Genomic DNA, 72,089 nt, shown 5'->3' with positions numbered 1-72,089 from the left:
TGGATCTTTCCAAAATCACCCAACAAGCCTCTCAACCATATAGCCTCCTTGAGAGCCTCAGTTGCTGCCATATACTCTGCTTCCATAGAGGACAGAGCAATTGTCGATTGCAAACCGACCTCCAACTAATCGGATCTCCACCCAATGTGAACACATAGCCTGTTGTTGATCTTTGTTTGTCTAGGTCTCCAGCGAAATTATAATCACAATACCCAACACATTGTTGACCTCCATCATTTTTTAACAATAACCCAACATCAATTGTCCCATACAAATACAGAAGAATCCACTTGACCGCAAGCCAGTGATTTTTACTCGAATTGTACATGTATCTACTAACTATGCACATTGCTTCAGATATATTAGGCCTCGTACATACCATAGCATACATAAGACTACCCACAACACTAGCATATGGAACACGAGCCATGTAATCGTGCTCCTCTTAAGATGTAGGACATGAAGAAGAGCTTAATTTGAAATGAGGAGCTAGAGGTGTACATACCGGTTTAGTCTTGTCATCCATACCGAATCTTTCTAGCACTTTCTTCTAATAAAACTTTTGAGTCAACCATACACTCCTATTCTTCTTATCTCTACAAATCTCCATCCCAAGTATTCTTTGTGCATCACCCAAGTCTTTCATCTCGAACTCAGAAGCCAGCCACTTCTTCAGTCTCTCAATCTCATCTCTATTCTTCGAAGCTATAGGCATATCGTTGACATAGAGTAACAAATAGATGAAAGCTCCATGTAGTAGACTTCTAAAGTAAACCCAATTATCGTGTTCACTTCTGGTGAATTTTTGTCCTTGTATAAATTGATCAAATCTTTTGTACCACTACCTTGGCGATTGCTTCAGTCCGTACAAAGATTTAATCAACCTACACACATGATTCTCCTTTCCAGCAAATTTAAAACCACAATCCTGAGTCATATAGATTTCCTCCTCCAAATCTCCATGTAAGAACATCGTCTTAACATCCAATTGAGCTAACTCTAACTCATATTCTGCAATTAAGGCAAGTAGGATACGAATGGAAATATATTTTACAACTGGAGAGAAAACTTCATTGTAGTCAATACCTTTCTTCTTAGTAAAACCTTTTGTAACGAGCCTTGCCTTGTATTGAGGAATTGTTTGATTTTGAGATCATTGCTTCTTAGTGTAGACCCATTTATTGCCAATAGCATTTTTTCCCTTTGGTAACTCCATAAGCTCCCAAGTTTGGTTTTAATGGAGAGATTTCATCTCTTCTTTCATGGCTAACTTTCATTGATCACTTTCACTAATGCGTAATGCTTCATCGAAAGTGTTGGGGATGTCATTATCAATAACTAGAAGTGCATAAGCTACCACCATGTCTTTAGTAAGCCATCCGGGTTTCTTTATCTCTCTTCTTGGTCTCATTATTGCTATAAAATCATCATTATCTATATCATCAGTTGTTTCTTTATTTTGTGGGACATCAGAAGAAACAACCTCTTCTTCAACTCGAGGTGTCACTTCTATAGTTGAATTATTCTCTAATGTAGAACTAACTGGTACATATGGAGTTGCATCAAACTCCACCCGCTGTAATACCTATGTGGTCTTGTTCTCCACCTGTTGGGAACTTGAAGCTTTCATCATTGACGATTCATCAAACGTGACATTTCTACTACACACAAACTTTTTATCTTCGAGATCCTAAAGCTTGAAGCCCTTTACTCCACCTTTGAATCTCACAAAGATAGCTTTTCTAGCACGGGGATCCAATTTACCATCTTTGACATGATAATAAGCTGGACACCCGAATATACGAAGGGAATCATAGTCTTGTTCATGTTTTCCAGACTAGATTTTCATAGGAGTTTTACCTCTAATTGCAGCAGAAGGAACCCGGTTTATCAAGCAACTTGCGTAACTCACAGATTCAGCCCAAAACTTTTTATCTAAATCAGCATTAGATAACAAACATCGTACTTTCTCCAACAAAGTACAATTCATATGCTCTGCCACACCATTCTATTACAAAGTATGTCTCACCGTGAAATATCTTTTAATACCCTCATTCTGGCATACTTGCAAGAATGGATCAGAAGTATATTCACCCTCGTTATCAGATCGTAATACTTTGATCTTTCTGCCAGTTTGAATCTCCACCAATTTCTTCCATTTCACGAAAATCTCTAGAACCTCATCCTTTGCTCGAATAGTGTACACCCACACATGTCTAGAGAATTCATTAACAAATGTAACAAAATAATGGTTTCCACCAATTGATGTAGACTTGGTTGGTCCCAATACATCACTGTGAACATATGTAACAACAAATGTAACAAAATAATGGTTTCCACCAATTGATGTAGACTTGGTTGGTCCCAATACATCACTGTGAACATATTCAAGGATCTCACGAGTATCGTGATTAGCTGTACCAAATTTGACCCTTATTTTTTTGCCTACTACACAATACTCACAGAAATTTAATTTACAGGTATTGGTACCTTTTAAGAGTCCGTGCTTCATTAGTGTTTGCAAAGACTTCTCTCCAGCATGCCCCAGTCGTACATGCCATAACTTAGTGGTGTCACTGTGCACCTCAACAACATTTGTTTCATCAGTTGTACCTCCCTTTAAATAGTACAAATTGTGACGTCGAACCCCTTGTAAAATCACCATAGCCCTATACGCGAATTTCATTGTGCCATTTTCAATAATAACCTTGTAGCCTTTAGCTTATAGAACACCCATAGAAATTAGATTTTTCTTTAAAGTTGGAACATATCTAACCTCTTTCAGTTCTTTGACCATTCCATTATACATTTTAAGCCAAATTGTTCCTATCCCCATTGTACGACAAGGTTGATCATTCCCCATCACAACTGCACCGGATTCCAAATTACGAAAATCCGTAAACCATTCCTTAATAGGACACAAATGATAGGTTGCTCCAGTATCAAGTATCCACTCACTCAAACTAGCCACGTAAGTTGCAGGAGTAATACTTAGTAAATAATCAAAGTCCTCATCTTTACGTACCATGTTTGCTACTAATGGTTTCTTCTCATCTCTCTTTTGAGCCTTTAGACAATCTTTCCTCCAATGGTCTTTTTCATGACAAAAGGCACACTCGTCTCGAGCTATATTTCTGCTTCTTGATTTGGATCAAGAATTCTTTCCACCATGCTTCTTCTTTTTCTTCATCGCCCAATCTCTGCTCACCAAAGCTTCAGACGATGATCGTTCAGAATTTTTATCATTATTTCGAATCTTTAAGTTAGTCAATGTTGTGCAAACATCATTGAAGATGATCACACTCTTCCCATATATCAAGGTAGTCATAAAATGGTTATATTCCTCTAGTTGTGAGTGTAACAGAATCATAGCCTTGACTTCATCCTTAATATCCTCATCAAGATTCTTCAAATCAGCAAGTAACTTTTCAAATCTTGAGACACGATCGTGCATTGACACCCCAGGCTTCATTCGAAACCCATATCTTTGGCTCATTGCATGAAGACGATTTTCAGGACTTTTCAGCAAGTACTTCTCCTCCAATGTACATTACAAAGTCATTGCACACTCCTCATTTTTCACCAAGTATTTCACCTCCTTGGTCAAACAAGATCTGATCTGACCACAGGCTTTCTCGTTCATACGATCCCAAATTTCTTCATCATACAAGTGGCTTTTATTTTTTAGAACAACATCGACATCGGTTTGAATAAGGGCATCCATAATTTTGTGCCTACACATACCGAAGTTGATTTTTCCATCAAAATTTTCAACATCAATCTTCTGGCCTCCTATAATAGGTGCTAAATAGCGATTTAACAAATCTCGCCTCCCACCTGAAGTGTCTCCTGAAATAGTCTCAATAGATCTCTCCCCAATTCTGGAAGTTTCACCTTCTACCATTTTCTCAATGAATTATTTCCACTTTGAAAAACAACCTCTATATTGTTAATTTCACGTGAATAAATGTACTAGGAAAATTCCCAGGAGAATAGACGGGAACTCCGTCCCAATTAAAAACTAGAATCCTTAAACTCTTATCGCCTTGTTGACAGAACATTCTTAGACAAGCAAAAATACACACTACTTACAATAGACTGTCTTCCAAATACAAATGGTCGTTTCCACCGTATTCGTGAAAAGTATCGTATGTGAACAGTACCGTATATGAGAATAATACCGTATACGTGAATAGTACCGTATCCCCCCAAGTACGAATCATCAGTTTTGGTACCACTTGTTGTGCGCGGAATGCAGAATCAAGTGCACCAAATAATTACAAAAAAATAAAGGCCACAATTATTTAACGTGGTTCGGTAATTAAACCTACATCCACGGAGGCAAGAAAGAATAATTATTTATTTAACAATTAATAGAGTACAAACATTTGAGTAACGAATCTCACTTCCCAGAAATCCATATATACCCAGTACTCTCAAACTCTAAAGGAAAAATAAATTCCCCAGACACACTTCTCTCACTTCTCTCAAAATTTTAGAAACTTATAAGCTTAAAAAATTTTGGGATGTTAAACAAATGAAGAATGCTTAGCTATTTATAGGAAAAATATTGGCACTATTCATGAAACAAATATCAAGAAAAATCGCATTCCAAACGCGTCCAAATCATGTTCAAACCGTGTGCAAAAAGTATTGCCACCACACAAATTTGACTTGACTTTTTCAACAATAACGACATATGGCTTTCCAGGTAGAATTATCTCATCCTTTTGAAGGGGGTCCCCCTCATTTGTAGAATTTGTAGTACTTTTTGTAGGATTGTCTCCCCCTCATATGTAGAATCTCTACCTTGGTATTGCATGTAGGGTTGTCTCCATCATGCGGGATCTTTATTATAGAGTTTGTTAGATTCTTTTTGCTCTCATGTGAGATCGTACCTATCATGTGTAGATGTTGGTTATAGAGATTATTGGTCCCTTCATCACTATGTAAGCCTTAATAATAGAGATAACAGGGTCTCTTTAACACTATATAATGTTGCTTCCATCATGCATAAGCCCTAAATGTGGAGATAACAGGGTCTCTTCAATGCCATATGGGGTTATTCCTAACATGTGTGGACCTTTATTTTACAAATAACAGGATACCCTTACCACTATGTAAGGTTCCTACCATTATACATAGGCCATTATTTTAGAAATAATAGAGACTAGAGAATATAGTTCTATCAAGCAAATATTTTCTCTTTTGCGTATGAGATTTTCTTTTTAGTTCTTAGAGATTATGAAAGCTTATAGACAATACCCTTTTCTCGTTTTGTAACCATGTTAGGAGATAAAACAATTGTAACCCTACCAGGAGATGAAACAAACAACTTGATGCATAATATCTGCACAATAATACCTTTTTGTTGAGAAAGAGGAATGTACACACCTCAGACAAATGGTTATGACATTAGTAGTTCTCAATTTAGTGGGATCCAATTAGAGTTATAGAAGGCTTCCTTTTAGATTGTCAATACAGTACAAAGTAGCAGATAAAAATAAAGAAAAAGTCAAAAAGTAAATAGAAATACCCATTTTTTTTAGATTGGCTACTGGGATGATCTCATACGTTTACTAATACTATTTTCGGAGTACAGCAGCGCTCCAGAGTTGCTTGACCTTCTTTCGGTCAAGGTATTGTAGCATGTATGTCTTGTGATACCATGTGAAAATATATTAGAAGTTCTTCTTGCTCTGGCACAATCCTTCTTGCTAATGAGCTCTCCTTACTAAGATTTCCCTTAGTCGTTCTTCTTATTTTGGGATCACTCTAGGATTTCTTCTTATTCTAGGACTCATTTAGAATGTCTTCTGGCTCTGTAATGATCTTTTTGTTGATATCTTGCTTCACCTTATTTATGGTGTTTAAGAGTGAAAGAGGTTCTTTTTTTGGATAGCAAGCTCTTTTTATACAACAGGATGGTTCTGTATTGAGAAAGGTAAAGTCTTTGAGAACAAAAGTGGCACTTCTATGGAAAAAGTTCACATTTTTGTGAAGAAAAATCAAGTCTTTGTTAAGAAAAGTGACTTTTTTAAAGAAAAATCACATCTTTTGTAGAAGGATTATTTCTTTATGGAGAAAAGTAAGTCCTTTTTTAAAGAAAAATGATTTCTTTGCGAAGAAAAGATGGGTTCTTTCAAGGTGGAAAGCTCCCTTTATTAATGCAGTTGGGAAAGTGAACTTTTGTTTGATCCCTACATATAGCACCAAATTATTTTGGTTCAACCCAAAAACATAATGAATTAAGAAAAGGATTGTCAATGGTTTCTCTATATAAGAGAGACATACAAAGTCTTTAATGGTACAATTACTACTATAATGATAAAAGAAGAGAAATGCTTTCTAATTTTATCTCATATTTCTTCGTTAATTTCTTTTGTTTTTCTAAACTATTGTGCTTGAAGTGCAACTTATTATATCCTAAAGAGAAAACTGCTTGGTTTATCCTTCTTGTACTGGGAAAACTCCACCTTATTTATCCTTCTGGTACTAGGAAATATTCCCTTAGAATTTGGTCTTAAAGACAATATTTTGCATGCCTTGATAAATTTATGTTTTCTGATTGGGTAACAACTTCAAATTTGGTTTATGATTACAAGTCACCTACAACTTTGGGTTAATTAGCAAGGATTCTAAATTCAATTCATTATTCATCGTCGTCGTCAGGTTTGCTAATTCTTTTCATTATTTCAGCTGAATTTAGGGTTCAAAGAAGCAATATTAACTTATACTTCCAATAATGGAATCTAATGCAAGTCCAAAATTAGTACAATGAATTATTGTATTGTAGGGAACATGAAGTCTGGGAAGCTTTGGCTTTGGGGCAGCTTTGGCTTAATTCATAGAGACATTCTATTGATTTATGTTCTTTTCTTTGAAAAACCAAATATTCCGTGACGAGGACTAAGTGGATTCTAATCCCCCATTTTAGCTTCAAGATTTTGAAAATGCAAGTATGTCAAAATCTTATCAAGTAATAAAATGAAATTACTAATCAGATCTGTGTATGGATCATCATAAGTTGCATATATAATGTGGACCATGAGACACATATTATCAAATCTTTTCAGATGCTTACAAATGAAATTAGGATCTTTCAATTAACTAAACCAATATTTGAAAACACAACTAAATTGCATTAGTGATTTCACAGGAAAACTTGACAGAGTCTTAACCAGCAAATCCTTAGATAATTCTCCGTAGCCTGTCATCACTATCATGTCTCTCTCCATTCCTTTTTTCCTAATCCAATACAATGCCTTTTCCTACCATAATTATAAAGAAATTGGATTAACTATATGCTTTATGTAAAATGGACAAGTTCAATATACCGAAATCAAAAGCAAAAAATTATAAGTAGTAATTTCATACTAAGAAACATACTGCATGCTTGTGGTTTAATCCATAGTTAGAAGTTGATGTGAAATACAGTTAGACAAAGAAAATCATCATTGTCAAGTCTTAAGAATCCAACATAGATAGATTTTAATCTCAAAATTAAGATTAAATATTGATGGCAAATGAGGGGAAATTATAGGAATTTTATGGATAGACAATGACTAAGGGTGGGCGTTCGGTTTGAGTTAACGTGTGAAACCCGAACAAATTCAAACTATCAACCCGTCCGGGTTAAATTGAACCCGAACCAAATTTTAAACCCGATCGGGTAAAAGCTTTTTTTTTACTTTTGGCTTTTAAAAATTCTCTCACACTTTCATTACGCCCTCTCTGTTCTCACACTCTCGCTACCCAACAAGCATCGAAAGCAAATCGCCAAATCCCTAAATAGTGAAGACAAGACCACAACGATGGTAACCAGAAGCCCACTACCCTTAGCCATCCAAAAGCCCACTGTGGCCCACTCGTCGTTAGCCAGCATTCCTTCAATAATCAAGTGGCCTGCAGTCACACTATGCCCACACAGCCACCCTATGCCAACATTGTTAAGCTTTCCATCGATCAAGGTTTGTGGCAGTCGTCCATACTCAATACTAATATTCGGAGCGGGTTTATTGTTGTTGACCGTTGTTGTGGGTTATTATTATTATTATTATTATTATTATTATTATTATTATTATTATTATTATTATTATTATTATTAATTAAATTGAAGATAGTTAATTAATTAATTAATTAATTTGTGTTGTTTGTTTAATTTAGAATGGACTGATTTGCTTCATTTTCTATCCATTGTTGCTCAATATTTTGCTATTGTGGTGGTTCATTATTGCTAATTTGGAGGCGTTGAGTTGAGTATTGGTGTTGGAGATGGATTATTAGCCTTGTTTGTCATGCGGAGATATTTAATCATGATTGCCATTTGCCATTTTAATTTTTAGATTTGTAATAGTAGTTTTATTGTACTTGACTGCATGTTTTATGATTTGTTAACTTTAAAAAGACTTGTTGAAATGTTGTTAAGGATACTTTGTAGTTGATATTTGTTGTTAAAGATGTTTGGAATCGAGATTTTTAGATTTTAAGCGGTTGCTGGCAGAATTTTTTGGATTAAATTATTCCAACCCGTTCTAACCCGAATTTTTAGATTGAATTCTTCCAATCCAAACTAACCTAAACTAATCAAAAGAAAAATTTTAACCCAATCTGATCCAAATTATGAACTCGAACCGAATCGGCTCGATTCGGGTTGGCATTTTCAACCCGACTGGGTTTAATTCTCCAACCCAAACCGAAAGCCGAACAACCCGAACCAAAATCCAATTTGCCCACTCCTAATAATAACAATAACTTCGCAACTAATATATAATATATGTTGATTGTTCAAAGCACAGTTAATTGATTAGAAATTTTAAAGCTGCCTAAATATTTTGAGCAATGTTTATCAGAAGTTTAAGGTAATATATATAGTATTGATCTTGTCTAGGATTTTGGACCTTAAGTCCGAAAAAGCTATTAACCCAAATGATTTAATGGTATGATATCATTACAGTATATTTAATTGTATATGTGTGTGTGTGTATGTCTAGGGCATATCAGCATCCTCTTAAAAATATCTTTAATTTTACACTCACTAATGTCTATTAGATTTGAGTTAAATTAATAGAGGAGATTTACTAAAATGAAAATTCAAGAATTTTCAATATTTTCTCTCTCTATGTGGACCCCACTCAAATCTTTCTCCTTTTTATATTTTTTCTCTCCTTGTTCACATGTTCTCTCTCTACCTCTCTCTTCTCTTCTTTTATTTAGTTTGGTTTTGTCCTCTCAAATAAAAGTTGTTTTACTCTCTCCTTGAACTGGCAAGAGTTAAAGACCATGTCTTTACGAGTCTGGTGAAACATAAGCTTAAATAACCGCTTCTTGGGCCTCATAGAATGGGAGTTACCTTTTCCATTAGATGCCTCTACAAGAACAAACCTCCATTTGAGCTGTACCCCTTGGAAAGAATCAATAATTTGTTCGTTCTTTTCCAGGCAGATTGTGATGATGTTTTGGCGTGGAGTTTTCCATATTTTGAGGCTTCGATGGTGGGACTAATCTTAGTACTCAAGTAAGCCTCACCGGCCTTAAAACTTTGGTTGTAGGCAATACCATTAGAATCTTCAATCACAAGAGTCAATTATTTTGAGGGAGGCTTGAAATATTGTTAGGCAAAACAAGCACAATTTCGAACGATTTCATATTTGTGAGATAAATCTAGAGAGAGTGAAGAAATTTTTGGCTAAAACAAAAAAAAAAAAGCAAAGGAAATAAGAGAAGAGAAAAGAGAGGGAGAGAGAGAACGTGTGCATAAAGAGAGAGAAAATACAAAAGGGGAAAAGAATTGGGTGGCGTCCATACGGAGAGAGGAAATATTAAAAATTCTATAATAGTTAACTTCAGTAAATCTCCTTCATTAATTTAACTCAAATCTAATGAATATTAGTTAGTGTAAAATTAAGGGTACTTTTAGCAAGCTGCTAATATATATATAATGATTTCGTGCTTAATGAAATTAATCCATACCTCTAAGTATAAATATGCCTAGCTATAATATAATCGGGTGAGTTCGATATTGAATCATGGGAAATTTAAAAATATGATTAGTAATTATACAATGAAAATAATTGTAGAAAAAGAATTTAAGAGGGAATAGTCTAAATATATATTTAAAAAAAGGTGTTAAGGTCTACTCTTGGTATTCAAATCATGGTCATAATACTCTCTTATATTTATGTTTTGTGTTTTTTACTAGTTTGAAAATTATGTAACTTAGTTCCTCACTAATCACTCTATAAATAAATATGGATGTTAAGTATATAATGTGTCACTACTATATTGAAGTGTTCTCACTATTGTATGGGTATGTCAACAGTAGGTCTAAACTGTTAGGACTCTAGCAGTTTATTTTAATTTGTTTCTTGTTAGGATTAGGTTTTCTTGTTGTAATTATGATTTAGGGTTCTAATTAAATTAAAATTAGGATTGTGATCAGCTATTACTAATAGGTGGTTCTCATTATGTTTTTGAGCAAGCATAATTGCAATAAGAAAACTTAGTCTTAACAGGAAATAAATTAAAATAAACTATTAGAGTTCTGAAATAAGCACCTACATCGATCCAAAAAGATCTAGATCTGTAAATTCATATGATGCGAATCCCACAATGAAACTTTGAAACCCACACTTAATTTGTAGTTTTAACTTCCCAAGAAAGTTCTAAACAGATTTATGACAAACAAAACCTTGACCCAATGCTTAAGAAAACATGAACCAAAGGTATAGAGAATGATATTGACGCCACACTCAAGAAATAGATGAGAAGGTGAGTGATAAGTCTAAATTTAGAACGCCACAAGAATGCAAATTCTTGATAAGTTCACTAGTTCTCAAAAGAACCAAAGAAAGAATAATCTTTCAAATTCAAATAACATTAATCTCTAATATCCTTACATACAAGGTTGCTGAATTTAAATAGGCTAAAAGAAACCCAAGATCCTAAAAATACAAATGGAAACATTGGAACAACCCTCCAAGTAGGTTTGTCAAAGGATACTTCAAAAGTCTTCACCAACCCACCATAATTAATGTCATCTTTGACAAACTTAATGCTAGCCTACTATAATTGATGCTATCATTGACAAACTTAATGTTAGCCCATCATCATTGATGGTAGACTTACCTTACACATTGACAAACTTGAAACAAAACAAACATAAGAAGTTGAAAAACAAAGGAGTTGTTGAAAATCCCAAATCTGAACAAGCTGTAATGAATTGGTCATAACTCCTTCTAGAGAACTCCAAATCCAGCTCTGAAAAATTTATTGGAAAGCTAACTTAATTATCTTTCCAACGATATATAGCTTCCACATTACTTCTAGCTCAATCAATACAGTTTTTATTCCGAATTTGACCTTTCTGCATTTGATACAAATTGTGTATTTGGCTGCCCAATAACTTGAATAATGCCCACAATGCCTTGTCTTCTCTTCAAGCCCAATTGATGATGTCTTGCATCTTGAATTGCATTTTCAATCCATATTTTCTCAATTAATCCATTTAAAGCAGCTTGCATCTTTTTGGCTCTTGCTCTTGTAATTGGGCCTCCATGAATGTGCAAAGGATCACTTGAAGTTTTAATGGTATTCCCTTGATGGTCTCATCATCATATGGAATAAAAATAACTAATAGAAAATATCACTTATAAACATGTAATTAAAAAGAATTAACTTAAAACTCACTTGAGAAAGTAATTCAATCCACAATTTGAAGTCTTGAGCTTCATCCTTTACCTTAACTTAGAAAATTAGCCACTTATATTGGCAAGCAAGACACTCATTTTCATTTAATAAATTTGTAAAGTATAATATAAGGAAATTGAAAACAAAAGAAAAAAGGAGAAAAATCTCTTCTTATTAACTACACATTTCCCTAAAATTTACTCTAGGTTTACACCAATTTTCTCTATAAAACTCATCTCTCAAATTCTACACATATTCTATAGTTCCACTTATGAAATCTCTTGCCTTTATATTAGCAAATTCTTAGTTGATCAAGTGTGGGCATTGACATTTTATTTTTGGTGATCTTGCAACCACAATCCTTAAATGAGTGTTACTAATACAATCTAAAGGTCTATGATTGCAACCATTGTGATGCATTGTAGATCATTGGATTCAAAATAATCAATTGTTACAATTGGCTCTTTTGTCAAAGTGGTTGAACTACTAACTTGATAAGTATTAAATCTAATGCAATGAGGTGCATGTGAGCTCAAAGACATGGTGTGATTTCAAACTTTCAAAATTAATGTTAGATAGAAGGACTAGCAATTATTCCAAAGGCTTCTGAGCCTCCAGAATTCAAATTTTACATATGTTTTTCTAATCCAAGCATCATGAGCTTAGGCACTTACCTTCAAAACACAAAAGCCATACTTAAGAACTATTAAAATAGATAATTCATAAAATAGGTTAGGAATTTGTTAACTTCATGAAATTATTAGTGTTTTCAACTCTATAAGTGAAAAAAAAATGGTAATCTTAATCTTTCTTAAATGTATACTTTCTCGTGTTAATCAACTATTAGAAACTATTCATTAGTAATTTACTAGGATCATTGGTGGTCAATGTTCAATTGGTGATTTAGGGCCAATTTGATAATGTCGTAACTTTTAAAATAATTATCTTTAGCTGTAGAAATAATTAGTTGTAAAGAAAATTAGTTAAATGTTTAATAAAATTTATTTTTGAAAGTGCTGTGATTTTTAAAAGAAGTCATATATGTATGGTAAATCTTATTGTTAAACTTTTATAACAATGTGAATAACTGAATTAGACACAGTATTGAATAAAATTTATTTACACATTTATGAACTTGTGTATAAAATATTTTTCATTGTGTATATAATAATTGATAATTAAAATTAATATTTTATCGTATTGATTTTATTTTTATTTTGTTATCAATTGGTAAAAATAATAATCTCTTGAAAGTTAATGATTTTATTTATTAATTGATAAGGATAATTTTGGATTTATATAATATATGCAAGGATATATGAAATTATATTAACTATAAAATTGGTTCTCAACATCAAATTTTAAAAAGCTATTCTATCACAGTTTTTTCAAAATGGGCTGTAGGATGGGGTGATTTTGTTAAAAGCGATTTCTAAAAAAAAATTTCAAATACCTAAATCACATTTTAGCTTTTCAAATCACCTTTGAATCTCCAAAAAAAATCCCAAATGGATCCTTAGTAATTCAAGCCACTTTTGGATTACATTTGAAATCTAAAAGCTGCTTTTTATTCCATAAATTTTGTCAAATTAACGATGTTTCATAAATTTTTAAAAATATGTTTGTTTTGTATGTCTCTCTACTTTTATATCAATCTTTTAAAAATAGATAGGTAGTTTTTCTTTTTCTTTTTTTTTTCTAGTAGGTGAAGAAATAAACCATCACAAACTTTTGACGTTTCTAAAATAATTTTATTATTTTAAGATTAAAAGACAGTTATGTCAATACAAGGATTCGAAATGCATCATACCTTGCAAACATTTTCATTCGCTCAAAAAAATCAAAATAAAATCAAAATTACATTAAGGGAATAATTAAACGCTTTTAATTCATTAGGCATTTGGACATCTTGCATCTTTGTTCACTTAAAAGAGTGTGTATTATGGTGTCCCATCCCACGCCTCAAAAGACTTTTAAGGGCATTGGTTCAACTCCGACATATGCTGGAATTGTACTCTTCTCACAATTTTAAAAATTGGTAAAGGTAGATATCTCCCCCACTAATGTGGGTTGGCTGGAATAAGTTCCCCTATAAAATTTGTTGATAGGTATCTGGCTGTCTTAGTAGACTTAATCTAAGTTGTCCTAATGGACTTCTAAAATATACACTCGAAACATGCCTTGTATTGTCAAGAATATGAACATCCAACAAGCTATGTATCCTCCTATTCTCAAACTGTAACAAGGCTTTCTTTTAGAAAACGAACTGAAAAGCGTACACCAGTAATTCCAAATTCCCTTATTTGATTGTAGTTAGAATCATATAACACCAATCGACGGTCACCACCTAGTGGATATGATTCTAGAATGAATTCGCCATTTCTCCAAAATCCAACTGGTTGATACCTTTCTATAAAAAGTTCAAAACTCAAGTGTTTGGTCCAAAACCCCCCTTTCATCATCCATAAGCCAAAAGAGCGTCTCGACTCTTCTACGTGTAGTACAGAGAGGCAATCATCCTGTATTCCAATCGTCCAATATTTGAACCAGATTCCTTCTGTAATTGGAGGAACACGAGGTCCTCTCATTTCTTGTAACACCTCCTCACTCATGCTAAACGATAGAATAGCCACACAATCGCAGGGAGTTTCTGTCGGTGCCACCCAATGGCAAAATCCATTGTGGTAGACATTGTTCATGGCTTTACCCCTCAAATAACGTCCCACTGGAAATAACCCTTCCTCCACATGTCTCCAAGAGTTAGTGCTAAAGTTGTAAACCGCAACATTAGGTAAGCAATCATTGATCGATGAAACTCCTCTCTCATCGTTCAAGGTTTGTATCATAACCAACTTGAAATCGTTAGACATGGGATCTAATCCAACTGCATAATTACAACAGAAAATTCTTGTATTGGAGGGACGACCACCACTAACGCCGCTTCTAGGTCTAGGCGGCTCTGGAAGAATTCTGTACTCATTCATGGAAATGTTCCATACATTAATTATGTTACTACGAATCCATTTTTTGGAAAGGCAAATTATACCCTCATAAGGGCCAAGTAGAATATAATTCCTTGTGTCAACTGCTTCAAGATTTTGAAAATGCAAGTCTGTCAATGTGTTATTGTTGTGCAAATTTTATTGAACTTGCAAGCGCACGAATCTATTGTAGAATAGACTAATGGTGACGAGTGTCGATCCCACGAGGAGGTGGATTTTAATTGTGTGTAGAATTAATTTTGTATGAGGGTAGTTGAATTTTTGGTGAAAGTGATTTGGATTATCCTAAAATTGGAATTAAAATGGCAAGAATAAATTGAAGTGAAAATCTATTAAATTGACGTACTTGGGTATCTGGATCCGTATCAACATGCACCATGGGCTAAATATTCCTTATTAATACCAATTAAATCATGAGGGGGGAATCCACACCTCATGAACCGCACTCTAATCAATATGGTGCTAAGGGCTTATCGTGCCAAATAATAATAACCTTATACTAGAGAGCCGGTGAAACCAAGGCGGTATTTAGACAAGATTATTATTATTTGTCGACGAGAAGTCAAAACATCCACAAAAACTAGAGGGGAAGAGTAAATAAATTTACCGAATAAAGCCCATGACACATGTTGAGACTTCACCTTCAACCCAAGCTTGAAAGAAAATTAGCTACTCATAATTGAACTAGGGGCAAAAAGAAAATTTATTAAAATACGTAGAAAATACAAGATGTAGAGGGAATTACAGAAAATAGAGTCCAAAAATGGATTCAGGGCTATCAAATTAGGATGGGAGGCCCCATTTTTATAGATACATTGAGTAAATCGTGGCCAACAGATTAAAAACAGTTTGGACACTCAGGATTGCGCCATGTCATCAGTCAACAGTACGCGGTTTGACCACGCGGGTGAACAGTAACACGGTTTGGTTGAAAATAATCCTGTGTGATGTATATACCGTACGCGAGATTTTTGGTCCACTGATATGCTGCCACGTCACCGATCAACAGTGCATAAGAATTTTAGTCCAACAGGATCGTGACACCTTGTCAGTCAATGCCACATCATCGGTCAATGCCACATCATCGGTCAATACCACGTCATCGATCCGTCTATATGAACAGTGTCGTGAACAGTAACGTAGATAGTACTGTACATGTGAACAATGCCATTTTTCCTTTTATGCTCCTCCTAAGGTTTTCGACCATCCTGAGTTCAAAATTGATGTCCGTTTTGCCGTCTAATCTCTCGTTCATTGTGAAATGACTATGATGCCCCTAAAATACATAAAATACTTAATTAAAATAAAACACACGGAATTAAATCAAAAAAAAGTTAAATACATAAAAGTAAGGGTGTTAGTAAAACTTGAAGTGTAAAATGACGATTTTCTCCTTTTTAAATATACATTTTCTAACACTCAACAGTTATCAGGTACTATAACCAAATCCTCAATTGGATCGTCATCGATATAATAATCATTGTAGACCATGAGACGCTTATGGTTGCCTCTAGTGAGATGCTTACAAATGAATTTGGGGTCTTTCACTAAACTAAACCATGATTTTGAAACACACCTTAATCGCATTAGTGATTTCATAGGCAACCTTGAAAGGGTCTCAACCAACAGATCATCACTCAATTCTCCATAATTATAGCTGGTCATCACCCTGGTATCTCTCTCCATTTTTTTTCCCTAACCCAAGTCAATGCCTTATTCTACCATAATTATTTATAAATAAATTGGATTCACTATTTTTAAGAACTAACAGGGATAGATTTTAACTGCAGGTATTTCATGGATGGGCAATAACTCGCAGCTAATGGTAAGTTGACATTTCAAAACTATTAATTACTTTTGGCACCCACTTTTCGAAATTGTTTTTCACCAAAATACCCATCTAGTAATTTATTAAAAATTAAGCACATGATAATATTATCAAAAATAAAATTTCATTATTCTTTCCCTATCTCTACACAAATTCCTCACAAGAGCCAACCGACATGTGCATCCTTCCATAACACGAATTAAATTTTTGTAACATTAATTAAATTCAATTCATCATAAAAGATATGATTCCACACGGCCATTGTCTAATAATAGATTTTTAATTTATGTGGTAAGGACCAAGTTAATGTTGGGAAATTGATGGTTGAAGCAGGGTTTTAGTTAAAATGAAATTGGAGAAAAATGAAGAACGAGCACACAAAGAAGACAACAAAAATTAAATAATTCGACTTTTAACCTACATCTATGGGCAAAGACAGTAAGATAAAATTTTACTAGTAAACTGAAGATTACAAGTATTTTAATATTTTTTTGGGTTACTACCCAAAATTCCAATGTACTCAATCTCTCAAATCACGAAACTTTCAAAAACTTTACAATTTAACCTCTTAAAATTATCTACTCTCTAAATACTGAATTGCTTCTAAAAAATGGAATGATTTAGCTCTTCCTCTTCCTCTACACTCCTACATATAGGCAAAATAATGGCCAAAAGTCAACAATTATAGCCCAAAAATTCAAGCATTACGGCTAACAATTGTAGCCAAAAATTCAACAATTTTCACAACCAGCTAAACACTGAATTCGGTGCTTGAAATGTCAAAGTTAAGCACAATTTTGATAGTGACTTTAACATTCTCCCACTTAAAGATTTGATTGAGAACCAATCAATCTCCTCACCATCCTTTTTGTTGTGTCATTGTCATGTTGCTTAAGTCTCCGCAAGGTCACAAGAAGATCTACTTCATACGAACTTATCACCATTAATTGGCTTTGTCAAAACATCAGTTAGGTTGTCCTTGGCATGGATTTTCCGCAAATCCACATTTACATCTTCCAAGACTTCTCGAACGAAGTAGTATTGTACTCTTATGTGCTTTGTTATGAAATGAAAAGCCAGATTCCTTGTAATGTGCAAGGTACTCCGACTGTCACAAAACACAGCTATTTTCTCTTTTTTGTGCCCAAGCTCCTCCAATAATCTTTGCATCTAGATAACTTGCTTGCAAGCTTGTGTAGCTACCATGTATTCTGCTTCTATAGTAGATAAAGTCATGACAATCTGTAGTTTATAAACCCATCTTATAACTCCTGCAAGGGTAAACACATAACCAGTAATGGATTTCCTTTTATCATGAACTCCTACAAAATATAAATCCACATAGACCCTAATAGTAAATTCTAATCCTCCGCAACATAATGCAATATTCGAGACTCCTCTGATGTATGTAAGAATACTCTTCAGAGCTTTCCAATACTCTCCACTAAGATTCGCCATATATCGACCGACCGCCGCCACTACTTATGTAATGTCTGGTCTTGTACATATTATAGTGAACATCAAATTTCCTACCGCTGATGCATATCCCCTTCCTCTCTGCTTCATTGCTAGGACCCATATTAATATATATGTATCCATAATGTTGATTTTAATGATAACAAATAAGATTAAGAATGATTAATCTTTTAAAAGCTCAAATTATTTTTCATACATTTTAAATAAATCATTATTTTCATATTATAAAGGTTTTATACCCAATGGAAAAATGATTTTATGAAATTGGTTATTTTCAAGTTAATGGATTAAATTGAAAAAGTTTTGAGAACTTTGAAATCAACAAGTATTACTTGAAACTCTAAAATGGATTTGTTTGAAAAGTTTTGTAAAGTTTAGGCCATAGTGTTATTATAGAAAGTTTTGGGATAAAATTATAATTTTGAAAAATAATTTCACTGTAGCAAACGGCTAACCTTTTAGGAGATAATGGTTAACCGACATCGAACAGAATTGGAGTTTAGTTTTTGAGAACTAATGATGATCCGACATCGGGAAAACAGTGATCCGACAATTTGAAATTATAGCACAACGCTAACTTACTCAAGTCAAAACGACGATCCAATAAGGATGAACGGCAATCTGACTTTGTGCAGAAAGTCAATAACGGTTAGTTTTCAGCTCCAACTATAAAAAGGTTGCATTAGATGTAAATCAAAGCGAATCCAATGAATACCAAAGAGTATATTATTGAGAATACAATATTTCTTGAGCTTGACTTTGTTCATTCATTCTTCAAATCACACTTTGGGCATATATTTGTAAACACATAGATAGTGTGTGAGAAAAATCTTGTATTTGAGAAAGTTTGAGCATGAGAAACATTTGGGTTAAGAGATTAGGGGATAATCTCTTCTTGTAAAGGTTTATTGACACCTTGGAAGTCAATTATAAGAACTTAAAATCTTAGAATGTTTGGATAGTGAAATCATCAAGTTTGGTTTGCTTGGAGGTGGTGGACATAGGTGGGGATTGTCGAACCATGTAAAAGATCTTTGTGTTTGCTCTCTCTTCCCTTACTCTTTTATTTTTTAGTATTGTTAAATTTATTATTTTTTATTTCATTAAGGCTTTAGATTAAATTGTTGTGTGGTTTGCTTAACTTAATTTTTAAAATCTCAATTCACCCTCCCTCTTGGGTTGTCTAGTTAGCATTTTAACACATACTTGAGGATAACTTAAAATTGACAGGAAGTAAGGTAAAGATTGGCTTACAATCTTGTATATTAAAGTGCTGCAAGATTTTCTTCAGGTAATTTTTCTGAAAAAGTCAAATCTTCCTTCTGTTTCCATCTTGATAAATTTACATCCATAGAATCATATTTGTTGGTCCCAAGTCCTTCATTTCAAACTCATTAGCCAATTGTACCTTCAATTCCTTGATTTTTGTTGAGGTCTGCTACCAATATGTTATCCACATGCAATAGTAAAATGACAAAAACATTCTCTTCAAACCTCTTGTAATATGTACAATAGTCTGAACTGAGTCTACTGTATCCAACGCTCATGATAAAGGAATCAAATCTCCTATACCAATACTAGGATACCTGTTTGAGACTGGATAAAGATTTATTCAACTTGGAAACCAAGTTCTTCTTTCTTATTTCAACAAAACTTTCTAGTTGAAGCATAGAAATTTCTTCTTCAAGTTCTTTATGAGGAAATGCAATTTTCACATCTAACTGTTTAGATTTAAGCTGAATATAGCACACATTCCCAAGACTGTTCTAACTGCCACTAAAGAAAATATCTCGTTGAAGTCAATACTTTCTTTTTAAGCATATCTTTTCACCACTAATTTGGCACGATGCTGCTCCACTTGATCATTGCCATCACACTTGACCTTGTAAACCTATTGGTTTCCAATGGCATTTCTTCCACGTGAGAGTAGTACAAGTTCCCATATTTTATTCTTGTGTAGAGTTTTAATTTCTTCTTATATTGCTATTATCTACAAAGGAACATATGAGCTTTTTAAAGCTTCATAAAAGTTTATAGTTATCCATCCTCTATTAGGAGACAGTATGCAACATTGATCTTTGTAACATACTTCGAGTATCATACTGGCGGTCGACTCTCATGGGTTAATCGACAAACTTCTGGAGCCTCAGACTTGACTAGTTCTTGCTTCTCATGCTCTGATGCTATTTCAGAAAAATCTAAATCTTCTTTTCTGGATTATTTTCTACATATAACAATACAGTCTCAAACTTTTCCTTTACAGAGCTATCATCTATGTTTTTCCTTTGCAGTTTGATCTCCTACAAAGATAATAATATGCTGATGACAATCTTGTAGGTAGTGGGGTTCCACAGACAATACCTCTTTACTCCATTAGCATGCCCCAAAAGATACATCTCCTGAATTTTAAATAAATTTTTTTCTTTCGTGAGCATTGTACGTCACATACATAGGACATCTAAATGAATGTAGGCAGGAGTAATCTGTTGACTTTCTAATCCATATCTCTATCAGTGTCTTTAACTCAATTACAATTGATGGAGACCGATTAACCACATAACAAGCAGTTTTGACTGCTTTTACCCAGAATAAGTTAGATAGATCAGCAGTCCTCAATGATGTTCTTATTTTTTCTATAAGAGTCTTGTTTATCCACTCTGCCACTCTGTTTTGTTGAAGAGTGTATGCTACCGTGAACTATGTCTGAATACCTTTATGTCTATAGAGTGTAAGAAACATGCCACCTGTGTATTCTCCATTATTATTTGTCCTTAAACAATTAATCATTTTCCCAAATTCAAGTTCAACCCGTGCTTTAAATTCTTTGAACACTAAAAACACATCTGACTTTTTCTTAATTGAATACACCTAACATCTCCTAAATAGTCGTCAACAAAAGTCACTAAGTATTTTATGCCTCCCATAGACATGTCTAGTGATTCTTAAACATCATAATAAACTAAGTCTAGAATGCCTTTACTTCTGGCGTTAGATCTACTAAATTTTAATATATAGTGTTTGCTTGTAACACAATGCTTGCAGAATGGAAAATTAATAGATTTAAGCTTTAGAAGTAGATTTCACTTAGAGAGAATCTTCAAACCTTGTTCTAACATGTGGCCAAGTTTGAGATGTTATATCATCGTTGACTCTTTTTTATTTGATGCGACACATGCATGAGCTTCCTATAGTGTCTCCTCTTTAAGAATTAATAGACTATTATTGATCTTTTTGAACTTCATCAATACAAGCTCACCACTAACAGTCTCCATGATCCCATTTTCCACTTGAGTTTTGCACCCAAAACTATATATTTATCCTCAAGACAATAAATTCTTTTTCAGGCCTTTAAAATGTCCTACCTCTTTAATTGTGCGAACTGTACCATTAATCATTTTTATTTTGATAGTACCAATACCAGCAACAAGGCATGATCATAAACCATGCATACAAATCCTCCTGAGATTAGTTCGTATATGTGAAACCATTCTCTCCAAGATGTCATGTGCCATGTTACTCCAGAGTCTACAAGCCAGACATCAGCTAATTGTTTCGTACCTTCTACAATAGTTGATGCCTTACTTTAGAGAATTTTGTCATTATCTAAGGTACTTAAATTCATGTGCCATGTCGTACCTTTAAAATTCAATTCATCACATGCGACGATACCTCTTCACTCCATTAGCATACTGGTGTGTGTAATCTCTAATGTTATAGGTATCAATGTGCAAGTGTACACAACAACTAATATACTCATGAATATTTAGATTGTCTTCGCAGGGATTGATGTTATCCAGTAATCTTTAATAGTGCAGTTTGTTCCAAATTAAAATGAGACAACTAATGAAACTAATAAACTAATTAAAATAAAATGTAATAAATAAAAATGCAATAAAGAAAATTCTCATGTTAAACACAAGGATAAAACCAATGCGAATAGAGTAGTTGAGTGAATAAACTTAATTAATGTCATTGACTACTTTTTCAATTACAATACCATTGCTACAGCATCTACTACAGCACTGGGCATAATTCCTCATTCATCCTCAATTGTCGCATGTTGGATATTTTATATATAATGCAATCTAACAATGACCAATTGTTATACCGACATTAGATATAGGATTATAACGATCTAAGTTCCCTTTACCCTACAAGGTGAATCCTTATGTCTAGTTCATCACTAATTTTAGATCAAGCATGGCTATATTCAAATTGAGATTTACTTAACTTGGGAAGCCTAATCTAAAACCAAGTACTGTCCTAATGAGATTCACTAAGTCAGGGCTTTTTTAGGCTCTTTCTTAGCTAATATCCCTAAATAGGTGATCAGCCAAAATAGAGAATTAAAATAAATTAATTAAGACAAAATGCTATAGCAAACATAAGGCAACACTTATATAACAGTCAAACACCCATTAAGATTGTTTATCACTCAACCATAATAGAATTTAGTTCATGCTTTGCAATAAAACAATAAATAAAATAGGTTAACCCTTAAAATACATCCCCATGATAAATAGAAAACAATAAAACAAGAAGAAGAACAATTTTCTATTTGATATCTGTAGTTTCTCCACTACTAGCCCTCAATCTCCCTCTTGATTTCTATTTTTCTTGTGTTTTTCTCTGCGACTTTCCTTGATTGACGGTTCTTCCTTTTTTCTTTGCGTGTGTACTCCTTTTATAGGTTAGAATTAGGGCAACTGGAAGTCTAGGGCCCACATCTTTCATTTTTGGAAAATCTAGATCGCAATTTTTAAGTCATCTCGTGTGAAATCTTCTCTATCAATGCTCCAAGATTGTTACAGCAATGTGTTACAGCATCGACTACTGCAACTTACTTAAAATTTAAGCTTCTAGTCACCTATAATTATGCATATGATTTAAGCACAAATAAATCTAAAACCAACCAAATTTATTAAAAATAAATTAAAATCGATGTTCATGTAAAATATAACAAAAAATGCAATAAAAACATGTCATTTACTCTCTACGTATTACTGATTCAAGTTTAAAAGTGTCATGACAACTCTCATTTCATAGAGTTATCACGTACCTCAAAAAGATACATCTCCTGAATTTTAAATCAACTTTTTTCTTTCATGGGCATTGTACATTACGTATATAGGACATCCAAATGAATATAGGCATGAGTAATTAGTTGGCTTTCTAATCCACATCTCCATTGATGTCTTTAACTTAATTACAGTTGATGGAGACCAATTAACCACATAACAAGCAGTTTTGACTGCTTCTACCTAGAATGAGTTGGGTAGATCAGCATGAAATGTAAGTAACGCAACCCAAGAGGAGGGTGAATTGGGTTTTTAAAAATTATGCAATACAATTCGCACAACAAACCAATCTAACGCCTTAATGAAATATAAAACAATAAATTCAAACAAGCATAAAAATAAAAGAGTAAAAGAAGAGAAAAACAAACACACAGATTTTTACGTGGTTCGGCAATCCCCGTTTACGTCCACACCTCCAAGCCAACCAAGCTCGAGGATTTCACTATCCAAGCCTCCCAAGACTTCAAGTTTTTACAATTGACTTCCAAGGTGTCAATGAACCTTTACAATCAAGAGATTATCTCTCCAATCTCTTTACCCCAAGTATTTCTCACACTTATACACTCACAATTTGATAAGTAATGAAAATTACAACCAAAACTCTCTTTAAGAGTGGATATGCAAATAATAGCTCAACAATGATTCAATCAATGATGATTTGCGTTTTGGAAGCTCAATATACGTTATATGATCTTATATTTGCTTGCATTGGTTCTTAAAATGAAGTTTGAGTTGAGTTTTTATAGTTAAAGCCCGAAAACTAACCGTTATATGCAAATTCCCGAGCCCAAGCGGTTAGCCGCTTGATTTATCCGGCTAGCCGCTCATGAACAGTGATATTACCGTTATTTTTGAAATTACTATAGTAATATTGTTCACTAAAATTACACTTTTGGCCCAAGCTTTCTATAATTATAATATGGCCCAAAACGTCATAAAATTTTACAAATAGTCCAATTTTAGAATTTCCTAAGAATATTTATCTTTCCAAAATTTTCTGAAATTATGATATGGCCCCAAAGATATTATTATTTTGCAAAAAAGTCCTTTTCAACATAATACTCATATTTTTCAAAGTTCTCAAAAATCTTACACTTTAGTCCAAAATATTCATAAATTATAGTATGGCCCAAAAACATTTCAAATGTTTGTAACAAGGTCCAACTCCGAAATTCAATAATACTACTTATTAAAATCAAAGATTTCAAAACTTTACATTTAAGTCCAAATTTCTCAAAACCACAAGGTACTTTATCTTATAAAAATAAAACATTTTTAGTTTATAAAAAGTAATTAATTAAATTAATCTCTTGAGCTTCTCAAATGCTAAATCATGCATCAATTAAATCATACCGGCTTTACAAGAATTTATCGCACTAATTTGTCTGTTGAGCTCTAAACTTTATTCTTGATTTCGCCGTTGTCCGTTGAGTGTCTTGAGCTTGATTTCACTTGATTCACTTGCATAAATATTACCCTTCAAAAACTAGTGAAAATGTGAAATACAATATCTATTAAATCATTTAATACATATGTTTGTTATCATCAAAATTACATTATGTATAGCCCTTTAGGCTAACAAGGCAATCCTTAACGTAGTTCTTATTTTTTCAATAAGGGTCCTATTCATCCGCTTTGCCACTCTATTTTGTTGAGGAGTGTATACTACCATGATCTGTCTTGGAATACTTGCATGCTTACAGAATGCAAGAAACATGTCATCTGTGTATTCTCCATTATTATTTTTCCTTAAACACTTAATGCTTTTTTCTGAATTCAAGTTCAACCTGCACTTTGAATTCTTTAAACGCTGAAAATAAATCTGACTTTTTCTTGATTGGATACACCTAACATCTCCTAGAATATTCATCAATAAAAGTCATCAAGTACTTTACACCTCTTATAGGCATGTCTACTGATTCTTAAACATCAAAATGAACTAAGTCTAGAATGCATGTACTTCTGCCGTCAGATCTATAGTGTTTGCTTGTAACACAATGCTCACAAAATGAAAAATTAATAGATTTAAGCTCTAGAAGTAGCTTTCGCTCAGAGAGAACCTTCAAACTTTGTTCCAATATGTGACCAAGTTTGAGATGTTATATCTTCTCTGCGACACATGCAACAGCTTCGTGTAGTGTTTCCTCTTTAAGAATGAATAGATTAGCACTGATCTTTTTTAGCTTTATCAATACAAGCACGTCACTAACAATCTTCATGATCCCATTTTAGATGATTGTTACTAATACAATTTAAATATCTATGATTGCAACCTTTGTGATGCATTATAGATCATTGGATTCAAAATAATCAATTGTTACAATTGGCTCTTTTGTTAAAGTGGTTGAACTACTAAATTGATAAGTATTAAATCTAATGCAATGAGGTGCATGTGAGCTCAGACACATGGCCTGATTTCAAACTTCCAAAATTAATGTTGGATCGAAGGACTAGTAACTATTCGAAAGGCTTTTGAGTCTTCAGAATCCAAATTTCGCATTTGTTTTCTTAATCCAAGCATCATGAGCCTAGGGATTTACCTTCAAAACACAAAAACCATTCTTAAGAACTATTAAAAATAGATAATTCATAAAATAAGTTAGGAATTTTTTAACATGATGAAATTGTTAATGTTTTCAACTCTATAAGTGAAAAAAATGATAACCTTAACCTTTATTATATGCATACCTTCTAGTGTTAATCAACTATTAGAAACAATTCATTAATAATTTACTAGGATCATTTGTGGTTAGTGTTCGATTCGTGATTCAAGGCTAATTTGATAATGTTGTAACTTTTAAAATAATTATTTTACCTGTAGAAATAATCAGTTGTCAAGCGAATTAGTTAAAAGTTCAGTAAAATTTATTTTCAAAAGTACAATGAGTTTTAAAAGTAGTCGTATATGCTTGGTAAATCTTATTGTTAAACTTTTATAAGAATGTGAGTAATTGGATTAGACACAATATTGAATAAAATTTATTTACACAATTATGAACTTATATATATATTATTTTTTATTATGTATATAATAATTGATAATTAAAATTAATATTTTATAGTATTAATTTTATTTTTATTTTGTTATCAAATGGTAAAAATAATAATCTCTTGAAAGTTAATGATTTTATTTCTTAATTAACAAGGATAATTTTAGACTTTTATAATATATGCAAGGATATATGAAATTATATTAAATATAAAACTAATTCTCAAAATTAAATTTCAAAAAGCTACTCCATCATAGCTTTTTCAACTCAAGTTGCTTTTGGATTACATTTGAAAAGCTAAAACTGCTTTTTATTCCATAAATTTTGACAAATTAATGATATTTCATATTCTTTTTAAAATAAGCTTTTTTTTTTTATATGTCTCTCTACTTTTATAACAATCTTTTAAAAATAGATAGGTAGTTATTCTTTTTCTTTTTTTATAGTATGTGAGGAAATAAGCCATCACAAACTTTTGAAGTTTTTAAGATAATTTTATTATTTTAAGATTAAAAGACAGTTATGTCATATAAAAGACAGTTATTTCTAAAATAATTTTGTCATATATACTTTTCCATAAACTTAAATTTTATTACTTTTTTAAATTCTAAATAATAATAGTAATAAATTATTATTTTTAAATACGTGAAAATATCATTTTTCGAAGTAGTATTTTAAATGCGTGAAAATATCATTTTCCGAAGTAGTATTTTAAATGCGTGAAAATATCATTTTCCGAAGTAGTTTCCACAAAATATTTTAAAAAATAAAATAATGTGGCTAATGGGATTTGAACTAAGGTTTTGAAAAAAATATTAAATAACACTCTTACCATTGAACTACAAGTCTTTTAATATATGAAAAATGTGTCCAAATTTTTTTATCTAACTTTTTTAGAGGGACTTAAGGTACATTTAAAAGAAAATTTAATAACCCAGGAGGGGCTCCCTCTTGGGCCTTAATTGGGTCCGCCCATGTATAAGACCAATCGACGGTTACCACCATATGGGTATGATTCAGAATGAATTCACCATTTCTCCAAAATCCAACCGGTTGATACCTTTATTAATTTCTAATTGGCAGTGATCGATGGTGATAAGTAGAGGCCACTGGAGGATTGATTTTGATTTGGGGCTCATATTAGAGATTGCGTGTTTTCTAGTGAAGAACAATCTTTGTATATTTTTGCTGTTGTTCTAGTCGTACCCAGGCGTTCCTAGCCTAGTAAACTTTGGAAGTTACTTTGTGCTAGTTATAGTTTTAACACAAGTATATATTTAGCTTGATTGTGTGACATTAAGAAAACAATTCCCAATTTATGTAAAACTAAACCAAACACAACAAATACAAAAACCGCAAAAGAGGGTGCCGGGCTTTATTGATTGATTTTAGAGTTGAGTTATTAGCACCCTTTTATTGTTCTAATAAAACACATTTGAGATAAAATTACATTAAAGGACATTTAAAAAAAATTAAACCTATTATTATTTCTCTTTCCACCAATTCCTTACACCACTTCTGCGAAATTTACCTTTTCTTTTTCAGCCAAAACTTTTGCATTCATCATCCATCATGTTCTGATACTGTATTAATATAATCTCTTGCTAATCTCAAGATCGGATGAATACAAATAGCTTAAGAATTAGCAACCAACAAAAGGCTTTTTGAAGTCAAATGCACACAAATTTTTGTAAGGATATCTACAATTCACTCTTGCGAAATTGGTTCAAAAACATCCAAAAATAAGAGTTTGGCTGTAAGAATTTTGAAATGAATTTGTTCTATTATTCATAATTGTTTTTTTGTAGTCCTGATGAATTTAATTTTATTAAAGAAAGGAATTGAGAAGGAAAGAAACACATAAATTAAAGTTGAAATTTGTAAATTTGTAGGTTATCCTAGTCTACAGGACAATAACTGCCACATAAGCAAAACTCTTTTATTTGCAACACATCATGAATCATTATTATTTAATTGTCAGTGCATAAACATCAAGAACAATTTCTCTCTTTCTCTCTTTTTTAATAGTTTTCTTATAAGTCAATTATTTCCTTAAGGGTTGGTTTTAAACTCTAAATTAAAATGTACATTTAATTGAAATTAAAGATGAGAAGATTGATGGAAAGAGAACAAGAAACAAGATACCTTATTCGGATTTTAGGAGAGAGAAAGTTATTTAGAATAACTTAAATAATGGTATTTTTGGAATTAAATAGGGTGTTAATAGTTATGATGAATTTTCTAATATTATTTAATGGGGTACGCTTAATAATGGGGTTTTAATAGAATGTAAAAGGGGTGCCAATAGCTCCACTCTTGATTTTATTCAATTTCGATTTTCTTTCGTTTCAAAAGTAATCAATCATTTTTTTTTGCCTTTCCCTCAGGTTTTGGGCCCATTTCCGGGCTTTACATGTCATATCCTTGTAAGTTCGTGTTCGATCTCCTTTACTTGGTATTTGGTAATTGTGAAGTTGCTTGCATTGCTTTGTTTCGAAGGGTTGGCAAATTATGGGGTTGGGCCGGCTTTTCCAAACCCAAACTCAAGTCTATATTATTGACAAGAAACCTAGGCTTTTCAAAAATTCTTTCACGTTTGGACGGGTCGAGATTGAGCCAGGCTTGGTTTTTTTATTAAATATAAAATAATTTTTTAATAAAGTAAAAACTACTTAAACTAAAAATAATTATTCAATACATAATAAAATAATAGTTCAATATACAAAATATTAGTGACACAATATAATAAATCACAAAAATTAATATAAAAAATATATTAATTCAATATTTTGAATTTTTTCTTTTTTATTTAAATTTAATTTATATTTTATTTATAAATTAAAAAGGTCCAAACTTTTTTCTTAAGATTTTATCCAAATTTAATTTGTGCGAACTTTAAAATTTTTCAACCCATATCCAGACCCAACTCATAAGGTTAGGCTTTAGGCCAATAATACAGTAATTACTAAATTTCTTAGCTGTAGTATAACCAATAATTTCTCATAATAATAATTTCATCATTAAAAATCAATCATGCAGATGGAAAGAAAACTTTACGTAGCTAGGAGGAGAAGTGATAGAAAAATCATCATGAAACAATGCAAGCAACTTCATAATTACGAAGTAAAGGAGATCGAACACAAGCTGACCCAGGCATAACATGTAAAGCCATGCAATGGTCCCAAACCCGAGGAAAAGGAAAAATGAGTGATCTGATATGATGTATGATGGATCCACCAAGTTGAGAAGAAAAAGGAAAAGAATGACAAGGCCATTTAATTAATTAAATTAACTTTCTGAAATTTATGCTGACAATTTTCTTTCATTCTCGATTTCCTACAGGAAAGAAGAACATAAAAAGGAAACAGATTAATTTCCTCTTTATTTTGTTAATTAAATATTCACACGTCTCTGAAACAATCAATCAGAAAATAGCTATACAACTCTAGCATAATGCCACTCATTCATTACCAGCTGCCTAAATCAAATTAAAGTTTTGAATAGAATGAACAAAAGAATAACCAAGTAGTTCCAAGAGATGCACCGTATGCATTGGACATGAAAATTTGATTAATATTAAACCTATGAACGAACAAGATAATTTGTTACCTCACATAAGCAAATTGCAACAGTGATATGAACTTTCGAAGTGAAAGAAAATCGAAATTGAATTAGCACGTTGTTTTTTTTTTAATTTTTGGCGTTAGGTTTAATTTGACAGAAACTGTGGGAATTAATTTGCTTTATTGTTTTTCTTAAATTAATGCTACAATTTAAGCTCCAATGTAAAAATATTACAAAACAGCATAGCAGTGCGAGGATTGCTTGTCCCTTATGAGTTTCGAAGAAATAAATCAATGCATGATTTGTTAAGGTTTATTGATACATAGAAGTCAATCTTTGTCGAGGCCTTTTAACACAATAAAAATCTAATTGTTATAGAGATTGAGATCTTGAATTTCATATTTGATAGATTTAAAATTCCACCCCTTGATCTTTTCTTAGTTCATGATTACTTGGACTCTGCAAGAGAATTTGTAGATATTTCGATTCGATTCTTGTCCAAAGGGTTCCATATTAAGAAAGGAATTTCTGTTCAATAAAATATCAAAGTAAATGATTGAGTCATTCCATACTAGAAATAATCAAATTAAATCTTGTTATAACACGAATTCCTATTCCTTGATGATTTCTCAGGAACAAAGACAATTGACTAGATCTTCTGAAATCATTTCATAGAATTTCATTAACACATCTTCTTTTTATGAACAAAAAGACTAATAATTTTAGTGGAATAAGCAATGGCCATACGATAGCTACTGTTGCTAAACTAAATCATGTAAAAAATTATTGCGCTTATTTTTCCTTATTCACAAGCCCTTTAACAAAATCAGAAAGAATGAAATTGATTGATTTTGCAAATTTACTAATGTATCTGAATTTTAAGAAAATAATAAGGACTCTTATGTAAATTACCCTTTTCAGTTTTATTAATCCAACGGTTCTTTCAGTTACTGATACCGCTTTCCTCGCATTTATATATAAACAACCAAAACCACAAACATTTCTTGCAATTAATTCCCAATTTCTGTAAGATTAAAACCCAAAAAGAAAAATGGTAATTCATTTTCGATTTTTCTCTCACTTCAAAGTTCAAAAATCAAAATCAATGCAATTAATTTTGTTTATGTGAAGTGGAAAAGCAAGCAATCGTAAGCGAGGGAAATGGAGTTTTTAAGTTATGGCGCTAATTCACTTTAAACGCGTCGTTTCACGTTGAATTTTCTCGAATTTTTTTTTTTGGGTTCCAATTTTGTGGTGATTTGACTCTTCTCGCGGTAATTGTTCGTTTGTTTAAAAATTTTTCTTTCTATACTTGTGAATTAATTTACAATTTCGTAGGCGTCTCCATTTGTTGTTCCCCATTATTTTTTCTTCTTTCTTTTTATTTGAATAGAGTTGTTATATGAAATTTAATTAATTCAATGCGTTTTATGAGACTTTTTAAGCTATTTTTTAATTTTATTTTAAGCATTGGATATATCATCGGTTTAACATTGATCAAATTTTCATGTCCAATAACATACAATACACTGTTTGATTAATCTTTTTATGTGTTTGCCAATTTTTTTTTTCTTGTAAGTATTCATGTTTGATTTTAAGTTAATTATCATGCTCAGTAGTTTAATAGAACTGAAAAAATGGGCTAAAGAAAGAATAACTCTTTATATTGTTGATGCTGAGATCTGCTCGTCCTTGGACCAACCAGATTCTTTCACCAACGCTTAAGTTATCGACTGTTGCTCGAACCACTAAGGCCGGGATCACCCTCCTTTCTCTCACTAGACCTGCGTTCACCAAAAATGGATCAGAGACGCCGGTGGTTTTGCCGGCGTAAACCCTCCGATGCCTAAGTTAGCACAAGGTGTTTACGGGAAAACAATATAATTTGGGTTCAAGAAGTTTGTTCGAGATCTGTAAGAAAATAGTCTCGTTGCAATTTGGCAGCGTTTTCCCTCTCTTAATTTTTTCTGTCCCGTCTTCTTCGATGTCTTTCTCTTTTATAGCCGCCCTTTGTCCCACGTTTTTCGTTTGCCCCTTATCCCTCCTTTTTCGGGTGGTGGTAGCCCCTCATGGGACTTTAACTGTTAGATTGTGGGCAAACGTGGATCTCGCATGTCCTTCAACCGTTCTGGGAGAAGCGCAACTACCGCGATTTTGTGAGATCGTGTTCCCGCTTTCCTGGGGATGAGTATCGGCTCGGCGTATACTTCTGGTCGGTATGTTTTCCTGGTCGCATTCATCTCGGGTCGGCTCCTGTTTAACCCCGTGTTCTGCTCGTACCATATAGCTTAAACGATCCGTGCCGGGGCGGAACCAATAGCATGGCCGACCTGGTGCCTTTATGTACTCAACACCAGTCCCCCAGTTTCTGGTCTGGCGAGTGAAATGAGTTAAGAGTAGAAACTGATGGTCAAATCTCACCAGCCCGGGTAGCTTCTCATCTGATCCTCTTTTTATTGAGACGGGCCTGACCTGATGTACCATTTCTCTACTGAGGAGACTTCGACCTGAGCGTGGGCCTAAGTGAACCTGCCCATAGCATATCTAGGCTTACTTCTAACCTGGCCTCTTGTAACGGTTGGTGACGTGGCATCTCCAGACTCTTCGTATTTGAAATTTGAAACGACGGGCTATCCGTCCTCGATATATGGGGGGGTGAGCTGGCATATCCCATCACTTAAATGCTTCCATTTCCCCCTTTTCGTTTCAAATCCCTAGACTGGAGTCATCCTTATCTTGCTATTCGTTTCTCCGCCGTCAACCAAATTTTCTCTGAACTTTGCTCACACTTCCAGCGTCCGGAGTATCCATTCGCCGGGTGTTTTCTCTGTCACGGCAGCGCTATCAGTGTCAGTCTATTCCAGGTATAGTCTTTAACCTTTTCCTCTAGTTGTTGTTGATTGGGTTCTGTGTTGCCTTCTTTGTGTCCATATACTCGAGTTTTCTCTGTTTTCTTTTGGGGATTTCGGTATGTCAAATCGGAAGAGGAAGTTAATTGTTGATGAGGGTGATGAAGAGTCAGGGGACTCAGGCCTCAATGTGCCAATACCCACTGATTACTTAGGCCCCTCCAGCAGTGTAGGTCCTTCCCATGGCAGGGATACCCTTGAATACCCACGCCCTTTGGTTATCTCTCCTTCCCCCGAACTAGAGCTTGTAGGGAATAGAGGTGGACCTGCGTCGGGCTCTGGTGAGAATCACAGTTCTGGTGGGGTTGGAGTCCCTGAAGGAGTTAATGATGGTGAGGGGAGCAATTCCGGACCGAGCAGACCTGCTCAGAAAAGGAACCTAGGCCATAGGGTGGAGGCTGATTCCTACCCTATTGATTTCATGGCTTGTGCCACCACCTCCACCGATCTATTTAAACTTAGGAATCTCTACAACATCCCCAACGATGTTCTTCTTGTAGTCCCTGGGAAGGGTGACGTTCCTAGTCGGCCTCCACGGGGGTATGTGACGATGCACCTAGAGAGTTTTAAACTAGGAGCTCGGCTGCCCCTTCAGCGTTATTTTGCCAAGATACTGGGAGGTATGCACCTAGCCCCAGGTCAGCTACACCCAAACGGGTGGAGAGTTCTATCGGCTATGTTTGTGTTGTGGGAGAAGTGCGGGTTGGAGGAGCCTTCCCTTGTTGAAGTGAAGCATTTGTATCAGCTGCGGAGCAGCCCAAGGGAGGCGGGCTGGTACTACTTCATGTCCAGTTCTGCAAAGAGAAAGCCAATCACCGGTTTCCCCTCCTCGTGCAAGAATTGGAAGAACAAATTCTTCTTTGCTGGGGGAAAATGGTGTTCAGCACTTCGTTCGTTGGGTGGTGATCTTTACCTACCAACGCAGTTTGTCACCCCAGGTCGTTCATTTTTTGCCTGTATTCTTTTTCGAATTGCCACTTATTGGGTTCTTTAACCTTGTTTGTTATTTCAGAGTCATGGGGTTTGATCGGGGGGCTTGAAGATCGACCCTTGCTTCAGGTGGAAACTGCTCTGGTGAACGCTTCTACTTGTCAAGACCTCCTGTCTCCAACAAACTTGGTCGGTTCGGGCCTAGTGGATATAGCCGCTGGAATAGATAACAAGATCCTCAGCGTGATGAGCAGGAAGCGTGGTCGGGCCCCGAGCAGCTCCAGCAACCCTCCTCCTCCTCCGAAGAAACCTACCGTCGGTCCTTCCAAGGCGCCTGTTCCTGCTCTGCCTCCTCCTCCACCTCGTAAGAGTGGTGGGGAGAAAACCTCTGACAAGAGTCCTGAGATCAGCTTGCAATCTGGGGACCGATCTTCTCCTCTCCCATCTCGGGATCAAGGTGATTACCTGAGTCCATATCAGAAGGATTATAAAAAATCAGTTGGGCCTAAGATGGTGAAGGACATCGAGAGCATGAGCCTCTCCGAGTTGGCTGCTTCTGTTCAGAGAGTCTCCTTCAGGCTGGCCACAATGGTCTCGTGCTACAAGACCGGGTCCGCGCATCATGAGAAGAAGCTTCAAGCTGACAATCAGGAGTTGAAAAGGAAAGCTGAATCTGCTGACCGCTCCAAGGAGAAACTAGCCGAGCTGAACAAGCAGATTACGGAGCTAGAGGAGAAAGTTGCGGTTGCTGAGTCCACTTCCTACAAGCTTGAGGGCGAGTTGAGTGATCTGAAGTCCGATCTTCAGGCTACTCAAAGTGAGAGAGATACTCTGAGGACCGCCCTTGAGGGAGAGATCAAATCCCTGAGTGACCAGCTGGCTGAAGAGAAAGGCAAATCCGCTGATGTGGACGATCGGCTGGATGCTGAGTATGACTCCGGGGTTGCTTTCAGCTATAAGTGCATCATGTCTGTGCTCACGGAAGAATACCCCGAGCTCGATATGAGCAAGCTGGAGACTGGGGTGGAGAGATATATGGCTGGGGCCGGCCAGGGAGATAAGGAGCAGGGTGAGCAGGATCGGGTGGAGGTTCCTTCGGATGGGGTGGAAGAGGGGGATGCTGGGGGACGCACTTTCGAAGTGGGTCAAGGGTCCATGCCTCCTCCTCCCGGTATTGCTGATCTCCCACCTCCTGATGTTGCTGATCCCTCACTTCCCGGGCTCGCTGATCCTTCAGCCGCTGGAGCCGTTGACTCTGCTAAGCTTTGAGCCTATTTTTGTATAGACTCTAGATTTGCATTTGTTTTGTAAACAATTGAACATTTATAAAAAGATTTTTAAATGCTCTTTATTTGCTTTCTTGTCCGGTTTTTGCTCATAGATTGTATCTTAGTAAAATTTTCGTAGGATTAACTGCTGGTCCTTCGTTGACCGAGCCGAAGTAGGCATTTGCTTTAGTAGATTTCTTGTAGAGTTAGCTGCTGGTCTTGCGTTGACCGACAGAAGTAGGCACTTACTTGCCTTGGTAGAATCTTCGTAACTTTAGCTGCTGGTCATTCGTTGACCGAGCAGAAGTAGGCACCTGCCTTAGTAGAGTTTTCGTAGCTTTAGCTGCTGGTCTTTCGTTGACCGAGCAGAAGCAGGCACTTTGTTGCCTTAGTATTCGTAGCTTTAGCTGCTGGTCTTTCGTTGACCGAGCAGAAGCGGGCACTTTGTTGCCTTAGTAGAAATTTTGAAGCTTTAGCTGCTGGTCTTCGTTGACCGAGCAGAAGCGGGCACTTTGTTGCCTTAGTAGAAATTTTGAAGCTTTAGCTGCTGGTCTTCGTTGACCGAGCAGAAGTAGGCACTTGTCCTAGGAGAGTGTTCATAGCTTTAGCTGCTGGTCATTCGTTGACCGAGTAGAAACAGGCACTTTGTTGCCTTAGTAGAAATTTTGAAGCTTTAGCTGCTGGTCTTCGTTGACCGAGCAGAAGTGGCACTTGTCTTAGTGAAATTTTTATTGATCTTGCTAGCAGGGGGATTTCATGCTGAATTCATCTTTATTGAAATTTGAATGTATTACAAAAACATAGAATATATGCATGTGCGACAGGCCATCAGGCATTGTAACAGAAATAACTTGCCAGAGTGAGGATTTAATAGAGCATTTTGCTTACTGGAAGTACTTCTTCAGGTGTTCGGCGTTTCATGATCTCTTCACGTCTCGTCCGTCTTGGCACGCTAATTTATATGCTCCTGGTCCAGTGGCTCGTATCACTCGATATGGGCCTTCCCACTTTGGGCCAAGAGCGCCATGGTTAGGATTCCTGGTGTTCTGGTTCACTTTCCTAAGTACCCAATCTCCTGCTCGGAACTGCCTCACGCGTACATTCTTGTTGTAATAACGCATGACCCTTTGCTGACATTGGGCCACTTTCTGCGAGGCCCCTTCCCTTTTCTCCTCCAGCAGGTCTAGGCTTAAGCAGATCTGCTCGTCATTTTGCTCCTCAACGAAATGTTCCGTTCTATGTGTCCCCACTCCAATCTCTGCTGGGATTACCGCCTCATGACCAAAAGCTAAAGCGAACGGTGTTTCTCCTGTGGCGGTTTTGTGAGTTGTCCTGTAGGCCCACAGTACCCCTGGTAGCTCGTCAACCCAAGATCCCTTCTTCTCCCCCAATCTAGTCTTTAGAAGCTTCTTTATCACCTTGTTGGCTGCTTCCACTTGCCCGTTTGCCTGGGGGTGTGCGGGGGTGCAGAACTTCAGGTCCACCCCCAGGTTTTGGCAAAATTTCCTAAAGTTGTCGTTGTCAAATTGCCTCCCATTGTCTGTGATGATGGCGTAGGGGATCCCATATCTGCAGATGATGTTTTTCCAAATAAAATCTGTTGTCTTCCTCTCTGTGATCTGGCTGAGGACTCCTACTTCCACCCACTTGGTGAAGTAGTCTATTGCCACGATTGCATGTGTCGCCGCTCCTCGTCCATTTGGTAATGGACCAATCAAGTCGATTCCCCATTGAGCGAAAGGCCATGGGGATGTCATAGCCGTCAGTTTCTCCGGTGGTTGTGCAGGAACCTCGGAGAAGCTTTGGCATGTTTTACAATTCTTGGCCATCCTTTTGGCATCCTGGTGCATGGTTGGCCAGAAGTATCCTTGCCGGAGTGCCTTGAAGGCTAAAGTTCTTGCTCCCGAGTGATTGCCGCATATTCCCTCATGAATCTCTCTCAGCACATAATCCGCCTCCTCATCATCCAAACATCTCAAAAGGGGTAAGGTGAACCCTCGGCGGTATAGCACTCCATCTAGTAGCGTGTACCTCGCTGCTCGGCATTTTAACTTTCTTGCTTGCCTTTTGTCTTCCGGTAAAACTCCATCGCGGACATATGCGCGAATCGGGTCCATCCAGGATTCTCCAATATTTACACTCATCACCTCTGCTTCTTCCTCAATACTTAGTGAGGTCCTTACCTCTAGTGGAACTGACTTCGGTAATTTTGGATCTGCGATGGCTGCCATCCTAGCCAGCATATCGGCTCAGAAATTCTCATTCCGGGATATCTGCTTTACCTCCACTGCTTGGAAAAGCCCAACCATCTGCTTCGCCTTCTTCAAATAAAGACCCATCTTCTCTCCCCTCGCTTGAAACTGATCATTGAGCTGATTACACACCAATTGGGAATCTGCTCGAATTTCTACTCTCTCTGCTCTGAGAGCGTGTGCAAGTCCGAGCCCGGTGATAAAGGCTTCATACTCAGCTTAGTTGTTTGTGAGCTGAAATTCGAACTTCACCGTGTATGTTACCTCGGTTCCCTCTGGGCTCCGTATTACAACTCCTGCTCCGGATCCTTGCTCACTACATGATCTGTCAACCATTACCAGCCATATCTCCTTTGAATCCTCGTGCTCTACCGGTTGTTCCTTTTGGACCTCTTCCCCCGGTTCAACACGGTCCACCATAAAATCTATCAGGGCTTGGGCCTTGATTGCTCCTCCGGGCCTGTAGGACAGGTCAAATTCGCTCAGCTCCACGGACCATTTTACTAACCGACCAGACGCATCTGGTTTTTGAAGTACTTGCCGAAGTGGCTGGTCAGTCATCACAACGATCTGGTGGGCTTGGAAGTATGGTCGGAGTTTGCGTGCTGCCGTTATCAAAGCCAGCGCCCACTTCTCCATTAGTGGATATCTGGTTTCTGCGTCCACCAGGGCCTTGCTTGTGTAGTATACCGGGTGTTGCTTCCCTTCTACTTCCCTGACTAAGACCGAGCTGGTAGCCTGCTTAGAGATTGCCAAGTATAAGAGCAGCTGGTCACCCTCTCTCAGAGTTGATAGTAACGGGGCGTGGGCTAGATATTCCTTCAGCTGTCCAAATGCCCCATCGCATTCCGGTGTCCATTCCATCTTCTTCCCTTTCTTTATGACTTGGAAGAAAGGGTGACATTTATCAGTGGCTCGCGAAATGAATCGGTTCAATGCTGCCAACTTCCCCGTAAGACTCTGCACCTCCTTAACTGTTCGTGGGGACCTCATTTCTATCACCGCCCGTATCTTTTCTGGGTTGGCTTCAATACCTCGATGGCTCACCGGGTATCCCAAAAATTTGCCCGAGCTGACCCCAAATGCACATTTCTCCGGGTTCAGCTTCATTTTGTACCTCCTCAGCAATTCGAAAGTCTCTTCCAAGTGCTTCACATGGTCTTTCGGTTCTCTTGACTTGGTGATCATATCGTCCACATATACTTCCATAGTGGGACCGATCAATGGTTTGAAGACCTTGTTCACTAACCTTTGATAGGTAGCTCCTGCATTTTTCAGGCCAAAGGGCATCACCCTGTAACAAAACAAACCCATGTTAGTTATAAATGTGGTGCTTTCCTCATCCTGCTCGTTCATGGGTATCTGGTTGTATCCGGAGAAGGCATCCATGAAACTGAGCAGACTATGACCCGCGGTTGAGTCCACCAGCTGATCTATTTTTGGTAGGGGAAAGCTGTCCTTCGGGCATGCCTTATTGAGGTCCGTGAAGTCTACACACATTCTCCACTTCCCATTGGCCTTCTTTACCAATACCACATTGGAAATCCACTCCGGGTACTTAGCTTCCCTTATAAATCCTGCTTTCAGCAGCTTTTCCACCTCGGCATTTATGGCTTCGTACGTTTCATGGTTGAAGCACCTCCTTTTCTGCCTCACCGGCTTTGCCCCTCTCTTGACCGCCAGCTTGTGACAAGCTATCCCGTGGTCAATACCTGGCATATCCTCATGAGACCAAGCAAATATGTCTGCATGGGACTGTAGACACTTCACCAGCTCTATCTTTATTTCTCTACCCAATTCTGATCCGACCTTAACAACTCTGCTAGGGTCACTCCTGCTTACAACAACTTCCTCCAGCTTCTCCACCGGTTCCTGACGACCATTTTTTGAATCCCCTCGGTTATCTAGAGAGGTAACTTGCAGCGTTTCCTTGGCCGCTGTAGCATAGCAGCTCCTGGCCATTCTCTGGTCGCCCTTTACTACACCTACAACTCCATTTATTCTGTACTTCAGCACCAGATAATGCGTTGACATTACACATTGGCTTATCCTCATGAACGGTCTCCCCAATATCATCTGGTAAGGACTTCTTTCCTCTACCACTACAAAGTCCAGCATCATCGTTCTTTCAAGTGGCTTTGTCCCTACAGTAATCGGGAGTTCAATGACCCCCATGGGAGTTAACCGTCCCCCTCCAAATCCCTTCAAGGATGTATTCGTTCGCTCCAGCTTTAAATCTGAAATCCCCATATCATCTAAGGCCGACTTAAACAGAATGTCTACTGAGCTGCCCGTATCTACTAGTATTCGCCGCAATTCTGTACTGGCCACCAATGCTTTAATCACCAGCGCATCCTCGTGAGGGTATAAAATGCCTTCTTCGTCGTCCTCTGTCCACATAATAGGAACTTGCCGCACTTTTGCCCTCTTGGCTGCTGGCAAATTGAAAAGCACTTCTTTGCTAGTCAGGGCGTATCTCCCATAGTTCTTCCGTGCCCTGTTTGAATCCCCGGCCAATGTTGGCCCTCCTGCTATAACTTGGATAGTCGGCTGTTCTTGTTCCAAACCATTTTCAACTCCTTCATCCTGTGCATATTGCGACTCACTGACGGGGAACACTCCATCTACGTACTCATCCAAGTATTGGTTCCTCACCAAATCCTCCACCTGAATCCTTAGGTCACGGCATTGGCTGATAGTATGACCGTGAGTGTTGTGGAATTTGCAGAACTTGCTCTTATCACGCCGGTGAGCGGGTTTTGTTATAGGGGCCGGAGTATACAGCAGTCCTCGACCCTCGATCCTTTCATATAGTTCCTCCATGGAGATTTTTAAAGGAGTATATCGTCTATATGCCGCGCTCTGGTCAACCAACTGAACTGCTCGGCTATCATGGACGTCACTTCGGGCTGGTATAGCCGGTAACTGCTCTGGTCGGCCAGACCTGTAATTGGTCGCGTTTACCTCTCTGGGAGTGCGGTGGTAAGGGTGGGCAGTCACCTGCCTGAATTCTCGCTGCCGCTCTGGGATCGGGGGGCGCGGAGGTTGAGCCCGGCTGTGTTGGAACTGTTGTGCTCTCTGAGCTATGGGGTAAGGGCGAGACCGAGCTGATATTCCGCCCATCCCCGAAGATTCTCCAGTTCGCTTTCCCGACCCGCTCCCTTTCGAGGCTCTCCGTTCTCTTCGCCTCAGCTCTTCCAGCTGTTCACTTTTAATTCTTGCTGATTTTTCCTCTTCGATTTCTATATCTCGTTTCGCTTGCTCATACCCCGACGAGTAATTCTGTACGATGGGGCTTCTTAAGTTATACCACAATCGGCCGATTCTTACACCTTCTTTTAATCCCCTCAACGCCTGCGGGTGATTAAAAGCTCCCAAATCCAGCACGGCTCGGTGATATCGTTTTACGAAATCGCGAAGGGATTCATGCTCCTCCTGCTTCATCCCCATCAGCTCCATCATGTCATCCTCTGGGGCCACCGCCCCTCGGAACTGCTCGGCCAACTCCTGGCACATCTGCTCATACCCCTTTATTCCTCCTCGGGGCAGCTTGCGGTACCATTCTCGGGCTCATCCCTCTAGTGTCAACGGGAACACCCTGCATCTCTGAGCTGGTGTCAGCCCCTGCACACCCGTCATGTCGTTGAAACGCTCAATGTGCACCAACGGGTCACTTCGCCCGGAGTATTTGAGGTCAGGGAAGCGGAAATCTCTTGGGATTATGGTGCTCATGATCTCAATTGATAACGGAGATTCTTCATCTAGCATTATCCTCCAGCTCGGGGGCTTTCTCTTGCCCTGCATCTCCTCTATCACCTGCGCCAATCTGCGCACCTCCCCCTCCAATTCTATAGCGCGATCAGGATCACGTGCAGCTATCTGGTCTCGCTCCTGCTCGACGTTCTGCAACCGCTGTCTGAGCTCTCCTTCATCAACACTGGCCCCTCGGCCATTTATTTCCAGTACCCGTCCGGGGCGAGGTTGGTCTCTCCCTTCATCCACGTGTTCCCCTGGGACCCGGCCAGTACTTCGGTGGGGATGCACTCCGTTAGGTTGGTCTGCGGGTGGAGGGATTTTCCCGACCCTACGCCCCCGGAGACTGGGTTCTGCTCCAACTCCATCTCTTCCCACGGGGGTTTCATAATCCCTTCTCCGCTCGCCCCTCAGCTCAAACAATACGGCCGCGAGAGTCTCCATTTGTTTCTCCATCCGCTCCAGTCTATCTTGCATCATCCTCTCTCAGGCTTCATTTGCAATCTCCCGTAGAGTGATTGTTTCCACCGTTTCATTATCCTCCCTTAAAGTATCCTTTCTTAACGCATCAATATCCAATCGTTCGCTACTTCTCAGGTAATTACTAACTTGGTGGTAGCTTTTTATTCAGCTCCCCACAGACGGCGCCAAAATGTTGATGCTGAGATCTGCTCGTCCTTGGACCAACCAGATTCTTTCACCAACGCTTAAGTTATCGACTGTTGCTCGAACCACTAAGGCCGGGATCACCCTCCTTTCTCTCACTAGACCTGCGTTCACCAAAAATGGATCAGAGACGCCGGTGGTTTTGCCGGCGTAAACCCTCCGATGCCTAAGTTAGCACAAGGTGTTTACGGGAAAACAATATAATTTGGGTTCAAGAAGTTTGTTCGAGATCTGTAAGAAAATAGTCTCGTTGCAATTTGGCAGCGTTTTCCCTCTCTTAATTTTTTCTGTCCCGTCTTCTTCGATGTCTTTCTCTTTTATAGCTGCCCTTTGTCCCACGTTTTTCGTTTGCCCCTTATCCCTCCTTTTTCGGGTGGTGGTAGCCCCTCATGGGACTCTAACTGTTAGATTGTGGGCAAACGTGGATCTCGCATGTCCTTCAACCGTTCTGGGAGAAGCGCAACTACCGCGATTTTGTGAGATCGTGTTCCCGCTTTCCTGGGGATGAGTATCGGCTCGGCGTATACTTCTGGTCGGTATGTTTTCCTGGTCGCATTCATCTCGGGTCGGCTCCTGTTTAACCCCGTGTTCTGCTCGTACCATATAGCTGAAACGATCCGTGCCGGGGCGGAACTAGTAGCATGGCCGACCTGGTGCCTTTATGTACTCAACATATATGATAATTAATGCACTTTTAATTGCATTTGATATGTGATAAAGGGAATGATAGTATGATACTATTCTAGTTTATCTGTCGATATAGATATATATATATGGAGAATATGACAGGCTTTGTGTTGTTTACTGTTATCATGTGCAAGAACGATGACCTGCTGATCTATAAGAAAATGCTTTCTCCTTTTAAGGGATTTATCATTATGCTTGCCCTCTGTTAGTTACTGGATTTAGCGGCTGTGTTTTTTTCTTTTTTAATTTTAATCTCTTATACTCATTCCACAATTCCAGCTTTCCAATTTGCCCATATTACTACCTTCTTGCCTTTAAAAATATTGCTGTGTTTTGCAAGTTCTTGTACAAGGAAGAAACGGAGGAATAATTATGGTAGTTCATTTAGTTCTTGTCATTAACCCATAGGGTCGAGTGGGTTTTAACAAAAGTCAGTTGCAAATCTTACTTTTTTGTTCTCTTTAGGATCATCTTGTACCCAACTTTAGCTAAAACGAGAATTCTATATCTCATAATATCCTTTATTCACAGTTATTGTCATAATTTCTACATGTTTTGATTCTTGTTGTGTAAGTAACTTATAAAATTGGTGACGTTTGAGAAATAAGATTATCTTTTGGAATCTGAGCTTAATTCGTGTCAAATTAGAAACAATAGAAGACTTGTTAAACAATTTGACAGCACAGCCGCCCCAAACGGGGCTTTAGAGACATACTTAAATCAAGCCTAGCAAAGCCAAAACTTTGACTTGTTTAATGCACTTTTATTCAATGGAGTGTGGTCTTGTTTCACATTGTTAATGGTGCTTTTGTTTTATGTTACGGTTTTACAATAGACTTTCTATTACCATGACACGTTTTAATGCTTCATAGCTGTTTACTGCACCGTTAAACTAGATTGTGGTTCTTGCATACAGTCACTGGTTTATCAGAATCTATTATGTCTTTAATGGAACAGCATTTTGTAAATTCAGGATTATTTAGAATGATTAGATTTTGCAGCACATAATATAATCCTGATGTTCTGTTATACTAATTGGTAGAACTTGCATATAAAGTGGAAGGTGATGGACGTTTCTGCTTTTTAACTTCTGCTGGAATCAATATATCAGTCACTAGTTTGCTGTTGTCTCTGTATTCAATATTGAGAAAGCAACCAAGCAATTTAAGTGTCTACTTTGGGAAAGGGCTTGCTTCAGTCCAGAATAGACTCGATGATTCTTTCAGCTTGGAGAGATTTGCATCCTCCTCGAGCTGGATAGTCAAGGCTTTGGGAAACATCTGAAGATGAAATATTGGCAATTGGTGGCATGGATGCAGTTATTATTATCAGAATCATTGTTTTCAGGTGATTTAACCCAAAACTTCTTGATGCTGGCTTGTTTAAATTCTTGTAGAATTTCTTCTTCATTAGTAACTTGTTTAAAAATGTTTGAGTTAATGGCTTTTGTATTTCAATTATAAATACTATGTATTCTCTACCTTAAATTACCTTTACTTGAATTTTTCAAGCATTGATGTATGGATGCATTTCCCTTCCTTAATTCTGTTCCTATGCTTGTTGCAGTTTTACTGACAGCTCAGCAATTTTTTGGTCTACGGCATTCGAATCTTTAGCATTGCTGCTATCATTTGCATTCTCCTAGTGCTTCTAGTGAATTATTACGGGAATGACATTATTCATATGGAAATTTCTTCAGAATCTCTAGAAAATAACTAATAGAAAATATAACTTATAAACATGTAATTAAAAAGAATTAACTTAAAACTCACTTGAATGAGTAATTCAATCCACAATTTGAATCCTTGAGCTTCGTCCTTTACCTTAGCTTAGAAAGTTAGCAGCTTATATTGGCAAGCAAGACACTCATTTTCATTTAATAAATTTGTAAAGTATAATATAAGAAAATTGAAAACAAAAGAAAAAAGGAGAAAAATCTCTTCTTATTAACTACACATTTCCCTAAAATTTACTCTAGGTTTACACCAATTTTCTCTATAAAACCCGTCTCTCAAATTCTACACTTCCACTTATGAAATCTCTTGCCTTTATATTGGCAAATTCTCAGTTGATCAAGTGTGGACATTGACATTATATTTTTGGTGAGCTTGCAACCACAATCTTTAGATGAGTGTTACTTATACACACTAGTAGAAAAATGATGTTCGCTGATACTAAGCTGCTGATACTAAACTAAAAAGTATCAGTATTTGGTAATTGAAGTTATTTTTAGCGTGTTTAACATAGGAGTGTCAGCGGTTGTTGATACCTTAGTATCATAACATTGTACTGATACTAAGGGGCGTATATTTTGATTTTTTATTTAATTTTTATTATTTTAAATGGCTGTGTTTTAATTTCACTGAAGCTAAACGTCAATGTTTTTATTTTATTTTTTATATCACTTAAGCTAAACGGTAGCGTTTATTGTTTCTAATAATACAACATGGACTTTCCATTTCCCTCGCTACCGTTTTCATTTCCCTCCAGTTTTTGAAAACCTAAACACTTAACCAAAACAAACATGAAGGCAAGAGTCAGAACAAAGCAAAACAAAATTGAAAGCACAACGAAGCAAAACCCACAGCATGAAATAAGCAATTTGAGCTGACAAAAAAATGTAAAAGGCACAAGAAAACCTTGAAGATCGAAGAATATAAAGCCCACATTAAGAAAGAAGAGAACCAAAATTATTGAAGCAGAAAAGAAAGATTGAAGAAAGTAAGAGCAAATAAAAAGTTGTAATCAGGTCAGAACACTCACCCTCTCTCTATATCGGTTCTTGCACTTTCCTCTAATTTTTTTTAAAGCTCTAATTGTCAATTTGTTTCAGATTTTTCTGTTCTTGACTTGATTTTAATTTAGATAGGCTTGCATGCATGAATCATTTGTTTATTTACTTTTTGACGAGCATGCACACATGAATCGATGATTTGCAAATATAACTAAGAAAATTCCACTGGGTGTTTATAAAATATGATTAAGAAGATATGTTGTTTGTTTATTAGTTTTGATTTTAGGAATTGATGATTTAAAGTTTTTAAAAATTATGTATTTGTCCTTTTTTGTTATATAGTAGCACATGGTCGGACATGTTGCATAATTTAATATGTTTGAGCATGGAAGTTCCTTAATTTTGTCAAAATTTTATCCTTATGGCAACAAATTTTTAATTATTTCATGACAAGTTGACCTTAATTATTAAAATTATTTATCATTAGGATGTGCTTTTGTGTGTGTCTTTATGTGCCGGCTTTTAGTAAATAAATAATTTTTAAAATGTGCTAATTGTGTTCATTTGCTGTTTTGCAAGATGTTATTAAAGTAATTGTATCATATTTGTATTTTGTTATTTTTTGTGATTTACTAAGTTAGGTTTTGTAGTAATAAAAGTATTAATATTGTTATAAATTGAATGTGGTTGGCAGGTTTTTTTATTTGTCTAATTCAATTACTGCTGTGGTTAAAAGTTTTGTCGAGTGGGACGAGAAAGTGTTTGATTGGTTCAGGTACGAATACATTGTCATTTCAACTGTAACTGTGTGGCTTTTTGACATTGGACCCAATGACATAAACGAAAGGGCAGCGGCGATACCACCTTCACCACTGCTAGAAAGCAGCCAAAAACGTACGGCCACACGAAGCTAAGGTTTATAACACAAAAGGTCACCACAATTGGCGCGAATTGCTGGATTTCTAGCCCGGTACCACCAGGATTTTGCTCGTCACGGTTGTGGCCGGCGAGTCTCAAACTCCTGGTTCTCGATCTTATAATATGTTATTTCAGCCTCATACCCGTAGGCCTCAATTTTATAATACGAACCGTAGCCTCATGCTCATAGGGCTAGCTTATTCTTAGTAATACATATCTCGATCTCATGTGCCCATATTTTTATCTTCCTTTAATCAAAACATCAATAAAACTACTTAACACGCCCAAATTTTTGAAAAAACAAAATCGGGGCATATGTACTTACAACCATGGTCAAGTCAAGATGTAAATTGTAACACCTTAGGCGAATCTCACATCGACAAAGCACGGGAGAGATGCTGGGTTTTTAAGAGGTGATCCACACCTTAATTGGTAAGACGCGTTTTGGGGTGTATGGGCGCCCCAGGAACAAAATCGTGCGGGCCTTGTTAAGGCCCAAAGCGGACAATATCTTGGCAGGTCTGGGTTAGGTCATGACATTATGGTATCAGAGCGGCTCTGCGTGTCCTCTTCAGCGATGGTGGGGCAAACCTCAGCAAGGATGCTGAGTCCCCCAGGGGAGGTGTATATAACACCTTAGGCGAATTCCACATCGACAAAGCACGAGAGAGATGCTGGATTTATAAGGAGTGATCCACACCTTAATTGGTAAGACGCGTTTTGGGGTGCATGGGCGCCCCAGGAACAAAACTGTGTGGGCTCAAAGCAGACAATATCTTGCCAGATCTAGGTTGGGTCATGACATAAATAGATTCTTTAATACAATTTTATTTATAATTAGTTCTTATTTAATTTAACACAAATGTTCAATCGATGTCTTGATGGGTATTTTTGTTTGCCTTATATGAACTTTTTCTCCAGTACGGATCGTTGTCTTGGAATGTTTAATGTTTAATGTTTAATAATTCCTTTTGGAGCTCATGTTTTATACTTAATGGCACTGATATAAAATCTAACAAATGTATAGTGTGTGGATAAATTGTTGCTGTTTTGTTTCTTCACCTGAAAGAATGGGTACCTTACGTTTTCCTATAGTATCTACGACTCATTTCTTAACTTTATTCTAATTCAGGTATCATTTGAGATTCAGTGGGAAGTTTGATAGATCACACATCTCAGAAGAGGATTCGTGTAGAAGTGACTCTGGAATGGTCGATTATGAAGATAAAATCTTATGAAAAACTTGAAGAGTTGAAACTACAATGTCACAATCTTGGATGAAAATTTTACTTGCCCCTACTGTCCCAAGAAAACAAAGCAAGGTTACCTTTATAGGGATCTCCTTCAACATGCTTCTGAGATTGGCAATTGTAAAAAGAACGGCAAAAGAAAAGGCAAATCATCTAGCTCTTGCAAAATACTTGGAAACAGATTGACGTGGTGCAGGCAGTCAATCAAAACCTGTGAACGGAGGTGATCCTCTGAATGTTTACAGTGATGAGAAGCTTGTGTGGCCTTGGATTGGTATTGTGGTCAATATCCCTACTGGAAGGGGGGAAGACGGGCAGTCTGTGGGAGAAAGTTGATCTAAGCTGAGGGATGAATTGATTAGGTAAGTGTTCAACCCCACGGGGTTCAATCACTGTGGAATTTTCTGGATCATTCAGGGTGTGCCTTGTAGAATTCAACAAAAACTGGCCTGGTTTACATAATGCCATGGCCTTTGCAAAAGCTTATGAGGCAGATCATCATGGGAAAAAGGATTGGTATGCTTGTAATAAAATCTGGTCTTTATGCATGGTTTGCCTGCTTTGATGACTGCAATTTAAAAATATCATTATGAACACCTATGCAGGAACAGAGACCTTAAAACCATTTCTGGATAGATGGAGGAAGAGGCACGAAAGTTAGAATCTACTTGTATCTATTCTGAAAAACACGATTGAGGTCAAGATCAAGCATTTGGAAGAGATGAAAGGAAGATGCGTCTTCAAACACCATTGATAACTTAATAGAAGAGAAAGATAGGCTTGTTCTGGGGTATAATGAAGGTAGGTCTTGTCATAGAATTGAATAATTTTCAAGAACTGGATCACAGAAATCCAATTATATACGTTTTATGTTTCTATTGGCATCGCTACATATTCTTCAATTACTAGGAACAAAATCAGTGACCCTATATTCTTTGATTACATGCAAGAATATCTGAGATTTCTCCTTCTGAATTTTTGACAGTAACTGGTTGTTTATGATATCTTGAAATTGTGTGGTCTCATTGACTTATGCTTTAATTAATTAATTTATTTTATTGTTTTCTTAATTCAAAGAGATAAAGAAAATACAACTTAGTGCATGGAACACAAAAACTTTAAGTTGCAACTGGAGGCTCCGAAGAAAGAGCTTGAGTTACTTGGTGTAGAACTGGAAAAGCGAGAGGCAAAGAATGAATGATAGAAAAGCTCTTACTGAGGAGATTGAAAGGGTACTGATCTTGGTAATTGAATGTTTCACTTTCTGTCTTATATGTCGTATCGGAAAATGATAGAAGGTTGCAAAATGAATTTTATTGCTCTTTTAGAATGCAATAAGAAACAGTCTGCTTCAATTGGCTGCACTGGAACAACAGAAGGCTGATGACAATGTTAGGAAACTGGCCAAAGATCAGAAGTTTTGTCTTTTTTAATTCTCCGGTCATAACCACAATGCATCCATATCAATTCCTCCAAAACCAGACGGTAGATAACTGTCATTGCTACTTATAATCTCAAACAGATGCAGAAGGAGGAGCTTCATGAAAAAAATAATTCAACTGGAAGAACAGCTGGATGCAAAACAAGCTCCGGAACTGGAAATGAGCGACTGAGAAGGACATCAAATGTGATGAAGCACAGGCGATGATGGGGATGCAGAGGTTCGGCAAAAGATGGAAACGGTGCTAGAAGAGTTGGGAGAAAAGGAAGGAGAGCATGCCAATCTAGAAGCATTGAACCAGACTAATCATAAAAGAACGTAGAAGTAACGATGAGCCAGGATGCTCATAAAGAATTGATTAATGTGAGTATTTCTTCTTCCATTAGTCTATCTACCTTTCAGCAATTAACCAGATGAGCCAGGATGCTCGTAAAGAATTGATTAATGTGAGTATTTATTTTTCCATTAGTTTATCTACCTTTCAGCAATTAACCGGATGATTTCCAATCCATTTAGATCGATGGTTTTACAAGATCATAGATTGTGAGAATATGTACTTAGTCTTGGCCTCTTTTCTGTTTTTTAGGAGTAATTGTGCTTACCTGAACTGATCTTTCATAGTATTATTGATGGTAGATATGAACTGAAGAAAGGATTTCGAATAGATTGGCACGCAGTATCTACGTTTGGTGCTATCCAGTAATTGTCTGTGATTGATGGTAGAAATCTGTAGGTGGCTCAGAAGCTCATTGGAAAACTCTGACTATGTGAGAAGGATTTGCAGACTGTTTAAGTCTGGTTCAATGCTTTTTGATCAGAGCATGCCAATCTAGAAGGATTTGCCTCCTTGTCTATCTCTTTGTTGCTCATTACCACGAGCTACAAGGGCTGAACCATCAAGATCAGTTTTTGGTTCTTCTACTCGCTAAACATTGTCGTGCTGTTTTTCTGCCACAACCATACCGAAAATCAAAACCATTTACTATGTTTCACAGTGATGTGTGGGGCCCTTCTAGAGTGGCAACCTTTTCTGGAAAACGCTGGTTTATGACATTCATTGATGATCATACTAGAGTTGGGTATTTTTGCTAAAAGATAAATCTGATGCTGAAAGTGTGTTTAAAAATTTTTAAACTCTGGTACAAACACAATTTCAGACTCAAATTAAGATTTTTCGGAGTGACAATGGCAAAGACTTTTTAAATCATGTGTTAGGGAATTTTTTCGATGAGAAAGGAATTCTACATCAAAGTTCTTGTAGCAATACTCTACAACAAAATGGAGTGGCCGAAAGAAAGAATAAGCATCTCCTTAAAGTTGCTAGGGCCTTGAGCTTCACAACTAAAGTTCCGAAGTATCTATTGTCTAAAGATTGTTCATTAGTTGAGGAATTTGTTGTTTATTGTATTTTAGTGATTGGTACTTAACAACCTTTTGAAGGAGAAATTACTGAGTGATTAAGGACTTTTTGCCTGCTTACAGATTGAAGGAGCATGGAAAGTGGGTAATAGAGGTACTACTGCATGGAATGCTTTTACAACACTGAAGGTTTCAGATCTTTCTTCTTTTTTCTCCCTTTCGCTGATTTTTAACATAAACAAGCGTTTTGTATAATTTAATTTAGGAAACTAGCTCTTACATGTTTTCATTCAATGACAAAGGGAGGCAACGGTTAAATGCCCTTCCAAAAAGCTGTTTTTTCTGCTGTTTATATTTCTAGTTTTGATGTCATGACGGGTAAATTATTGAGATTAATTAGCCTGTGCCTCTACTAATGTTGTGTTCATGACTATTTATAAGTTAGCTAAAGACTAATCATTTTTTTCATGATGCAAGAAACTTAGGGAGTTTGTGTTGCTGCCTATATGGAATATGAAAAGTAGTTACTGAAGATTTTATGAGAAATTTGATGGGGTTGCATTTTTTTTTGGATGAAGAAAGCTATATTAAATATGTTTGTATAGTTTAGAATGTGAAAATGAATACGTAAATTTTAATTTAAGTGCTGCTAGGTATCTAAAAAGCCGAAAGAATGCCGAGAGAAACGGCATACAGTAATGCCGTTTCCTCAGCTTTTTGCTCTCAATAAAAAAAACAAAACAAAAGCATTTAAAAATCTGCCGGGATTAAAAAAAAAAAAAAACGGTGCCATTTTTCCTCTCACTCCTCTCCCCATCTTGCTCCGTTTTTCCTCTCACTCCAGCAGCAGCTTTACTCAGTCTCCGTCTCCCCTCTCGCTCCGTTTTTCCTCTCACTCCAGCAGCAGCTTCGTCTCCGTGTCCCCAGCTTCGTGCCCGTCTGCCCTCTCGCTCACTACTCCTCTCCCTCGCTCGCTACTACTCCAGATCGACTCGGTGGTCGCTGCTCGCTGCTCGGTGGTGTTCTTTGCTGGTCCTCGTCTCCCTCGTCTCTCTCCATCTCCCTCTCTCCGTTTGGTTGGTAGTTATTTTTTGATAATTATTTTGATAATTAATTTTTGTTGAGTGATTTTTTTTTTTTTTTGATAAGTTACGAAGCAAGCCCACATTCTGAACAAGCAATTCTTGAATCTGTTGGTGATTGATGGTAGGTGGGAGAAGGGCAGGTCCCTTTCTGTGTCTAGCAAGCAATCCTTTAGTAACAGGTGACATCATTGAATCAGTTGGGCTCCTGTACCTTTCACTTTCAGGGTACTTGAATGCTTTAGGCACTTTAATCCGATCTGGGGTGTTAGTTTTCCTCGATTCTTGAGGCTGAGGATGCGTTTTCGTTTTGTACTCCTCCATTGCCATAATAAGCTGGCAGCTGGTGCGTGATGATTCAGGTTCAGGCGCGGGACAACTCTTCTTCAATGCAAGCGTTTCAATAGCGTTCTCCATTGTTAATTCCCTTGTTTATGTTTAATTAAAGAGAAATATTGGAAGGAAGAAGAAGCGGATACACAGACAGAGCACTAGCAGGCTAGCAGTGATTATTTTGTTGGGAATTATTTTGATAATTGTATTGTTGATAATTATTTTTTGATAATTATTTTAATAATTAAATTATGATAATTTTTGGTAATTTTGTTTGGTAATTATTTTGTTAGCGATTATTTTGTTGGGAATTATTTTTTTTGGTAATAATTTTTTATTTTTTGTGGCAATTGAAGTAGTTTTATATTGACAATGTAGCACAATCTCAACTATATTTTCTTCTCTCATATCATATACTAAGGAAAAAGATTTTTTGGATGATTGTCAACTCTCAATGTTTATTTTCTTGTCTTAGCCGAAAAGAATGGATGCACATTCCAAACTTGATGATAGAGAGGCATTAGGCTGTTAGTTGCTTCTGCTACCAAGGTTCGAATGTTTATTGATTCATTTGCCAAAAGAATTATATATATTATAGGCTGCAATTACTTCTGTTAATGGTGAATTTATTAAGATCAATTTGTTATTAATTACTTGTGTTATGAATGAGCAAATACTCCTGCCCTAATGCCGTTCTCTATGCTTGTGAAACGAGAGAAAAATCCCAACTCAATCCTTTCACGTGAGGAGTAGTGCTTTTCAGCTGAAATCAAACGTGGGGGAGAAAGAGTAAAAAATGTGGAAAAAGCAAAAGGAGCAAAAGTTCACGTGTTGGGGGAGGGGGGGGGGGGGAAGAGGAAACGGCATTACTATATGCCGTTTCTCTCGGCATTCTCGCTGAGAAGCATTTTTCTTTTAATTTTTAAAAAACAATTGAAGGAGAGTAATTTTAAATTGTTAATTTTTTATTTTTTTTTTACTCATGCAAAAGATGATGGTTCATCAAAGGTCAATATAAGGTGACTGTTATGATTAAAAATCGTTTATTTTTATTTGCAGTAATTTTAAATTGCTATTTTTTTCTTCTACTTATGCAAAAGATGACGATTCTTATATAGGAACAGTCATTAATGGCCGATATAAGATGTCTGTTATAATTAAAAATCTTCATTATTTGCAGTAGTTACATAGTCTTAATAATGGTTTTTTTCGTAAAACCATCATTAAATATACCTATTTAATGGCAGTTGTGAATAAAAACCATCATAAAAATTAATGAAAAAATGTAATACATAACTGTTATCTAAATAATCATTATTAAATGTATTTTTTTAATAACGATTTTTTTACAACTTATGTAAATACTGCAAATAATGATTGTTCAGTGTAATAACCGTCATCATAAATATATTTTTAATTACAGTTAATGAACTCCCATAAAAAATATCTCTTTTAATGTTGCTGCCCCGGTTTTAAAACGTCATCGTCATCTTATGTCGTTTAAATATCATTTGAATTATGTATTAGCTGAAATAACCACCTCCAATATGAGCACATCCGCCTAATTGAAACAAGAGACTAACAATGTTAAAAAGCCACCTAAACCTACGCATTTAAGAGTACTGAACATACCTAATGGTTAATCACCCACTGCAATTGGCACGACCGACACTAGACCAATAATTTCAAAAAGACAATTGAAAACAGCCGCAACATCAAAAGGACAATTGAAAACAAAAAATTCTACTAACAAAATACTAAGAAAATTAGAAACAGGAACAACATAAAAAATGCACAATTGGAAATAATAATGTCAGAAAAAATTTACAGTAAGAGTTAAAAAAGTGTTATTTTACTTAGAGTAGTCACCACTCAAAGGTAGGAGGAGGAGAAAATTGCATATCGGACAAGAGGATGTAATCTCCTCTAAGTTTTTTCTCGTCTTTTATTTCTTATTATTCATTTGTTATCGTACTACCTTGATATCTAATTTTAGCATTAGAAGGTCTACATGGGTCACACCTCAACGACCTTAATGGGTTATTATTTTGTAGAATTCCAACCGCTGAACTCATATGATATATATCTCATAAATTGAGTTAATATAATGAATTAATTAAAGATTTCAAATGACAATTTTTTTCTTGCTATAATGTGAGCATCGTTACTAATTAAGTTCTTATTTAAAGAATAATATAATAATGTAAAAAATAATTATTAAGAATTGTTCCAAAAGGATATTGTCTGAGATGTTATTCCCTCTCTTTAAATTCTTCTACGATCCAAAACCATATTTAAAAAAAAAAACTAATCGTATATTTTGTGCAACTCTTACTTAATGCTTTTTTTTAAATAATTACTTATGTAGTTTTTTTTTTTGTCTAAAATCTAAATAGGTTTGAATTTAGTTGAAGTCTGAATAGGTCTAAATACTATATCCAAATGACATGTTTATTTTTTATTTTTTCAATATCTGAATATGAGTGTCAAGTTGTTGTTTTTTTTTCAAAAAGAAAACATCTTAAATATGATATTACTTCATAAATATTAACAATATTTATATTTGTTGGCTAAGCACATGACAAGTTATAAATGAATTATTTGATTAGTAAAATTTTTTTGATAATATTTACCTTAATAAAACATGAAAATAAAATATATTTCAAACACACGTATTTTTTACTTTGATATGTGATACTTATAATGTTATTTTTAGTATATTATATTGATTTTTTTCTTGTTAATCACATAAGTCAATTAATAGTTGTTTAATCATTTGAAATAAAATTATTGTATTAAATAGAATTCATAATCTATTATAAAAATAGTAAATGTAAATACAAAGAGACGGAATTGTTATAAAATACACTCACCTAAAGTTATATTATGTTTAAAATTCTTATTCACAAAAAAAAAGTTAAATACACTTACATAAGAAAAGGGATAAATAAAAAATAATAAAAGGAGAATTTATATAGCAGGAAATAAATTTATTTAATATGGGTACTAATAAGAAAGAATATTAAAGTTCTATTTAAATGTTTTGTCATTCAGATAAAAGTCATAATATTTAATTTTTTTCATTCAGACCTAACCATCTTATAATCAGACATAAGTGATAAAAAAAATAAAATAAAAACTGTAAATATCTAAAAATAATTAAAATTCAGATTTCATACAAAAAACAAACAACCCCTTAGTGCATTTGATATCAAGATACGTATGTATAAGTTCAAACTAGTTTTGATTTGTATTGGTTGTTTTAAAGTGGTGGTAATTTAAAAAAACAGTTTAAAGTGATGCCAAAAATTTGTCAGGATATTTTTACTTTGGACTTGTTTGTAAAACATTCAAAGTCTGAAGTTTTATTAATTTTAGACTTTTTATTTTAAAATTTATTTGTTTATTTTTTAAATTTTATGTATGATTTTAGGACATTTTCATCTGCATAGAAAAAATAAACTTTTGTGACTTTTATTCTAATGGAAAAAAGTTGAAATAAGAAGCAGGTATTATATCCTAAATACATCTCTACTAAATACACTTATTTCCTAAAGTATATAACCTAATCCTTTTATTCGTTTTGACTTATAAGGACATAAATGTTAAATAATCTAATAATGTCACTTATATCCATATATTACAAAAATCATGCTTCAGTCAAATTTAGACTTATTTAGTTTTCATACAAAAGAACAAACGCTACCTTTGGACATTTTAATTAAAGTGATTGATAATTTTTTTAATCACCCTTCTGTCTAATCTTTCATTGTTACAAGAAGTAGGGATGGCAATGGGGAGGGGAGGGGACCAATCTCTCCATACCCATCCCCAATATTTTGCGTATGTCCCCGTCCCCGTCAGAATTACTTAAGAGAATCCACATCCCCTCCCCGAATAATAACAGGGGATCCTCGAGGGTCCCCGATCCCCGAATAACTAATACATTTTTTTTTCGATTTTGAGTTAATCATATTAAAATAAAAAATTCAAATAAAAGTAAAGTTCGAAATATATCTTACATTAATATCCATTACAAAAGTCACATACATTAAATTAGTAAGTAACGCAGCATGCAAGGGATACAAACTTCTTTTACAAACTATTATGAACAAATTAATATTCTAATACAAAATTGTTACAAATAAAATCGAATTTAGATTCAAAATTAACTTTTTCAATGGTAGCGTGGACACTTTATAAATGTGGACTATTCCCTTTACAACACAATAGTTAAATCGAAGCAAATCAAGGGCAAATATTATGTTAGATTAGATTAGATATTAAAATTGTGATTCGTTGTGGGCAATTATAACATCTAAAAATAAATAAAAAAAATAAATTTAAGTTTAAAATATTTAAAGAATATTAAAATTAAAAAAAAATGGGCTAATAGAATCTACTCGGTCTTTTTAATGTCCTGAATAAAAATTTAGGACTTTAATTAGTTAATTAGGCCCAAAAGTTTAATAATATTAATATTTTGATATTTTTTATTTTTACCAATATTTATAATTTTATAATTTAAATTTTGTTATTTATTTACTAGTAATTTTAAAAAATTAAAATGGGGAAATGGGTAGGGGATGGGGATTCCACCTCATCCCTATCCCCTCCCCGAGTAAGAAATTAAGTAAAAAAATTTTCTCGTCCCTTCCCCGAATAAGAAATTGGGTATGAAATTATCCTCACACTCTCCCCGAATAGGGAAAATCCCCGAGGGTACCTGTCTCCATAGGGATTTTTGCCATCCCTAACAAGAAGTCCTTAAATTATTTATTGCATCAAGTAAATAAAACTTTATTTTTGTATTATTATCTTTTGACTATTTCATGAATTGTAAAATATGAATGACAATAAAAAGTATTGATGCATGTGATTTTCCTATTATATCTCTACAAAAATTTTCAATCGAATATATTTTCATTAGCACTGTTAGTTGACTGATAATTACACAAATAGAGTGTCAAATACTAAATTTAGAGGTTTTTACATATTATTTTTAGCCAGATTATATTTTAACATTTTCAATATTATATTGTTTCTTATGTTATTCCTATTTTATTGACAAAAATTTTTATTGAAGGATGAAAATTAATATTTTACTAGTCAACTAATCGGTCAATTAGTGGTGTTGAAAATATAATAAATTGAAATATTTTGTAAGAATATAATAATAAAATATTAGACAATAATATTTATAATAATCATTTAATAGTTTAGATAGTCAAACGATACTAACACTTTTTTTTTTTTGGAAAAAGTATTTTTCATATTTTTTATTTCAGCTACTCGCCAGATTTTCGATAATTTCTTGCCTGCAAACCCAAGGTTTTAGAATTTGTAAACGGGGGTAAATTGGTCATTTCGACTAAGCCCATAATAATTCAAATTAGTTGCGGCATTCACGGCCTTCGGTACCGTGGGTGATGTTCACCGTATCGCTGTAAATGAATGTCTCTATTCTTGTTTTCATAAAATAAATTGATTTATGTTATTTTAATTATAAATTTTATTTTATTTTTTGTTTTGTTAGCTTTAATTTGAAATTAATTGTCAAGTGCAGGCCATTGCTGCACTTTTTGCTTCTGATCAAAGGCAATACGATGTGTTTCTAATCACTCATTCCGCTCACGAGGTTTGCTTCTCTCTGCGCTCTTTGAAGCTTTAATCTGAATGACTTAAGCAGTTGATTAATTGATTGATTGATTTATTTAGAAATTGAACTAAGCATTTCGAAAAGTGGATTTGTTATTAGAAATAGTTAATAAAATGATTTTTCATAAAGCACTTTATGCTGTGTTTATTTTTTGGAATGGGAGTGAAAAGTGTGGATTCCTCCCACTTCAGTGTTTACTTCAACTAATTAGGGAAGGATTGAGAATCTCATTCCGTAGGCCTCACCTATTTTTAGAGTGGGGAATCCACTCTCACCTCTCCATTTTCTATCATTTTTTAAATTTAATTTAATTTAATATTTTATATTTAATAAAATAAAATAAATAATATTATATTTAACTAAATAATAATTTGCATTGATTATAAGTTAAAATTACTTAAAAATAATATTATTATATTAATAGAGAATTAATAAATATTACTATATGCTATCTTTATTTAATAATATAATATTATTATATTTATTTTAAAAATAATAGTACGTTATTTATTTAATATTAATAATTAATAATAATAAATAGTTTATTCTAAGAAAATATTAATTTTGTACTAAATAATATTATATTAATAAATAATAAATTTAATATAATTATATTAAATAAAATAATGTTTCATTTTATATTTACCCTTCTTTTTATTAAATTTACTATAATTATATTTAATAAATATTTAAATAATATTATTATATTTAACTAAATAATAACTGGGTTTGATTCTAAGTTTAATTTACTTAAAAATAATATTATTATATTAATAAAGAATTAATAATATTATTATATACCATCTTTATTTGAAAATATAATATTATTATATTTATTTAAAAGTTATAGTATTATATTTATTTAATATTAATAATTAATACTAATAAATAGTTTATTATAAGAAAATATTAATTTCATACTATGTTAATAGTAAAAATATTTCATTTATATTGCCCTTATCAACAATTTTTAATTTATATAACTAAAATTAAAATTAATAAAAATTATGATGGTCATAATTAAGAATATTAATAATTATTATAAATTTACAAATATAATAAAATAAATGTTTATTCATTAAATATATTTTTATTAACTTTGTAATTAAAAATTATTATTCTTTAAATAAAGATAAAATTATAATTTGAAACTATTTACTCCCAATCTAAGACAAAGTAAACACATAAATTAGATTCTGATCTTCATTTCATGCTTCAATTCCAATGCAAGTAAACAATATACTCTCAATCACACTTCACAATCCTAATCCTAGGATTCCTACTCCTCAGAATTCCCACTCCAATCTAAAAAATAAACGCTACCTTAATGCTTTTCAATAAACTCATTATTATTGGATGTTTAACTATATTTTTTTATTTGATTTTATCATTAATGCTAGCTGACTCCGTTGGTATAATTAGTTTGTATTCCCACTGATGTATTACCATCTGCATGACATTAATTGATTTTATTATTTACTATTTTTCTAATACCCAATCAAGGATGGCTGATAAGCTGCCACATCAGTAAATGATTATGTGAGATATAAATACTTTTTGGAAGATTTTCCAATATTCATCTGATACTCTGTAAACGTTTCTTCATCTAATAAATATAGGTTCTAAAATGCTTCTGATAATTCATCACCATATTGATCAAAAGCATGCTTATAATTGATCATGGATGTTGTCCAAGTACAAAACTTGTGATTTTAGCATATAGCCAGTGAAAATTATTAGCAAAGCTTTTTTGATTGACCTACATGAAGTTGTAATTAGAGGATACGTAAAAATATAACGAAAAATGTAATATGAAAAAATATTACATATATAATGATTTCGCTTAATCTATTTATAAAAAATATAATGAAAAAATATTACATAAATAATATTATTAAATAAATTATTTAATAATATTATATTTATAAAAAATATAATATTAAACTTATTTAAATATATAATATTATTGTATTTAGTTAAAAGTAATAATTTACATTGATTCTAACTTTAAATTACTTAAAAACTAATATTTGTATGTTCATAGAAAATTAATAATATTACTATATACTATCTTTATTTGAAAATACAATAATATAATTTTTTTAAATTTTAATAGTATTATATTTATTTAATATTAGTAATTAATAATAACAAATAGTTTATTCTAAGAAAATTTTAATTTAATATTATATTGTTAATAATAGTGTTTTCATTTGTGTTGCTTTTATCAATAATTTTTAATATATAAATTTAAATATGTAAATTGTTGTATTTATTTTAATAACATATTTGTATTTATTGTAAGATTCTAAATTAATATTTAGGTTAAATATATTTTACAATTAAAAGCATATCTCATGCAATAATAATGTTAAAATTATTATTTTACATAATATTCAAAATAACTTAAATTATAATATTTTATTTTTATTTATTGTAAATTTTATTTAATATAATAACATATGTCCAATAGATGGTAAAATATTAAAATACTTTTAAATATTGAAATTATTTTAAAATGTATATATTATTACATTTGTTTTCATATTATACTTCTATTTATATAAAATATTAAAATTAGTTTTTGAATTAATAGAACCAAATGATATTATCGTTAAAAGAGGATTTCAGTGTCTCTTTTTTTAAACTTAGGACATTTCCCAAATGTTGAGTGCGTAGATGTGTTTTTTTGTCTACATCTATAAATCTACAAAAATTCACATATCCTTAAAAATATGTAAATCACCAGGAAAAGAATAAAATTTTTATGATTTAATTCCATTAATTTACTCAATTTACATATATTGATTTAATGAAATCAATTTTTTTTTCGTGTATTATATTTTAAATGTTTTTTTTGTTTAAACAATATATTTATTTGGATCTTATTTAATTTTGAATTTAATTTGGTGTTGAAATTATTTTTACCTTAAAATTTGTAGATTGGATGTAGACTATGTCAAATTCGCATTGGATTCATAAACATATGGATTATATTTGGATTAAATTTCATAGATTCGTAATTAGACTAGATTAAAAATTTATATTTTATAAAATAATGGATCATATATAGATTAGGATTTAATTCCACAAAATCTAATCAACAAACACTCATTTGAGTAGTGTTAGAGAGATAAGTTTAGGTAGCATTTATTGTTCAAATTGGAGTGGAAATCTAAATGAGTGAAAATTTTGAGATTAGGAGTGTACTGTGGAAGAGAGAGTGGGAGTAAATTAGTTATTTACACTAGAATGTGAGTGTGAAATATGAATCAAAAATCAAAAATCTATTTATGTGATTATTTCATCTTGGATTAATAGTAAATTATTTTAAATTATAATTTTATCTTTATTTAAATAATTATATTTTTTAATTACAAAGTGAATAAAAAATATATTTATAAAATAAACTATTTTTTATTATTAATTTTAATTATATAAATTAATAACAATTTTGAATATTCTTAATTATATAAATCGTAATCTTTTTATTAATTTTAATTAATAATATTTATTAAAAATCAATTTCTGTCTCAAAGCTCACGCCTTCACGCCTTAGTCTCACACGCCAGTTCCATTTTCAAGTTTTCCACCGCCGTCGCTCGTCAGCCACACCGTTAGTCTGGCGGGAGGCAGCCGCCGCAGCAGAACGTCGCCGTCGCCTTAGCCAGTCTGTCGCCTCCAATCTGGGGCTGGTCGCCGGTAAGATTGTCGATTCTCTTTTTTATTTAATATATATTTACTGTGACTTAAATTTTATTTTTCCTTAATTATATATTTTTGAGTTGGGATTACTAGATTAGGGCTTAATTTTTGCAGCAGCTGTTTGATTGTTTATGAGCTGTTAGCTGTTAATTTTTATCTCAGTTGTTAGTTGCTAATTTCTATAATTCTATTGTTAGTGTAATTGGGGAAAATTGCAAAAACGTTAATTTTTGTAGTTGTTCGTGATTTATTTACAAATAGATAAATTATGGTGCTGTTATTACCCTATTACTCGGCTTCTTCAGTGTGTAAGCAGTTCTTCTAAACCAATATGTTTACATGGCCAGGAAATTTTGTTCCAATGAGAGGTCTTAATTCATGGGATCTTACAGCAATTTGATGCTGGGCTGGTATGATTCCTGATTCATCCCATTCAGGTGGCTTACTGTCTATGGATAATTCGAAAAATTATTTATTTCAAATTGCAAAAGTGTTTAGGTGGTCTTTCTACCAAATGGATCTTCTGATTTGGGTCTGAAAATGTCACTTGACAAAAAAGTTTAGGCTATGGGATTGATTTCTTGTATTATTGCTACGTTAAATAATCTCTAATAGTTTGTGCACTTTTTGTTTTCTTTGAATTTTGTTGGGTGTGCTGTAGTGAATGCAGATTGCTTTTTTTTTTTTTTTTTTAATTCCTGTCAGATGTCTACTTATTCAAGTGTTCAAAACAACACTGCATCTGAAACCGTTCAGTCTGACTGTGAAGATTGCTTATTTCAGCATGAAGTTCTAGCAAATGCTAATGGCAATGAAACTTTGAAGTTTCTTTTATTTGTGATATTGTGGTGTTTTTTTTTTTGTTGTTGTGGAATGTGATTTTGTGATTTGTAGTGTTGTTTTATTGTTATTGTTGTAGATTTATAATTTGTAGTGGATTTCTAAACTACGTGTGTGGACAGGAGTTTATTGTTTTTCTGATTTGTGGACTTTTGATAGACTTTATTATGTATATCTTGTCCAATTAATAGTTTTATGAAGGTGAAAACTTGAAACAGTAAACTGGAAAGTCCAGACAAAATAGAGCCATAACTAACCCGAACTGAACTGAAGTTTATAATTCAGTTGGGTTCGGTACTGAACTTCGGTTCACATTCGGTTTAGTTTTTAAGATCCAATCAGTTTCGGTTCCGTTTTGATGCCGAACCGAGCAGAGCCGGATAATGCCCAGCCCTATTCCAGTTCATGTTCAATTATTTTCCTTATTGAGTTCTTATTCGGTTATTTTTATAAAGAAACTGAGTTTAACAGGTTCTGTTTAATTTGGCAGTCTTTTATAATGTTTATTCTGCGTTTCGTTTTTTAATAAAAATTCGTCCAAGCTCTGTACACTTCTCCAGGGACCGGTTAGTTAATCCCCCATTTACTTATGATTGTTTCATCTTCATTTTGATTTTTAAACCATCTTTATTAGGAATTCATTCTGTTTCAGTACAATGAAAGATTTGAATTTTGTGTCTACTTGTTGATTATTCTACCATTTGCATTTGATTTTGGTATTATTATTATTATTATTATTTCTCTCTATTTACTTGTTTTGAAATCAATGATATTGAGCATCATCTCAATGTGCTGATTGTTTTCTCTTCCTTTCTTGCTGAGTGGATGAATCTGAAGAGAAAATTATTCTTATTTGCAGTGAGAGATTTGGATTCATGGCTAATCAGAATCATAGAATTCTGATGGTCTCTGATTTTTTCTATCCCAACTTTGGTGGTGTGGAGAATCACATATACTATTTGTCACAATGCCTGCTAAAGTTTGGCCACAAGGTTAGATCATGCTTTACAATCTGTAGATTTGACATGTTGAATGCTAGGTCCATATAATTGTGGCATCGTACAGAGAGAGAAATGAGGAAACTATTTGTAGAATAGTTTGCTTGGGTAAATTAAACAAATAGGAAATGTTTTAAGAGAAATAAAATAATTTTTTTTCCTTTTGTTTCTTCCACAAATTGGAAATAGAGAGAGAGAGAGAGAGAGAGAGAGAGAGAGAGGGAGGGAGGGAGGGAGGGAGCGAGGGAGGGAGAGGAAGCTTTTGGCTATAAAGTTTCTCCTCAAACATGTGCATGAAAACTTTGTTTTTGTTTTTATACGATTATAGATCATTGCATGATAAACTTATTAAATGCTTATTCAGGTGGTGGTCATGACTCATGCTTATGGAAATCGTTCTGGTGTGAGATACATGACTGGTGGCTTGAAAGTTTACTATGTACCATGGAGACCATTTATTATGCAGAATACACTGCCGACCTTCTATGGGACACTTCCAATTATAAGGACAATCCTTATTCGAGAAAAGATATCATTGGTGCATGGGCATCAAGCCTTCTCAACTCTTTGTCACGAAGCTCTGATGCACGCTCGCACGATGGGATATAGAGTTGTGTTTACTGACCATTCTCTTTATGGTTTTGCCGATGTTGGGAGCATCCACATGAACAAAGTATTGCAGTTTACTTTGGCAGATGTGAGCCAGGCCATTTGTGTTTCGCACACAAGCAAAGAAAATACGGTGCTACGATCAGGCCTGCCACCCCAAAAGGTTTTTGTAATACCAAATGCCGTGGACACTGCTATGTTCAAACCTGCCCCAGAGCGTCCCGGTAGTAATGAAATTATTATTGTTGTTATTAGCAGATTAGTTTATCGCAAGGGTGCAGACTTACTTGTTGAAGTCATTCCCAAAGTCTGCCGATGTTTTCCCAATGTGAGTTAAATTATTATTATTTTTTTATTTTTTATTTTCTTTGGTGCTCTCATTTGTAGACATGGCATGCACGCAATTGCTAGATATCAGTCCATCATTTTAGTTTCCTTTCAAATAAAGGCAAAAGTGCTATGTAGAAGTTAAACATGACATTATGGAATGTTTAGTTATTTGCAACTCTAGTCTCATTTGGGAATGCGTGTTAAGGTTCGTTTCATTGTTGGAGGGGATGGACCTAAACGTGTGCGGTTGGAAGAGATGAGGGAGAAGCATTCTCTTCAAGATCGAGTAGAAATGTTGGGGGCTGTGCCACATGCTCAAGTACGTTCAGTCCTGATTTCTGGTCATATATTCTTAAACAGGTTAAATTCTAATTGAATGTTGGATATATCTTTTTCTTCTCATTTAGTTGCTTAATCAACTTTCAGCTAGCCACCTTATTTTTATTCTTTTTAAATTCTTTTGTCTGATTTTACTTGTATCTCGCATACAGTTCCTTAACAGAAGCATTTTGCATAGCCATATTAGAGGCTGCTAGTTGTGGATTATTAACAGTCAGCACACGTGTGGGAGGCGTCCCTGAGGCATGTATTATGAGATGCTTTTACTATACCTGGCCATTTTTGTTAGTAATAGTTTAGAATGACATATTAGAATTATTTAATTTCTGGAAATCCTTAGCAGGTTAGGAAGCTGATTTTTCTGACCTCTGCTTATAGGTTTTACCGGATGACATGGTTGTCCTTGCTGAACCAGATCCTGGTGATATGGTACTAGCAATTAGAAAGGCAATATCTCTACTTCCGAAGATTGATCCACAAGTTATGCATGAGCGTGTGAGTAAATTATTCAAATGACTTGAATATTTTGATATTTGGACTATTTGTGTAATGCTAAGGATCCATTGTGCCTTGCCAGATGAAAAAACTCTACAATTGGCATGATGTTGCCAAAAGGACAGAGATCGTGTATGACCGTGCTTTGGAATGTCCCAATCAAAATCTTGTAGAACGACTCTCGCGGTATGCTATTGAGTTTTCATCTGTCTAGTTGATACTCATTCAGTAATTGAGTAATAAGTTCATCATATGAAGTTAGCATGAATACAGTTGATTTGTTATGATGACTCTGTGGTTAATCTTGCTTGAGAACATTTTAATTGGGGTAATTCTGATCTAAACTTACTACCATTTGTTTTGTATCTCTTGGGCAATTTTGTATTGTCACAAGTGTTAATGTAGTTAAATGAAAGTCCCTATTCAATATTTAATAGTCCTGGACCGTAAGTTGTTAGTATTTATCTTTTATACCTTCAGGTGATCTAGGTAATGCTTTTCTTTTTTCTTCGTATAAAGTTTGGGTGGAATCAGTTTATGCTTTTCAAACAGTCTTCAGCTTGCTGATGCCATCATGTTTGTTAGGTACCTCTCGTGTGGTGCATGGGCAGGCAAGCTTTTTTGCTTGGTTATGATCATTGATTATTTGCTATGGCGTTTCTTGGAATTGTGGAAGGTAGTGTTATCACTTTTCTAATTTTTGTCTTCTGCCATTACACATTGATTTTGTCACACATATGAAGCTCATTCTTTTGTGCATATTATATCAGCCAGCAGAGGATATTGAGGAGGTGCCCGATATTGTTCTACCCTGTCAGTCAGATGGAGAGAGCTTGAAGGATTGCAGCGAAGACCAGTGCTTAAGGTGATCTTTTCTTAAGGTTCCAAAAGAACTACAAAAAGGAAAGAACTGAATGCTTAACAAACTAGATTCCTGTCATAATCATTTACTTTCCTTGGTCCGAAGGGAGAGGGGTTTCTGGAGTCTCCCAGGTTTGCCTATGCAATTGGGGCTTCCAGTGCTGTTTCATTAATCCTATCCAAAAGTTGAGCTTGAAAATTTATAGATGCACTCTTTACTGTGTGACTCACAGTGATAGGTTAGTTTCAGGCAAAATTTTGGGCTTTCATCCAGAGGAATTAATTTTTCTTATTCCTTGTGATCTGTATCGTATTGCTTGTGTAAAATAGTTTGAATGTCAATGAACTTGGTGGTAAATTACTAATTGCACCACAAAAGACTGACAGGCTGCTGATTGTTGTGCTTCGAGTTAATGTGAATGGATGTGATAAACATTTCCTACTTTGCTTTCTATAAGTAACAATTTGTGCAATTACTGTATTGATATAAAAGGAACTTATAATATCTCAGACACAGGATTTCTGCTAACAATACTTGTCAAATAGTCAGTATGAAGAGCCTTTAATTTCTACACAAGTTCTTGCCGCAATTCGAGATTCGTGGATCGATGCATATTCATCGGTTGATTAAATCTCAAGTGTGCATTTGTTTGAATGCATTAATCACACATTGCGTACACCCTGCAAATGTAATTTCCCCTTTGGCTGTATCAAATATTCATCAACTTTATTTTTAACAGTGGGTGGTTCCAAATTTTAGCAACTGAGTAATGGTAAGAGAATTTACGTCGTCGACAAATAACACTAGCTCTATTAAATTAAATTGATGGCAGGGCGTCCCCTTCTTTACATTCTCTGAATTAAATGTATAAATCATGCCAATGAACTCTGGCCAAAAAGTTAAAGCTTATAAGTGAAGGCCCAAAAAAGTATTTTAATCTTTAATATGTGCCCTCGTGCATTATGAAAGGCAAGTGATGTGGGTGAAAGAAGACCACAACCACCATGACGACAACGCGAGCACTATTTATTGAAATTATTTTGTATAATATGAAGATTCAGGCAGAAAAGCACCAGAAGATTGTCTATCGGCTGTGCTTTGGGTCTTGTCCAGAGAGATCCCCATTTCCTAATTTTTTCTTCATTGATCGCAGTTGGGACGGCTTTTTAGGGTAAGTGTCCAGCACAGTCGAACGTTTTACGGGGGTCGATGGACAGATGTACCGATATTCATTTTTAATACTTAGAATTGTTATGTAAGACACTTCAAGATACGGATAGCAAAGCTCGGATCCAAATCCGAATATAGGTGTATTCGGATTTAGATATGCATTGATATGTATACAATCAGATCTGTATTTAAATCCGTAAAAAAATATGCAGATTCAGGTGCAGGTATTATATGCGGGTGGATATTCAGTATATATCCATAAAATCAAATTTAATAATTTAATATATAATTTAAAAATTTAACAATTTAGAAGTAAAATTTAATCATAATATAATAATTAACAATTCAATATGAAAATTAATGTATTTAATTAGAGTAATTAACGTAAAGTGAGTTAGTTTATGTGAAAAAAATGAGATTAAGTATTTATATTATATTGAAAATTAATGCATTTAATTAGAGTAATTAAATGAATCAACAAAGAAAATTAATCAAAATCAAATTAAATTGAATCAATAAGGAAATTAAATTGAGCCAACAACCTTTTGAAGCTTAAACAGGTTTGCATTAAATTAAACTCATTAAATAGAATCAAACAAGCAACCACAATACCAAATTATTAACTAGAAAAAGAAAAAACCCATGTAATTAATAGAAACAAAAGAAAATTAACAGAAACAAGAGAGCAAATTACAGGCAAGAATGATCCAATCAGGCGAGGCTTGGATGACGGTGACCTATGCAGCAATAACGGCGTGGCTTTGACGACGGCGAGGCGTGCAATGTGCAGTGACAGCAACGTGCTCAGGTGAGGCTTTGACGCGATGCTGAGGCAAGGCTGCGAGGAAGACGACAATTGGTCGACAGCGTTACAAGCCGTTCAGATTTGGGCATTAGGGTTGAGGGTTACGGCTGTTGGTGAGGTACCGTGAGGCTTGAGTGTGCGTGGAATTGGATGCAATGGTTAGGGACTAAGCCATTTAGGTTAGATTTTTTTTAATTTAAGTTAATATATATTTTTTAATTTAAACAAAATTAAACCAGATTCAGATATTCGATTTTCTGAATGCACTTGGATTCGGATTCGTGTGAATCTTCATTTTTTAAATCTGGATCGGTATTTTTTAATATGCGGATCCGGAAAAATCCGGATCCGAATTTTATTGTCATAGAACAATACCTGATTCCTCTAATTGAACTAGATTAAACTTGAAATATTCGCGAATCCTTGTTTATATGACTTCGAGTGTGTGCTGGCAAGGGATACTCCGATGCAAATCAGTGTTTGATTTTTGAGGATTTTATCAAGAACAAAGTTTCTATTAGCTTAATTTTTGAGAACTTCCCCCGATTCTGATTTTTTTCTCTTTCAAAGGCTTGATGGCTATTGAATAACATTCCTGAGCTACCATTTGGTCCTTGTGGATGTTGACTGTGCCTCGTCCTGTTACTGAAATGCACGTAACCACTTGGTGCAAGGTTAAAGGAACGGCCTCCACGTAGTGGATTCCATGCCGCCCTAAAATAGCATCGCAGGAAGAGGGGGCGTCTGCCACTAAGAAATCGATTTTTATGGTATTGTCACCAGCTTTAGTCAAAAGATTGATGATGCCCTTTGCAATTAATCGGTTCCTTTTAGACGTAACCAATGTTAAGATTGGGTGTCTTGATATTCAAACTTTAAATATCAAATTCAAACTCCTAGATATTTAAACTTTGAATATCAAAGTTTGAATATCTAGAATTTTGAATTTGATATTCAAAGTTTAAATATCTAGGAGTTTGAATTTGATATTTAAAGTTTGAATATCAAGACACCCAATCTTGACATTCTCCCACTTGAAGATTTGATTGAGAATCAATCAATCTCCACACCATCCTTCTGTCTTCACCTGTGAATATAGGCTAAAAATCGAACCACGTAATTTTTGGTGTCCTTTATTATGTTTGTTCTTTATTTTTCTTTTAATTTCATTTTAGCTGCGTGTCTACTTCAGCCACCAATTTCCTAACAACCAAGGGTGCATAGCATTTCTAAAGGTCTCTTTTGTTGAGTTTCATGTTCTTAAATGCTTCCTATTATAAGATCTCCGCACTGCTTCCTCCATCAACTAAAGTGTGTTCGACATAAATTTCTGGAATTGACAGACTGATAACGAGTGGGTAGATGTGGGGAATATCAACGCTTTCAAGATCATTCCCAGAAAAGTGACTGGGGCAAGGTCTTCAATTATGGACATAACAGCGGGAACTGATATCTCCAGAATCCCGCATTTCTGTACGTTCTTAGCCCAGACATATTGAGCTCTCCACTGTTCCCTATATGCCTCTGTTACTGGGCGTCCATGGGTAACCATAGAATGAAGCTCGTTAATAGGTAACAGCATCAATTTTCCACATACTTGTACCATTTCCTGATTCTCTGGGTCTTCTAGGAGATCTTCGATCGACCCATGGAAGGTGTTGACTACATCCAGAGGTTGGGATAAACTGTTTTCTGAGTTTATCTCACTGGAATCGTCTGGAAGTTCTTCTTCAGATGAGTATCACCCTGAATCGTAGTCTTCTAAAGCTCCGTGAATCAATGCCTCCATTGTGGGCTTTGTAGGCTTGTTTTCTGAGTCCGAATTCTTATCTCCTATTTCTGGGGCATTCGGGGACCTAATCTGGGATCCGGGTTTAGCTTGTACTTCTGAAAATGGCCTTGTCAAAGGATGTGTTCGATCTGAATCCTCAACGATCGGCATTCATTACTGGTGTGGCCAATGTCATGCATTATGGATGCGCAATGCTTTTTCTGGTCGCGCTTTTCCATTGCCATTTTGATTAGCTTAGGCGTCTACAATTGTCTTGATTCCCTGTTCTCTTGCCAAATCTGAGAGACTGGCATGTTAAGCGGGATCAAGCCACTGTCTTTGAATTTTCTTTCTTTGCAGTGGCGGCCCTCATTTCAGCTCGTAATACCCGGAAGATAGTTCATTGGAGCCATATTGCGCCCTATCATAGCAGTATAGCGCTACTGTAGTGCCTTATCTCTTCAAGGCGGATATATTCCTCTGATTTGATGTTTACCGGCTCGATCATGGGGTATTGCTTCTTAATTAACTATTTTTCATACTTGGTGTCCCCTCTTACTGCGTTTCTGTATGCTTAGCAGCGACGTGTGTCATATTTCCCGATCACGATCAACTGGTTAAATCAGGCCAAGAAATCCCAAACTTTATCATTGAGCCCTTGTTTAAGAGAAAACAGGTCGGAGGTGGACTTCTGTTCCTCCCGATTTCGGTTGTATTATGCGAAGAGCTGCGTGCACAACTCCGAAGTTGTGAATGAAACATCGTTGTAGGCTGCGAAGATGCAAGTTTTTTTTTGTAAAATATTTATAAGATATTTTTAGATTCTGTTTAGAATTGAGGTACTGAAATTTTTAAATTAAAAGTTATAGCTGCTATAGAAAAAAAAATTATAATTATGAAATAAAAATTAATAATATATAGTAAATATAAATTTTAAATAATAATTTTGACAAAATTATAAAAGATATAATAAATTTTATATTATACAAGTGTAAAATCATATCAATATAACTTTCAAACTACAGCAGTTAGTATTTACTAAACACTTTAGTACTGTAACTTTTAAGGTACAACTGCCTAACCTCAATCTCAAACGCACCCATAGTAATATAAAGGCATAAAAATATTTTAATTTTGTCATTTAATTTTATTCTTTTCCTATTCAAAGATTATTTGGAAAAGTAGCGGTTCTGTTTTAGTTCACAATCATAATCTCAATAAAATTTTATTATAAATCACAATAGTACAAGTTATTTTTATATTAATCCTCGACACATTTTCTTATAATCTCATTAAAATCAATAGTACTTATATTAGTCCACAAAATTAATTTATTCAATTAACAAAAACAATCAAATTCTTATGTTTGAATAATTAATTAATTAGAAAAGTAAATTGTTTACTCTCACGATGGAGTCGACTCATTCGTGCCCTGAATCCCCTGATTAGGTATTAATCTTGACTTTTCTTATTAGTATATGCCCTTTCAGCGCACTATCTCCTAAAGTCAAAAGAATGTGCATAGAGAGAGCAGAAAGAATCTGCATTGGGTAATCATGTACCCTGCTTTATCAATGTTACGGCTGGTTGCAAAATTAAGTATCATTTCCCTTTCCACCTCGCATCTGCATCGAATTGAATTTTCCTTCTATTAAGTTATGTTTTTATTCAAATTTTATTCCCTTATCAAATATTTCAGTTACTCACTCTGAGTTGAATAATAGTAGTTGCTATGTACATCAAACATTTGCTAGCTTTCAACAAGTACTTGCAGTAATCTCTTTCGTTCGAGTTCTTGCTTTTATATATTTCATAAATTCTTCTTTTTGCTATTTGATTTAGCTAATTAGACATTAATTATGAACACTGTTATTTGGTTCAGCTCATTACACATTATACTTGCATAGTCAGCATTATTATAAGTTCGATGATTATAAATTTAAAAAAGGACACCTACACTCTAAAATCTGAAGTTTGCTTGTGTAGACCCTAAGTTTTCAATTAATGGACACGAAAACTATCTTTTGATTATAACGCTCTTTGATTTTATTAACCAAAATGATATATTCCAATATTTTATAATAAATATAAATATAATATTAAAATAAAAATATAAAATTCAAATTATTTTCAAGATTTATATAGGATAATTTTAATATTATTAGTGCATGCTATATCTTTTATTAATTGTAACATCTATTTAACCTAAAAATTTATTCAAAATTTTTATAGTAAACACAAATATATTATTATAATAAATATTATAGTTTAAGTTTTAAAAATTATTTTACATATTTAAAAATATTCTAATATTGTTAGTCTACTAGACAAATTAAACTAATTAAATTATATTTGTACTTACTAAAAAATTTTCAGTTATTATCTAAAAAAGATACCATAATCAAAAGAGTTGTTGGCGTGAGCTGTCGGCATAAGTTGTCACTTATTGAATTGATTTTGTAATTTCATCTGAGAATCTGTTAGTTGACCAATCTTGTATTTAAATATAGAAACAATTTTTTTTCCTTTTTAAGATGCAATTATCTTCATATATTAGAGCAAGTTCCTCACCAAGAGAATCTGTGTTAACAATCAAATATTTTCTTTTCTTTTTTTCTCTCAAAATTCATATTCGTATTTTGAATATTCACCGTTGTTGTGAACTCTATGGCTAATATCACAGGCGTATCAACAGATATTATTCCACCACTAGCACTACAAGTTGTTGTTCATCAAGACAACTCGGCATTTCCAACTGGAATCACTCTGGATAAGACCAACTACTCATTATGGTCTCATTATGGTCTCAACTCATGGAGATGCAAATTAGTGCTGGCAACAAAGATGGTTATCTTATTGGAGAAACAAAGAAACCAACACCTGAAGATCCTAATCTTGGATCATGGATTACTGAAAATCAGAGAGTCAAGTGCTAGCTGATTGATTCAATGAGTCCATCACTGATGCAACAATTTATTCATCTCCCAACAGCCAAAGATATATGGGAGGCTGTATCGAAAACCTTCTATGACAGAACCGATGAAACCTGTATTTTTTAGCTGAACCAGAGATCTTTCTCTACCAAACAGGATGGGCAACCATTACCAATGTATTACAACGAACTGGTTGCCATTTTCCAGGAAATTGATCACAGGACTACCACTCAAGAAGGCACAATCGAAGGGGTGTTACAACTGCATTCTGTAATGGCTAGGCTTCGAGTTCATATTTTTCTAAGTGGACTTGACTCAGAGTTTGAATAGGTTCGTGGGGAAATATTTTGAACAGATCCAAAACT

At 34.8% G+C, this 72,089-nt stretch overlaps 4 protein-coding genes and 1 pseudogene across 9 annotated transcripts; 3 read left to right on the top strand and 2 right to left on the bottom strand.

Annotated features, from left to right (window-relative positions):
• Positions 1-13,919: 13,919 nt before the first annotated feature.
• On the bottom strand, positions 13,920-14,810 carry LOC18040825 (the record flags this gene model as incomplete). The annotated part of the gene is made up of 1 exon (XM_024183529.1): positions 13,920-14,810. A coding segment is annotated over one exon (891 nt), but the record flags the coding sequence as incomplete, so codon positions are not given.
• Positions 14,811-32,596: 17,786 nt separating this feature from the next.
• Positions 32,597-34,734, top strand: LOC112097936. Its single transcript, XM_024183528.1, has 2 exons — positions 32,597-33,473; positions 33,548-34,734. Exons 1-2 carry the CDS (start codon positions 32,597-32,599, stop codon positions 34,732-34,734), a joined length of 2,064 nt encoding a protein of 687 aa, XP_024039296.1.
• A 12,243-nt stretch (positions 34,735-46,977) lies between these two features.
• On the top strand, positions 46,978-49,197 carry LOC112097935 (annotated as a pseudogene).
• A 162-nt stretch (positions 49,198-49,359) lies between these two features.
• LOC18040218 lies at positions 49,360-51,292 on the bottom strand. Its single transcript, XM_024183527.1, has 2 exons — positions 50,947-51,292; positions 49,360-49,382 (listed from the first exon to the last, which is right to left on the bottom strand). The coding sequence occupies exons 1-2, from the start codon at positions 51,290-51,292 to the stop codon at positions 49,360-49,362; spliced, it is 369 nt and encodes a 122-aa protein (XP_024039295.1).
• A 9,103-nt stretch (positions 51,293-60,395) lies between these two features.
• Positions 60,396-65,555, top strand: LOC18040217 (phosphatidylinositol N-acetylglucosaminyltransferase subunit A). Of its 6 annotated transcripts, none has more exons than XM_006431861.2 (10): positions 60,396-60,569; positions 60,920-60,982; positions 62,272-62,404; positions 62,775-63,347; positions 63,555-63,709; positions 63,841-63,931; positions 64,067-64,183; positions 64,266-64,369; positions 64,769-64,859; positions 64,954-65,555. In XM_006431861.2, the coding sequence occupies exons 2-10, from the start codon at positions 60,951-60,953 to the stop codon at positions 65,050-65,052; spliced, it is 1,395 nt and encodes a 464-aa protein (XP_006431924.1). In that variant the 5' UTR covers positions 60,396-60,569; positions 60,920-60,950; the 3' UTR covers positions 65,053-65,555. The 6 variants fall into 6 exon arrangements, with proteins under 6 accessions (XP_006431924.1, XP_006431925.1, XP_024040368.1 ...); XM_006431862.2 differs by having other exon boundaries at positions 60,920-61,009; XM_024184600.1 differs by lacking the exon at positions 60,920-60,982.
• The last annotated feature ends 6,534 nt before the right edge of the window (positions 65,556-72,089 follow it).

Source organism: Citrus clementina, unplaced genomic scaffold, assembly GCF_000493195.1.
Source record: "Citrus clementina cultivar Clemenules unplaced genomic scaffold, Citrus_clementina_v1.0 scaffold_5, whole genome shotgun sequence".
NCBI classification, from domain to species: Eukaryota; Viridiplantae; Streptophyta; class Magnoliopsida; order Sapindales; family Rutaceae; genus Citrus; species Citrus x clementina.
Note: the sequence above shows the minus strand (reverse complement) of the source record. Positions and strands in the feature narration are given on the sequence as shown.

What these genes read in the sequence shown, in the direction of transcription:
- LOC112097936 (XM_024183528.1), top strand. Translation starts at nt 32,597, where the DNA reads ATGTCAAATCGGAAGAGGAAGTTAATTGTTGATGAGGGTGATGAAGAG. An exon ending in AACGCAGTTTGTCACCCCAG is followed by an intron (nt 33,474 to 33,547) that starts GTCGTTCATTTT and finishes TTGTTATTTCAG; the next exon opens with AGTCATGGGGTTTGATCGGG.
- LOC18040218 (XM_024183527.1), bottom strand. Translation starts at nt 51,292, where the DNA reads ATGGAGAACGCTATTGAAACGCTTGCATTGAAGAAGAGTTGTCCCGCG. An exon ending in TCAGAATGTGGGCTTGCTTC is followed by an intron (nt 49,383 to 50,946) that starts GTAACTTATCAA and finishes TGGTTGTGGCAG; the next exon opens with AAAAACAGCACGACAATGTT.
- LOC18040217 (XM_006431861.2), top strand. Translation starts at nt 60,951, where the DNA reads ATGGGATCTTACAGCAATTTGATGCTGGGCTG. An exon ending in TGCTAAAGTTTGGCCACAAG is followed by an intron (nt 62,405 to 62,774) that starts GTTAGATCATGC and finishes ATGCTTATTCAG; the next exon opens with GTGGTGGTCATGACTCATGC. An exon ending in CACAAGTTATGCATGAGCGT is followed by an intron (nt 64,184 to 64,265) that starts GTGAGTAAATTA and finishes GTGCCTTGCCAG; the next exon opens with ATGAAAAAACTCTACAATTG.